The 70908-nt window shown below is 45.4% G+C and overlaps 4 protein-coding genes and 1 pseudogene across 4 annotated transcripts; 3 read left to right on the forward strand and 2 right to left on the reverse strand.

Moving 5' to 3' along the window:
- Positions 1-6383: 6383 nt before the first annotated feature.
- LOC109748790 (uncharacterized) lies at positions 6384-10586 on the reverse strand. Its single transcript, XM_020307813.3, has 2 exons — positions 7653-10586; positions 6384-7570 (listed from the first exon to the last, which is right to left on the reverse strand). Exons 1-2 carry the CDS (start codon positions 10582-10584, stop codon positions 7194-7196), a joined length of 3309 nt encoding a protein of 1102 aa, XP_020163402.1. The 5' UTR covers positions 10585-10586; the 3' UTR covers positions 6384-7193.
- A 9674-nt stretch (positions 10587-20260) lies between these two features.
- On the forward strand, positions 20261-37081 carry LOC109748774 (putative callose synthase 6). Its single transcript, XM_020307795.4, has 42 exons — positions 20261-21568; positions 22022-22122; positions 22729-22838; positions 22949-23036; positions 23150-23263; positions 23356-23496; positions 23614-23718; positions 23862-23953; positions 24029-24152; positions 25075-25206; positions 25292-25368; positions 25464-25554; positions 26891-27013; positions 27089-27206; positions 27394-27725; positions 27809-27861; positions 27951-28011; positions 28654-28735; positions 28821-28870; positions 28948-29034; positions 29122-29226; positions 29336-29427; positions 29542-29623; positions 29708-29868; positions 29965-30091; positions 30190-30296; positions 30373-30457; positions 30556-30707; positions 30921-31030; positions 31111-31344; positions 31421-31480; positions 31605-31791; positions 31866-31983; positions 32274-32396; positions 32997-33115; positions 33195-33278; positions 34268-34380; positions 34458-34687; positions 35150-35953; positions 36069-36119; positions 36216-36401; positions 36644-37081. The coding sequence occupies exons 1-42, from the start codon at positions 21346-21348 to the stop codon at positions 36881-36883; spliced, it is 5874 nt and encodes a 1957-aa protein (XP_020163384.1). The 5' UTR covers positions 20261-21345; the 3' UTR covers positions 36884-37081.
- Positions 22122-38794, reverse strand: LOC109748789 (E3 ubiquitin-protein ligase AIRP2-like; annotated as a pseudogene).
- Positions 38795-45187: 6393 nt separating this feature from the next.
- Positions 45188-46415, forward strand: LOC109748777 (stem-specific protein TSJT1). The gene is made up of 2 exons (XM_020307801.4): positions 45188-45539; positions 45628-46415. Exons 1-2 carry the CDS (start codon positions 45325-45327, stop codon positions 46205-46207), a joined length of 795 nt encoding a protein of 264 aa, XP_020163390.1. The 5' UTR covers positions 45188-45324; the 3' UTR covers positions 46208-46415.
- A 3391-nt stretch (positions 46416-49806) lies between these two features.
- Positions 49807-51632, forward strand: LOC109748784 (E3 ubiquitin-protein ligase SINA-like 2). Its single transcript, XM_020307810.4, has 3 exons — positions 49807-50034; positions 50159-50613; positions 50709-51632. Exons 2-3 carry the CDS (start codon positions 50197-50199, stop codon positions 51387-51389), a joined length of 1098 nt encoding a protein of 365 aa, XP_020163399.1. The 5' UTR covers positions 49807-50034; positions 50159-50196; the 3' UTR covers positions 51390-51632.
- The last annotated feature ends 19276 nt before the right edge of the window (positions 51633-70908 follow it).

A 70908-nucleotide genomic window follows, 5' to 3' on the forward strand; every position in this document is an offset into this window, starting at 1 on the left:
ACTGTTATGAGAATTTTATGTTGTCGTCTAATAAAAAATCTTTTAGCCCGCCTCTCTTCTTTATGAAAAGATGTGCAAACGTCCTTTTTTTCACATTCTCTTAAAATACAGTAAAGCAATGAGGTTATGAAATATTAGGACAAAATTATTACCTACCTGGACAAAAGACATTGATAAACTGGTGACATAAGTTTAGGTGTAAGGGCCTTGAGCATCAATTCCATAACTAAGAGTTTGAGTTTTTTTTTTTTTTGCGATGGAATTCTAAACAAGAGTTAGGATGACAAGCATGCAATGTAATCTGCTTCTTGTGTGTGAAGTTTCGAATCGAATTGCAGCAGCACATATTGATACCGGGATGCTTTGGTGGTGCTACGTTTCGATTTTTCCACTCTTATTCCGTTGGTATAAGATTTCTACTGTTTGCTTGTTTTTTGGGCTGTACTTTTTTTTCCCTTTCAACGTTGGAATAGTTCTAGCTCTTTTTTCCGGTGTTGGCCTGTTGGGCTAAAAAGGCCCCAGATCGATGTACTCCTCCTCTCTGTAGGCCCATGACTCGAAGAGACTTCTGTCGATGTATATGCATGCAATGCCGCAGCCACACCACTACTCTTCCCCCTCTCGTTAGGGTTTACTTCCTCTCGGCGGCGACTCTCGTCCGCCACCGTTGAGACTCGACTTCCCCCCTCTTTCTCCCATCAGCGCCGATTGCCGGGGCCGCAAGGACCCAGCCGGGGTTGGGGGAAGGGATCGCTGGGGTCCATACCGCTCGCGGACTGAAACCACGGGCTAGTGATCTAATGGCGACGGAGGACTTAGGTCAGGGTTCGGGCGCATCCGATCTTGAGGCGATGATGGCAGAATTGGGTTTGAAGGAGGACGATCTTGAGGACGTGGTGATCGATGACACCGAGCTACCGGAGGAGGCCACCAGATGGATGGCGGTCGCTAGGGTTTTTACAGACAAGACGTACAGCCAATATTGGTTCTACAAAAATATGAGGGCGGCCTGGGATCTGGCCCAGGAGGTGAAGATCCGGCCACTTGAGGATAATCTTTACACCCTGCAGTTTTCTTGTCTTGGAGATTGGGAGCGTGTTATGGAAGAAGGGCCATGGACCTTCAAAGGTAAAGCAGTAATTCTTGCCCAATATGATGGTTACACAAAACCCTCGATGGTGAATCTTGATAAGATCGATATATGGATGCAAATCCATGATCTCCCGGATGGCTTTTTCTCTAAAGTTAAGGCGTTAGCGTCAATAGTGGGTGATTTCATCTATGCCGAACCAAAATCACAGGACTTTGAAGGGAACTTTGTCCGTGTAAGGATAAAGCTAGATGTCACTAAACCGCTGAAGAAGGCTGTCTCTTTGGTCGTAAGGAGGAAGGAGGTGCTCCACAGGGAGATCTTCAGGGTTAAATACGAGAGATTGCCAGATTGGTGCGCTGTTTGTGGTAATTTGGGACATCTGTTCAAGGAATGCGGTGATGGTTTCACCCACCCAAGGCGATGGTTTTCAAGGATCTTAGAGCTTCTTGGTTTAGAGGCCCAGGAAGGGGTCCAGGAGAAGGGAACAACACCAGAGGAGGCCGAGGAAGAGGCCGAGCTGGTAGAGGACGTGGCAGGGAAACTTATCAGCAGAACCCCTTCGAGCCCAATGCTCAGGATGATCCAGAGAACTCTCGGTCAGATATTGCTATGGAAGAGGGAGATCGCAATAGAAAGAGGAGTGCAGTCCCTGTTGTTGACCCAAGGGTGTCTCTAGCTACACCGTCACTTTTGCAGAAACAAAGTTTGCCCTGCCTCATGCCACCTCCTGAATTGCCGTCCAGTCCACCACCGAAACAAGATCCTAAAAGAGTCAAGCAGAATCCTTCAGGCCAAGTTGAAGCTCGGGCAAAGATTGCAGCTCCCCAAAAAACCAATGATGCGCGTTTGGCGGGCTCCCATGGGGAGTCGCGCCTAGCGCAATGAGTCTCATGTGTTGGAACTGCCGCGGGGCTGGCAAACCCGCGACAGTTCGAGAGCTTCGTGACCTCACGAGGCAACTTGCCCCCTCAATCTTATGCATTGTTGAAACACAAATTGAGGGCTCTCGAGTAGAGAATATGGTAGGAGCGTTAGGTTTTAATAAAAGTTTTTCTGTAAGCAGTCGAGGTAGAAGTGGTGGACTAGGAATTTTTTGGAATGATGAAATAAAGCTTGAGGTTGTTGGTTACTCTGAGTATCATATAGATGTGATTGTTGATGAACTGGTTGACACAAAAATAAGGGCGACTTTCGTTTATGGTGAAGCCCAAGTAAATCAGCGTTATAAGACTTGGGATATGCTCAAGGGGATAGTTGGCTCTAGCAACTTACCTTGGGTCGTGATGGGTGATTTTAATGAGGTACTTCAAGTGCATGAGCATGACGGTGTGGGTAATCGAAGCCAAGCCCAAATGGACGCTTTTCGGGAGGCTTTGGACATGTGTGGCCTGATGGATATCGGGTTCATTGGAAGAAGCTGGACCTTTGAGAAAAAGTTTCTGGCGGAACGTTTACTAAAGTGCGGCTTGATAGATGCGTGGCAAATATGACCTGGTGCGTCGCCTTCCCGGACGCAATCACCGAGCATAAGGAGGCGGCGTCGTCAGATCACGTACCGATCTACCTGAAACTAAAGAACATGCATGCATGCAGGTGGGCCCCCGGGAGATTTAAGTATGAATTGTGTTGGGAGCGCGACCCAGCGCTGGTGGATGTAGTGCATGCTGCATGGGCACAAGTCCCGAGCGATTCAGTAGCGCAAGTGGGGGACAAGCTCAGGGACCTGGCGGGCGATCTGTCACATTGGGATCGGGTCCATTTTGGGAATGTCCGGCAGCATATTCGCCAACTCCAGCGCCAGCTACAGGAGATGCGTGATTCCCGAGGAAGATCTGCTCCCTCATTGGCTGAATTAAAGACTGTGGACAACCTTGTGGAACTATTTCACAGGGAAGAAATTTTGTGGAGGCAGAGAGCTAGAATAGAATGGCTTATGCATGGGGATAAAAATACCTATTTTTTCCACCTCCGGGCTAGCCGCCGTAGGAGAAAGAACCAGATAAAATCCCTCCAGCGACCGGATGGGCAGTTGACTTCGGAGACGGGCGAGATGGAAACATTGACCACAGAGTTTTACAAAGAACTGTATACATCGCAAGGTGCTCATGACATGGACAGGGTGCTAGACACGGTGTCTCGGAAGGTAACGACAGCGATGAACGACAGCTTAAATGCTCCATATAGTGCACAAGAGGTCAAAACCGCACTCTTTCAAATGTACCCCACAAAGGCTCCGGGGCCCGACGGTTTCCCAGCTCATTTCTTTCAGCGCCACTGGGATGTGTGCGGAGATGAGGTCACCAAGGCAGTCCTTAAAATAGTGGAGGGAAGAGAGTCACCGGAGAGCATCAACGAAACTACTTTGGTTCTGATCCCAAAGGTGAAAAATCCCACACTCTTGTCCCAATTCCGGCCTATCAGCTTATGCAATGTACTTTATAAGATTGCTTCGAAGGTAATTTCAAACAGGCTTAAGGTAATCTTGCCAGATATAATTTCAGAGGAACAATCAGCCTTTGTACCAGGTAGGTCGATTACTGACAATATTATCATGGCCTATGAGTGTCTGCATTTTATGAAAAGGAATAAAGCAAAGAAACACCAATCATGTGCCTTGAAGCTAGACATGATGAAGGCTTATGACAGAGTTGAGTGGGATTACCTCAAGGCTATTATGCTTAAGTTGGGCTTTACTGCAAACTGGGTAAGCATTGTCATGAGCCTTATTACCACAGTCAATTTTTCTGTTTTGTTTAATGGGAAGAAGCTTGAAGGTTTTAAACCATCCAGAGGAATCAGACAGGGGGACCCAATTTCCCCGTACTTGTTCTTGATAGCAGCAGAGGGCCTGTCGTGCCTGTTAAAATCGAGAAGTGAGTCATCCAACTTGGAGGGGTTACAGGTGGCACCGTTGGCTCCACCAGTTAATCATCTCTTATTCGCTGATGACAGCCTGCTGTTCTTTAAGGCAAATAGTGCGGGTGCTAATGAGGTGAACCAAGTTCTGGAATATTATTGTCAAGCGTCGGGTCAGAGAATAAACAATATGAAGTCATCAATCTATTTCAGCAAGGGGGTTCCAGAGAGTGTTCGGAATGATATAAAGATTCTGTTAAATGTGCCAAATGAAACCCTTAATGAAAAGTACCTGGGAATGCCATCTAACATAGGAAACAGCAAGAATGGTTCTTTCAAGTACCTCAAAGATCGTTTATGGAGCAAAGTACAAGTATGGATTGAGACTACCATGTCCACTGCAGGTAAAGAAGTGCTTGTCAAATCAGTAGCTCAAGCGGTACCTGTCTACTCAATGTCGTGTTTTAAGCTTCCCCAAGGTTTGTGTGAACATCTCAACAAGTTGATTAGGAAGTTCTGGTGGGGTAGTAAAGAAGGGAAGAGGAAACCTCACTGGGTCTCATGGAAGGAGATGACTCAGCCAAAAGGCATGGGGGGGGGGGGTCTGGGTTTTAAAGATTTTGAGCTTTTTAACCTCTCGATGCTTGCAAGACAGGCGTGGAACATCTTGCAAAACCCGGAGAGTATGTGTTCGCGTTTGCTCAGAGGTATATACTACCCCAATGGAACAATCTTGACTGCCCAACTTGGTAGCTGCCCGAGCCAAGTGTGGAGAGCAATTCTTGAGGGCAGAGATATCCTTAAACAGGGCGTAGTACGTCGCATCGGAAACGGAGCGACCCCGAGAATCTGGGAGGACAATTGGCTGCCCTGAACAGAGATGATGAGGCCTTATGGCAGCTTGTCAAACGACCCACCAAACTTGGTGTCGGAACTGATTGATATGACCTCCGCAACATGGGACCAACAGAGGGTGCAGGAAATGTTTTTGAACATGGATGCTAAAATTATCTTGGGTATCCCGTTGTGCACAATGAATGTTGAGGACTTCTGGAGTTGGAGCCATGAACAGAATGGAATCTTTACAGTCAAGTCGGCGTACCGCATGCTAGTAAGCACGAGACAAAGGCGGGAAGCGTGGTTGGAGAACAGGGCTGGACCCTCCAACACGGCGTCAGAAGAGGTGCAGTGGAAAAGGCTATGGAAAACTGCAGTACCGGGGAAGGTTCGCATGTTCCTTTGGAGATTATCAAAACAGTCTATACCGACCAATGATGTACGAGCTCACCGACACATGACAGTTTCCAGCGCGTGTGGCATTTGCGGCGCCCAAGACTCATGGAGACATTCCCTCTTGGAATGCACTACGTCAAGGTGCACTTGGGCCCTTGTTGATGAAGAACTGGCACAAACACTTGCAACGAACACAGAACCGAAAGCTAAACAATGGCTGTTTACCCTCATGATGTCACTACCGCATGAGTCCTTCGTGAAGCTCTCGGTTACTCTATGGGCTATTTGGGCGGCACGACGGAAAGCGATACATGAAGGTATATTCCAAAGCCCTCAAAACATAAACGGTTTCATCAACAGGTATCTTCAGGAGCTCGCCGTGCTGGCTGCACCCACTATTTCTCAAAATCAGCAAGCTGCTCGGGTGGTCACTGCAACCAACCGACGCCCCAAATCACCACCGGCGGGCCATGCAAAAATTCATGTCGATGTTGCCTGCCGTAAGGGGCTAGGAGGTGCAGCGGCAGCTGTCTGCCGTGATGAAACGGGAGCATATCTTGGAAGTTCAGCTCTTGTAGTCGCAGGTGTCGACGATCCTGAAATTCTGGAGACAATAGCCTGTAGGGAGGCGCTAGCGTTGGCACATGATATTAATATCCAGAGTATGATTGTTGCATCAGATTCCAAGGGAGCAGTTGGAGCTATCAACAACGGAAGCCTTGGAGCGAACGGTGCTATCATCACTGAGGTTCATAGCTTAGCTTTAAATTTGGTTTGTAATTTTACTTTTGAAGGTCGTGCCGTTAATGTTGAGGCACATAGATTAGCCAAGCATGCATTTTCTTTGGGTCCGGGGCGTCACATTTGGCTAGGCCAACCCCACGACCAAAGATGTATTCCACTATCTGTGGCTTTTGATGAATAAAGCTTGGTTTATCCCTAAAAAAAGCATGCAGGAAGTTTGTCTTAAAAAAAAAGCATGCAGGAAGTTTTATATATAGTACCACATCGACTGAGCAAAGCAAACCGGAGCTGTTTATATTCTGATTCCCAGATTGTGTGGTCACCACGTGACACTCGTGGTAAGCAATCCAAACTTGATGAAAACAAATTAGGTTTGTTTGATTGAATCGTGCATGTTGCAGTCATCTGCTTGCAACATCACATGCTAGCACTCCGACATGGTGTGACCGCATTTTCTCTTTTCTACATTTTTCAAGCGGGGCATGGTACTGAACAGTAGCAACGTCTTTCTCCCCCTGCTCTTCTAGATTTTTTTGACATGTCACGTTTGAATTTGATATGTATATAGTAAAAAAAAAGAGTTTCTAAGATCTTTTGATGCATTTCCCTGCTTTTGGTAGATTACTTTCATCAGTTTTGATTGAATAGACTTGCATTTGTACTGCAAAAAAGGAGACCTTAGAAGCTCTTCAATTTTCCCACGGCAAACTTCAACTCCTGGATCCGCCAGCGGTTGCCTATGCGTTTATCTCTTTCTCAAGCTGGAACTAATTTAAACTGGAGATCGTTCCTACGGTTTCTAATGCCGGCCAGTGAGGTTGTTGTACTTTGTGGCATTAATTTGATCCATCAAACCGGAGTAACACATCAATTCATATGCTGAAATTGCAAACTCCGACACGAACATCACAGTCTATCTGTATATATGGAGCAACTTCAAAGCAACACCTTATATATACCAAGAACAAGAACTGATTCCCTTAAAAAAAAAGAACAAGAAATGATTACACGCACGGACCAACGAGGCGTAGGTACAATAGACCCAGTAATTTGTACTCCCTCCGTCCCAAAATTCTTGTCTTAGATTTGTCTAAATACGGATGTATCAAGTCACATTTTAGTATTAGATATATCCGTATCTAGACAAATCTAAGACAAGAATTTTGGGACGGAGGGAGTAACAGCTGATGCTGTCGTTAACTCCTTATTGCACGAGATGAGCAGATACATCCAGCTGTAGATCGATAGAAGAAAGGGCAGTGATCAATCACTGTGCTGCGCTCCCCGGCATCGCTGGTGTCGATTTGATATACTCCACTTTGATCTTCTTTAGTCTCACGACCACATCGCTCATCGTCGTCGTTCTCTGGTCAGGTAAGTCGGAGGAGCAGAGAAGACCCAGCTCCAGTACTGGCACAAGAAAGCCATCGGCCAAGTTGCAGCTAGAAGACGGGCCCTGTAGTAGCCGCTCATCGACGACATGCACAAGCTCCGAGGGGAATGCCTGACAAACCCACCGCCGAAGGCTCAGTTCCCCGACGAACATGGCATCTGTCGGCCTCCTTCCCGTGAAGACTTCGAGGAGCATGATTCCAAAGCTGAATATGTCGCTCTTCCGCGATGCTTTTCCAAGAGACCCATACTCTGCTCAAGAAACACGGAAACAAACATCACAACATGTATGATGAACCGAAAATCTATGATTTAAAAGGTTGTAGCTAAGTACCTGGTGCCATATACCCAACTGTTCCGGGCATGCTCGCATATGTCATGGAGTTGTCATCACCTTGAAGCAGCCTTGCAATGCCAAAGTCCGCAACATGCGCAGTCATATCCTCATCAAACAACACGTTGCTAGGTTTCAGGTCACAATGCAAGATCACCTCGTGGTGCTCATGATGCAGATACGCCATCGCCATCGACACGTCAAGCAAGATGCCCAACCTCTCAAGGAATCCCAAGTGCATTGTACTGTGGGACTGGTATATGAGTGTCTCTAAGCTGCCATTTGGCATGTACTGAAGTATAAGCGCTCTAAAGTCGAGGTTGGAACAAGTGTTGAGTATTCGTATCAGGTTGCGGTGTCGCACCATGCGAAGAACTCGACACTCCGCATCAAAACTTCGGATGGCCTGGTCCAGTTGCATGTCCAGAACTTTTATCGCGACCACCAAACCACTGCTCAATTGGCCCTTGAATACTTTTCCAAAGCTTCCAGAGCCAAGTATGTTATCTTCGCTGAAATTGTTGGTGGCGCGAAGGAGCTCATGATATGAGACTATCTTATTGCATATGCCATCGGTTGGATCGACATAATCTTTGACCTCTCGCTTCTTAAGTTCTTTTTTGATACATAGGTATAAGCAAATTGCAATACCGCCAAAAGTAATAATGACAATCAGGATTTGAAATTTCAACAAGTGTTTGTTACTTGAATGAGATTTGTCAAGGCATGGTGGAAATCCTATGCGTGGAGCACCGCATAGCCCAACATTTCCAATCAAAGATTGCAATGTGAGATTCAAGAAGACACCTCCCTCAGGTATCTGACCATCTAGCCTATTGAAGGAGAGGTTCAAGGTACTCAAGTATGTAAAGTTGGCAAAGAAAGTGGGGATGGTGCCAGAAAGATCATTGGAGGAGAGATCTAATAATTCTAAGCTAGTTAGGTTATTAAGTTGGTTTGGAATTGGGCCTTCAAACAAATTACATGATAGATTGAGGTAGGTTAGCATTTTAAATTTCCCGATTGATCCAGGAATCTTCCCATCCAAGAAGTTGGAAGAAAGGTCTATTTGATCGATTTGGCTTAGCATGCTAACATCATCTGGAAGCGCACCACCAAAGGAATTGTGAGAAAGATTTAATCTGATAAGTTCATCTAGGTGGAATACACTTGTAGGTAGTGCAGAAATGAACTGGTTATTGGACATGTCAATGTATTGTAGCCTGCTAAGGTTGCCAATGCTATCTGGTATAGAGCCAAAGAATTTATTTTTCTGCAAAAACAATCGCTCAAGACTCTTGAACATACCAATTTGACTTGGGATAGTGCCTAACAATTCATTCATTGAGATATCGAGTAACACAAGGTTTTCCATTGTAGTGATGGAGTATGGCATTTCCTTTGTTAGTAGGTTGTTGGAAAGATCTATCCAATTCAGACTGCTTAAATTTGAGAGAGTAGCTGGAATTCCACCGGTTAACTTATTGTAACTTGCACGAAAAGTGATTAACTGTGTAGAGAGGTTTCCCATATGGTCTGGAAGGGTGCCTGTGAAATAATTATTCGGTATTACAAGGTCCTGGAGTTGTCGGCAGTTGGAGAGAGCAAGCAAGAAGTCCGTATTCCCCTCTAATTTATTCTTAGATAGAAGAAGCCTTTTCAAAGTTGCAATTCTCCCGAGTGTTGTGGGTACTTGGCCGGAAAAGTGATTTGTGTCCAAATATAGATAGGACAATTTGGACAAGTTGCCAAGGGAAGGTGGAATTGTACCTGTTAGTTGATTCTTTTCAAAATTTAAATAGGAGAGTTCTTGCATTAGACCTACTTGTGGTGGGATTTCCCCTTTCAGGTTGGCATTAGAGAGCTCCAGGAAAGGAAGGTTAGTGAGATTGCTAAGCTCGGATGGGATTGAGCCAACAAGGTTATTACTACCCAAGGAAATCCGCTGGAGATGCGGCAATTTGGCTAACCATGTTGGCACAACGTCCATAAAACAATTTGTGGACAGGGACAATATTTCAAGGTACTGGCATGATGCAAGCCCCGAAGGAAACCGTCCGGAGAATTTGTTTGCAGTGAGGGAAATTTTTGTCAACATTGGTAGGCTGAAACTTCGATTATCCGGAATTTGTCCAGTTAGATTATTGGATGGAAGTAGCATGACTCGCAACCTGGACATGTTGTACATGGCTTGTGGAACCATGCCGCTGAGTTGATTGACTTGCAGAGTCAACAACTCAAGTTTGGAGAGGGAGGCAATATTGTTAGGTATAGGACCCGATAAGCTGTTGTTTCCAAGACGGATGTACCTCAAGGAAGGTGTGTTGTTGAACATATAGGGTGGTATTGGGCCACTTAAATAATTTGTTTGTAAAGTAAATTTTCTAAGATTCTGCATATACAACAGTAGGTCACAAGGGATCTGACCTGAGAGTTGGTTGTGACCTAGATGGAGGAACTCGAGCCTTGTAAGGTTCCCAAGGACACGAGGAATATCATTAGAAAGGCTATTCCAATAGAGAGAGAGATATCGAAGCCGGCGTAGCCTGCCAAGTTCAGGTGGGATGGAGCCGATAAGGCCGGTGTTTGTAAGGTTGAGGACGGAGAGGAAAGAAAGGTTACCTACGTGAGGCGCCAGGGAGCCGAGGAGGGAAGTGTCCGGCAACGACAGAGCTGTAACACGCCGGCGACGGCGGCTGCAGGTGACACCGGCCCAGTGGCAGAAGGACCTGTTGGCTACCCAGCTGTTGGCGAGGATGCCGGCGGGGTCGGAAAGCTGCGCTTTGAAAGCCAGCAGGGCAGCGAGGTCTGCGTCGCTGCCGGTGCCATTGGCCGAACTCGAGGAAGAAGAAGAGGCCCGGACGGCGGATAGTACTAGCACCAGAACTATGATGAGAGGAATGCGGGCGGATGATGATGCAGCAGCGGCCATTGGAGCTGTTTACCTTCGCCGTGAACCGTGAAAATGGTGAATTTATACGTGGTTTGTGGAGAATATCATCCTGCTCTGTGGCAGAAGCTGGTGCACCGATCGTAGTCACTGGTCACCTTCCGGCCGCTTCACGGCACGGTGGGCTTGTCGGCACAGTCTACGGCTATATCAAACTACAGTCTAGAGCGATCGGTCGGTTCAAGCCCGTCAAACACGCACCGCATGTAATACGTCCTGGAATGTCGAGGCAACGAGACAAAAACTTCCACGCCACCAAGACTGGAGTGCTAGTCAATGCAATAAGGATAACAATCTCCGGTCTAGAATGCCACAGCCACACATGTCTGCTACTCCCTCGGCCCCTACAGGCTCTCCAGCTCACATAACATGACATTTTAGACATGGGCATGATCCTCAAAACGCAACTTAAAACTAGATTAGTACTCCCCTCATTCCATTACGCATAGATTTTTTAAAAAGTCAAACTTTACAAATTTTGATCAAGTTTATATAAAATATGAAACTACAGCTTGTCTTAAATCTAATGACATATGTTTGTCATTCTAACTGTAAAAGTGTTTCTCCCCAAACTTGGTCAAAATTTGTGAGATTTGACTTTTCAAAAAAAGTATATGTGAGGCGTAGAAAAAACACTCCCGCGTCGCCCTCCTGTGGTGTGCTACCTCTTAAGCATGCGTTGTTTTTTTTCTTGAAGAGGAAAGGGTGATGCAGCAAAGTAGCGTAAGTATTTTCCTCAGTTTTTGAGAACCAAGGTATCAATCAAGTAGGAGATAACACGCAAGTCACCTAGTACCTGCACAAACAATCAAGAACCTTGCAACCAACGCGATAAAGGGGTTGTCAATCCCTTCACGCTCACTCGCAAAAGTGAGATCTAATAAAGATAATAAGATAAATATTTTTGGTATTTTTGTTGTATAGATTGGAAAGTAAAGATTGCAAAATAGTAAAACGAGATGTGATGTAAATAAAAGAGATGCAATATAATAAGAAAGAGACCCGGGCCGGGGCCATAGGTTTCACTAGTGACTTCTCTCAAGATAACATATATTACGATGGGTGAACAAATTACTGCCGAGTAATTGATAGAAAAGCGCATAGTTATGAGAATATCTAGGTATGATCATGAATATAGGCATCACGTCCGTGTCAAGTAGACCGAAACGACTCTGCATCTACTACTATTACTCCACACATCGACCGCTATCTAGCATGCATCTAGAGTATTGAGTTCATAAGAACAGAGTAACGCATTAAGCAAGATGACATGATGTAGAGGGATAAACTCAAGCAATATGATATAAACCCCATCTTTTTATCCTCGATGGCAACAATACAATACGTGCCTTGCTGCCCCTACTGTTACTGGGAAAGGACACCGCAAGATCGAACCCAAAGCTAAGCACTTCTCCCATTGCAAGAAAGATCAATCTAGTAGGCCAAACTAAACCGATAATTCGAAGAGACTTGTAAAGATATCATATCATGCATATAAGAATCCAGAGAAGAACCAAATATTATTCATAGATAAACTTGATCATAAATCCACAATTCATCGGATCTCGGCAAACACACCGCAAAAGAGTATTACATCGAATAAATCTCCAAGAACATCGAGGCGAACTTTGTATTGAGAACCAAAGAGAGAGAAGAAGCCATCTAGCTAATAACTATGGACCCGAAGGTCTGTGGTAAACTACTCACACATCATCGGAGAGGCTATGGTGTTGATGTAGAAGCCCTCCGTGATCGATTCCCCCTCCGGCAGATCGCCGGAAAAGGCCCCAAGATGAGATCTCACGGGTACAGAAGGTTGCGGCGGTGGAAAAGTGGTTTCGTGGCTCCCCTTGATGTTTTTAGGGTATAAGAGTATATATAGGTGAAAGAAGTACGTCGGTGGAGCTCCGTGGGGCCCACGAGGGTGGGGGCGCGCCCTCCTGCCTCGTGGCCGCCTCACGGAGTTCCAGACTTCAAATCCAAGTCTTCTGGATTGCATTTGTTCCAAAAAAGATCATCGCAAAGGTTTCATTCCATTTGGATTCCGTTTGGTATTCCTTTTCTGCAAAACACTGAAATAGGCAAAAAAAACAGAAACTGGCACTGGGCCTTCGGTTAATAGGTTAGTCCCAAAAATAATATAAAATAACATATTAAAGCCCATTAAACATTCAAAACAAATAATATAATAGCATGGAACAATAAAAGATTATAGATACGTTGGAGACGTATCATGGCGACACGGGGGGCTACTCCCTCGAGCGCCGTTGGGCCTTCTCCCCTCCTCTTCTCTTCTCGCCGCTACCGGAGGCGCTCCGCTGGCGAAGCCCGGGCGGGGCTCTAGTGAGGGCAGCGGCGGGGCCTTTCCATGGGCGCCCTATGTTCTTCTCCTCCCCTCCTCAGTGTGTGTGGCGGTTGCACGCGCCCGATCTGCGAGGTCCGGCGGCGGGGAGCAGCGGCGGTCCACGACAGGCTGCTGGCAGGGGCCGGTGTCATCGTGGTGGCCTAGGCACATGGTGGGGAGGAAGCGGTCGGCCGGGGCTAGCAGCCAGATCTAAGCATTGTGCGCTTCCCTGGGCGCGGCGACGGGGATGGCTGGTGGTGGCGCGGTGGCTGCGCGGGCCTGTGTCGCGCTCTGGTGCAGGCAGTGGCCATGGTGGCCGGTGGCGCGGGTGCGTGCCCGGCGGCTCCGACGCTTGGAGCTCGCCGGACAATGCGGGTTGGGTAGTGGCCCGGTGTGGCTACTGCTCCGGTCGTGGGTGGCTCCACGGTAGCTTGGCAGGTCGGCTGCGGCGGCGGCTGGCATGTTTCGGTGTCGCCTCGTCTGTAGGCGGCTTGTTTCGGCCTTTGACTCCTCTCCTCGTCGTCCAGGTGTTACTTTTGTCGAAGGGTTGGCCATCGTCTCGCGTCCGATGCCGCAGGATCGAACTCGTCTCACACCAGGTACCAGGTGCTGCGGGATGGGACGATGGAGGCCAGTTTTGGCCGGCCTATTGGGTCTCGGCGCCGAGGGCCGCCTAGGGGTGCGAAAGTCAGGGCCTTCCCGCTCGTCTCTTTGGTTGGGGTAGCGGCGGGTCTTGGGTGAGGTGGTGTCAATGTCTTGGATGCCGGGGTGGCGGCCCTGGTGGTGGTAGGGCGGTGCTCATGGGCAGAGCCCGTGGCTCGGTGCTGCCCGGTGGCCATGGCCGTGTGGGCGGCGTGGTAGACGGGGTGTGGCGTTCGGTGGCGGTGAGTGTTGGTCGGGGTGAAACCTGATCTATCTTCGAACGTTCCGGCGGCAGCGAAGCTCGTTCCTTTCATGAAGGCGTCATCGCGCCTCTCATTGCCTGTCGTGTTGCTTCAGGGGAAACTCTGATACTCGGATCGGGCGGTGGCGGTGCTCCAGTATCGTTTCCTTCCTGAAGGCGCTGCCTTGGAGTCCACGGTTCATCGTATGTGGCTTCATCTCTTCGTAGTGATAGGGGTGGTGTTGCTGTGCTCGGCGTCTTTGTATCATGCCTTGGGTGTGTGCGTGTGTTGTGGTGATGTGCGTTTGTACCGGACTGTTGATGATCGTTGCTTTGTATATAAAGCGGGGCGAAAGCCTTTTTTCGATAAAAAATTATATGTATTACATTATGAAACAAAGGGGACACTTCTTTTTTTTTCAAAGATATTGACAAACCTTAAAAAAAATTACCAGTATTTCTTTTTTCAATGATGCCTAATCACTTTGTCTTTATGTATTTGAGGTTTTCCTCACTAAGATTATCTCAAGTGCTTCAGGAGGATGTGTTGCTTCAAATGACACTTGTCATGCAATAACTCAAAGCAGCCAACCGATTAATGATGCGAGGGTGGCTATTTATAGTCAGGGTCGCGACCCAAGATTCTGATATGATCGTTCGCAGGTGGAGGCCCACAAATCAGTTGTTGCCCGCTCAACAACGGTTGAAAATTTGAACTCTCAATTTTTCCGCAGTAGGAGAACCACACTGACGGTTTCTTAATTGACCACAATGCCCCAAGAATATTGTCTCTGACGCTGAAGAAAATGACTACACCGTGCAAGATTTTCAAATTCTTCACTAGAAGAAATAGGTTTGGCTTAAGCATCACTTCAGAGATACTATCATCGTATCACCTAAACCCTCATAACAGAATTGTGTTCCGAATGACTGAAGTAACAAGAAAAAGGAATTACCAAACGACTAAGTCTTCGCGTTTCAAGTCTTCAACTAATTCTTCACAAGGGCGCACCAAAATCTTTAATGTATTTTATACATTCTTAAGGGCCGTCTATGACAGTTCAACTAAATCTTCAGGGATTTTCTCCTATGCATACAAACAAACACATTAGTCCCTTAATCATTCTTGTCGTCAATACTGGAGACAACAAATGAGACACTAAATACACTTACAAAAGCAAAACAATATAAAAGATTTAAACATTGCTAAACAAGCCCAACAAAAGTTCGTTGTCTAAGGGCATGCCCAATGCGCGACACTTGGAGAGGGCGCCGGAATCGATTTCTTGGTCGATAGGCGATTTGTGCATCGAATCCTGGTGTCAGGTACGGCATGGACGATCAAAGAGGAGCCAGACACTTAGATGTTTTCCAGCATGCAAGATAAAAGGACCATTGTAGCAAACGATTTTCTTAGGGCCTATAAGTAGAGTCTACCCATTGAAATAGAGGGCTCTCAGACAGATTTTCAAATTTACAATATTTATTCCATTTCACTAAATGCCTTTTTTTGAAGGAAAAGAAATCCCTAAACGCATGTGCAAGTGTTTTTTTTACATAACATGAAAATGGCCCAAGTAGTACTTGCTATCCAGAACACCTTAAAAGAAAGGACAACGCTAACGCCCACACGTGTGGTGTTAGCGAAACTTGCCCACACGCTCTATAACACACAGACTGCGCCACGTCACCGCATGCATGTGGGAATCTTTTTGGATTTTCAGTTTTTAAAATGTTTTATCTCTTAAATGAAAAATCCGATTGAAGATCCGTTTTCATCATTAAATCACTCGTGACGAGATTTTCGAAACTAGATCTCATATCAATATATTTCGACGATTTTTTTCGGTTAAAAGTTGCCATGTCTATTGCACATGAATTGCCATGATGTTTACCCTGAAGTTGCCATGATATATTTCAACTATTTTTTTCTACATATCTAAGTAAAATTTGACATTTATAAAATAAGGAATTAAGAAACTAGACTTGCCATGAACCATAAACTAAAATTGCCATGACACATGCACTTAAAATTGCCATGGTTCATACAAAAAATAATTTTCATGGTCAAAGTACTGGAGTTGCCAACATCAAAATACTAAAATTTCCATACTCTACAAACTGAAATTGTCACATGGCAACTTTAGTTTAAGCACTATGGCAACTATAGTGTAATTATCATGGCAACTTTTGGGCCAAAAAAATTTTGTCGAAACATATCAACATGGGGTCTAGTTTTGAAGATCTCGTTGAGACGGATTTTTAATTCAATTTTTTAATTAGGAGATAAAACATTTTTAAGCCAAAAATTAAAAAAAACTGTTGATGTCATCTGTTCACATGTGGCAAAATGAGTGGTAAAAGAGGCGTGTAGACGATGTGCAAGATGCCACACGTGTGGGCGTTAGTTTTTTCCAAAAGAAATACAATATTCGGCTGGTTGGGCTGAGAGGTCCTATCTGCGGCAAAATATCGAGGGAACGCACAGGTGGGGAGACGAACACCCTAAAAGAAATACAATATTCGGCTGATTGGGCTGAGAGCTCCTATCTGCGACAAAATGTCGAAGGAACGCATAGGCGGGTCTCCCCGACTGGGCCGGCCCATGTGGCTCTCCCGTTCCGGCTAGCGAAGAAACTATTGCGCTCGCTCGCAAAAATGAATGCGCCAAGCAGGATTCGAACACAGGACCACGTGCTTCACAAGTAGTACTCCTACCACTTGAGCTAGGTGTTTTGGTGGGAAGCACAAATACTTAAGAACCAAACCAAGCGCGGATGCGAAAGTTTTTCAAATTTTTGAACGTGAAATATTATTTCGGAGAAAAAGGTGAATTCTGTATGAAACCATCAGTGTGTTATATTTCAAAAACTCAAACATTTCGAAAAACACAAAGAATATCTGGAAATGGAAACAATTTTTAAACTTCCCCCCAAAAATTGAAAATACGAACATTTTTTGAATGGCAAAACAATTTTTGGATACGTGAACATTTTTGCAAAATGGGAACTTTTTTTGAATCTCGCGAAGAAAACTTGAAAACACCAATGTTGTTTGAAACTCCAGAACAAAATTCGAAGCACGAACAATTTTTGAAAATTGCAAACAATTTTTGAAATCCCAGAACAAAATTTGAAAACATGAACATTACTTAAAAAAGCGTGAACATTTTTTAAACTCCCAAACAAAATTTGAAAACCGAAATATTATTATAAATTTGAGACAATTTTCGTAATACTGAACAAAATTTGAGAAGTTGTGAAATTTTGAAGAAATTTCGAATTTGTGAATAATTTTTGGAAAGCACGAACATTTTCTGAATTTCTGAATACAATTTGAAAATGGAAACATTTTTTGAAATATTGAACAATTTATGATAAATCAAACATTTTTGAAATTTAAGAACATTTTTCCAAAAACACAAAAAAGGAAAAAAACAAAGAAAAAAGAACATGACAAAAGAGAGAAAAGAATAAACAAACAGGAAAAAAGAAAGAAAGAAAAACAAAAAAAGAAAAACTGGTTCAGGAACCTACTAGAAAGTTCCCAAAACCGGGAAAACATGGCTGGAACCTTCCAGCAGGTTCCCAAAACCGGGATCGATGGAACGCTTCTAATGGGCCGTCCCGTCTCGTTCGATCGCTAAGAAAGAGTGTGTGATACCCCAAAATTTTGACGCAAAGTGCATTGTATAGGATTTTCCAGGGTTGGCCTTTCTCCTGGGGATTTCCCATTCATTCATTGCCAGAGAGAGCAGGGCTTAGGCTCCACCCACACATCCCGTGATATTTGGCCCGTTCTGAAAAGTGGCCCAAGGCAAGCAATTCTTTCAGAAAAATTGCTTATTTTTATTCCACTTAAAAAACTATTTTTGAACGTACTGACAACAAACTTGAGAGACAAAAACAGGCTGCAATGTGTAGATTCCAGAGTGGTCAGACAAATGGTGCATAGAAAACTCCGGTTGCATGGCTTGATGACATGGGCTGGGGTGGCCATTGGTCATGATGGCGCAATAGCCATGCTCTTGGCGTGCTCTCTATTTTCATGGAGAGGAAGAAAGGGGAGGGAAGCGACATACTTGGGGCGATGAGGGAGAAGGGAAGGGTAGGTGGCTAGGTTTTAGCGTCCTCGAGGACTTTATGGAGGCCGGGGGGCGTGGGGCCAGTGGGTGGTGTCGTCGGCGAGGAGGCATGCACGACGTTCGCGTACGCGTCTCCTCTCCGAGAGAGGAAGACGACAGTGAACATGTTAGTCGTGTGGGTTGGGCCTCGCACGGGAGCAGGTAAGCGAGTTGGGCTGGCCTACTATGTTGGTGGTTGTTGGGTTTGCGCGGGGGAAAGCCATTGGGCCGACTAGGGTTAGTTTAGATTGGTTTTCAATTTCCGGGCTTACAAAATAGAAATAAGATGGAAATGAATTTATCTGGAGGACCAAACAAATTCAAAATGGGCTGAAATTTTAGATGTGGCCTCTCTGACATATATTTCAAAGCTCCAATAAAATATCCGGCAAGTTTTGCAAAGTTTGAAGATGATTTGAATTTAAAAGAGGAAAAGGCCAAGAAGAATATTTGAGCTAGGGGTGCAACGTAGGAGTGTGGTAACATTCCTAAAATGTGGTAGCTCTCTAATGAGTAAAAAACACTACTTGCAAAGTTTGGGAGGTGGGTCTTGAAAGGAAAGGCCAGAAGGGAACAAGGTGGTTTAAAAGCCACAATAATAATAATAATAATAATAATAATAATAATAATATAGTAGTAGTAGTAATAACAACAATAACAACAACATGAAGAATTTCAAGATGATCAATTGAAGAAAGTACAACGTTGTACAAGGGGGAGTGTTAGGAGTAGTTAGCGTTAGTATTAGGCTAAACTAGTAGCAGTTAGAAGACCTGCGTTGTCCAAACGCTATGTATGCCGAACAGGCAGTTTGCCTCTTCCAAAGGACGTAAACATTGTAACAACCGACATTGTAAACGACTCTTCAGATAGTATATAAGTCTGAACAAATTATCAATACAAGCATCCATTCTTTCTTTCAATCTCTGTTTCTTCTCACGTTATCAGCACTTTGTCTCTATCGAGAGCATCAGGCCAAGAGAAAACAGGGAGAAGAAGGAAAGCAACCAGCACCGGTCGGAGCTTCGTTCCATGAACGGTGGTGGGGACGACGGCCCACGGCCGACATGCGCAGCGTCCTTCGACGCTCGGCGGCGCCACCAGCCCCGACTCCCTATGGCGCCAGGCGACACCCCAGGCGCTGCTCCTCCGAGCACTCCCTATTGTCTTAGTATTTCCTTATCTCATAATAATGGTATTCAACGGGTGATTGTTAGCTAATGGGAAATGGAACTGCCGGTTTGGTTCTCGAAACGGAGCAAAAGGGGGCAAAAGAGAAAGAACAAAAAAGTCAGCTGACCTCTGATTCAAGTGGGGAAAACAAGAATTATTTTTAAAAAACCTATATACAAAGCACAAATAAGTAGGCTCTGCAGTGGCATAGTAAGATCCCAAATGCACATCTCCATGTTGTTTACCTTTGTTTAACCATGTTTATGTTTCTAAAAAACATGTTTATAAGTAATCAAGTACTTCATTAATTATTAACTAATCACCCAAGACTCAAGTTTATAGAATTCTTTTGATTTGTAGTAGTAGTACTCCCTCAGTAAACTTTTATAAGAGCGTTTAGACCACTACTGATCTAAACGCTCTTATAAATGTTTACAGAGGGAGTACTTTGTCTTAACATACATCTCCATTGTATTTCTAGAATTATTATATAATTCAAAGTTTCCAAAACCCCGTGAACCAAAAAAAAGGACCACATGTGATCTGTACACAAACAATGTAGCCTTACTTAGCGGTTGTTTGGATAGTGAGTAATAGTAACATGTAATTTGTTTCAAGTTTTTTCTTTGGAGAAACCAATTTTGCAAATAAACCTTTTACTAATGTGTTTATAGAAAATAATGTTTGGACTAACACGCTGGTGTACATAGAAAAGTCATCATCCTACAAAGAAGTAAGAAGGTTGTGCAGGACAAAATAAATGATTTTATATAAAAATTGACTAGTATTCGGTTTTTTTTCTTTCAAAACAATTGTTTATGGGTTTTATGAGAAGCCTTTTTAGATATCCTTGAGTTAATTAGGAAAAATCAAATAAAAGAGTTATACGCTGCTAAATAGGCCCAACCAAAGCTGGTTCTCTAAGGGCACGCCAAATACGCAACGCATGATCGATTTCCTGGAAAACCCTATTTGACGCTCTCTGCGTCAAAGGGTCGGCCAAACGCACAGGCGCGTGATTAACTGGACCAGCCCATCTTCCACTATAAATATAGCTGGCAGTTCCGGTTTTGGGAACCTTCCAGAAGATTCCTAGCTGGTTTTTATCGGTTTTGGAAACCTTCTAGGACATTCCTAAACCGAGTTATTTTCTTTTTCTTTTACCGTTTCTTTTTCTGTTGTTTCTGTTTCTTTTTCCTTTTCTTCTTTTTTGTTTCTTTTAATTGTACTCCCTCCGTAAAGAAATATAAGAGCGTTTAGATCACTAAAGTTTGCGATTTCAAAAAAAAATTCTCATTTTACGAAAAATGTTTAATTTTTTGTTCACGTATGCAAATAATCTTTGGGATTTTTCCAATTGTTCACAGATTCAAAATTTTGTTCTGCATTTCATAACTTGTACCCATTAAAAAATTTCTCCAATTACAAAAACATTTGCCTTTCAAAAAATGATCTAGAATTCCAAAAATCATCCGCGTTTTACAGGAAAGGTTTTGAAAATTTGAAAAATGGTTGTGTTGCAGAAAATTACAGTGGCACACCAGATAGCTAAATTCAGCTTTGGTAATATGCCGGGTGATTTTTTTTTGTAATAGCTTTTCGCCCTGCATGGCTTATGTTGTAAGGAACAATTGTATTAAACATTTTTTTCTTGATTAATATATGAGGGGTGTTTCAGAAAAATAAATACGAGCCGTAACAAAATGAAGCACCAACTTTAGAAGCACTATATCGGATGGTGCATTAACACGGATCGATGAGTTATTCCGTGACAACGCGCGAGCATTTAGCTAGCTGGCGTGTAGCAGGAGCACAAGACCACCAATTAAATTAAAGGAGGGGAGGGGAGGGGAGAAAGGCAGGAGCAGGCCCCACCAGTCAGCCAGCGCGCCGTGAGTACCTTGCAGTTGAATTCCTTGCTTGCCTGGGCGGCCATCCCATTCCCTCCCAACAGAACAAGGAAGCTGCCCGCCCCAAAGCCAAAGCGAAAAAGCCAACTCCGCAGTCCACACTCATACACACACACACACACACACACACACACACACACACACACTCGGTTCCCTCCCTCGAGAAGAAGAAGAAGAAAAGGACGATGCCTTGCCTCCCTCGGCTCCCTTGCCTTGCCTTCTTCCTCACCCCCACCACCACCACCACCTGCACCTGACCACCGCCACCCTCGCTCGGTAGCTGCGCATTCTCTCTGCTCGACCACAGTGCATGTCCATGGCGTCGGGCGGCGGCGGCGCCGGGCCGTCTCGGCCGCAGCGGCAGCTGTCGATGGGGCCGCGGAACCTGTCGCGGGCGATCACCATGCGGACGGAGGGCTTCTCCGGCGAGGAGGAGGAGAGCGAGCTGGTGCCGTCCTCCCTGGCGCCCATCGTCCCCATCCTCCGCGCCGCCAACGCCATCGAGGACGAGAACCCGCGCGTCGCATACCTCTGTCAGTATACTACCATCGATTATTATTACTCTGCACTTGCATACTCTGCTCCCAACTAGTGCTCCAAACAAGATGATCCTTTCGTTATCAATTTTATTATGGCAACCATACATCTTTTTTTCCTTTTCTTTTTTGGTCCAAGATGAAGTTTATCCAGGATAACTTTTTATCATGTCAACCATACAAGTTATAACACCAACTATAGGAAAACCACCCTTGAAAAAACCATAGGAAAATCCAAAAAGAAAAAAAGATGAACTATAATAAGCGTTGCATAAATTTTGCCTAAGTAAACCGGCCATGTCTGTCATGTAAAAAACTTAATTTAGTTGAGCATATGTGGTTGCCTCACTCTCACGCTAGCACTAAACTCTGTTCATGTAGCTCATTGCTCCTCTGTTTTTGTTTTGTTCTCCACCTGACTAACTGACTTGTTGAGTTATGTTACACAAGGCCGGTTCACCGCATTCGAGAAGGTGCACAAGATGGATCCGAACTCGAGCGGGCGCGGAGTTCGGCAGTTCAAAACCTATCTGCTGCACAGGCTGGAAAAGGTATGTATAACCAAATTACTTGCTGCAAAAGCAGAGGATTAATCATCTCTGGGTGTCATGGTAAATTCGCCTGGCCGGCCAAATAATTTTGTTGAAATGCATCATCTCATATGTGTTTATCTTGATATGCACATAAAGGTCCTGTAGCTGCATCTTTTAGCGGCCGTCGCAACAAAACCCTCCACCTTCTTGTTATATACTAGGAGTATACCAAATTGAAGTACTTTTGGCATGTAAATATTTATGACCACCGGTAGTCCATTAACGCGCGACAATGTCTGAACAACAACAACACCAACGTCGGTCTTGGTTGTATCACAGATGACTCAGAATTACTGGCAATAGCTTGTCTCCATACTCGATCAGATGATGCATGCCTCCACCGACTTGGAATATAGCATGCTGAAACCATTAGCCCATGTTAGTTCACGCGAAATGTTGTCGAGTGAGGTGGAGTCGTCTAATTTCTCTTTCTGAAAAACAAATAATCTGAAACAAAGCGCTTTGATGTATAAACAATTGTAACAATAATGTAAATCTTAATATAGCCATTGTGGATTGTTTGCAGCTCGTCTTGAAACATGTTTGTTGCTTGTTATTTCACAGGATGAAAAGGAGACACACCGCAAGCTTGCGTCGACTGATGCAAGAGAGATTCAGAGGTTCTATGAGCAGTATTGTAAGAAATATCTGGAGGGTTTTCAAGACAGAAAGCCGTAAGCCTGAGCATTGCAGTGCATTGCATTAACAAGTTATTTGTAAAAGTAATTAAATAAAAGTCATCCTTAAGCTATGTTCTCACCTTTTCTGTATGTATGACACGTAGGGACGAGATGGGTCAATACTATCAGACTGCATCAGTCCTATACGACGTGCTAAAAACGGTGTCACCTCCATCTGGGCCTGATGCCAAGGTTCGACACTCAACGACTGCAAATAATTGGGATCATATTATTATTTCAACTTCATGGCTTATTTGCACATCATGAAACGTTATTACAACCTGGAATATGTATATGTTTTGCAGTTTGATGAGTACGCGGAAGGGGTTGAAAAGAAGAAAGCTTCCTTTTCACATTACAACATATTACCCCTTAATATTACTTCCGGTCCCACACAACCTGTAATGGAAATACCTGAGGTCAGGTTATGTAGTATAAATTTCATTTGCATTGACTTCTTTTTATACCACATGTAGCCTGAATGATTATCTTGTGTGTGTGAAAACTGCAGATAAAAGCAGCAGTGGAGCTTCTTCGCTGGACACAGAATCTTCCAATGCCAAGGCCAGATCCGACTAGTGTGCCTCAAGAGATAGAAGGGCCTGTTGTTAATGACTTGCTTGATTGGCTCTGGCAAACATTTGGATTTCAGGTGGAAATTAACTAATACTTGGATTTATGTTCTAGACTCTGTGCTGGGTGGTTAGGCACCAAAGTGTTCTGTTATTTGTTTCAGATTTTCATACTATGTTCTGCTTTATTGTTGTAGAAAGGTAACGTGGAGAATCAAAAGGAACATTTGATTTTGCTGCTTGCTAACATGGATATGAGAGGAATTGATAGCGCCCGCCAGGGTGAAAGACAAATTCACATGGTAACTCATTTTGGTGAACCTCTTTCTGTGAACCTCTTTCTGTCACTTATGCTGGATCAACTCATTTTGGTGAATCAACTGGATTTCTGCTCCTGCTAGTGTCCATATTAAATTGATTCATGACCTTCTAATATGCCTTGCAGATACATCGCAATACAATTGATCGCTTGATGAAGAAAGTTTTTCAAAATTACATTTCATGGTGCCGATATCTGCATTTGGAGTCAAACATCAAGTAAATAATATAACATTTTGTTGCACACATGGTGCTCAAAATTACCCTCGTTAACTTTGAATAACTTTCATGCAGAATTCCACGTGATGAGTCCACACAACAACCAGAACTTCTTTACATAGGGTTGTATTTGCTGATTTGGGGTGAAGCTTCTAATGTTCGCTTTATGCCTGAATGCCTTTGTTATATCTTCCACCATGTAAGTGGTAATTTTATTTTTGCATCTAAGATATCTTCTTTTGATACATGCTCCTCACATGGGAACTTTTTCATCGTACTTTGTTGCAGATTTATTGAAAATCTAGTATGTTCAATTTCTTTTTAAACATGCATAGTGACAGTAATGCTAAGAAGGCAGTAAATGCCAAATATTTTTGTTATAGAGCTATTTCAGCTTTTGAGTGAGTATGGGTGAACTTCACATACCTATTCATGTAGCAGTGATTATATAATCATGTGAAGAAGAAGTGTCTTCTGATAGAATTCCAAGGGTCAACAGTTTCATGATACTGTAGAATCCTGAGAACAACAAATTAACTTCTGACTTCTGAGGAATGCAAATGGATTCTGGTCGGCTATCACTCCCATGAAAAAGAGAGATTAACATGAGTACCGGGAAATGCACGTGATGAGGTTTTGTGAGGAAGATGCTTGTCATGGGCTAATTATTTCAGGCAATATCTATACCAAACAAAGAACAATTTGCTATTGTCTGTTTTTGTAAATTCAGCAGTCTACACATTTTTAGCACATTTCAAGGCCACTAGAAAAGAAAATAAATTTTACCATGTGTAAATGGTGTAATGCATGGAAAACATTACGGATGAGCATAGACTCCAAGAGAACTACGTAACAATGAAGCACGCAAAATAATACTAGATGGCTTGACAAACAATATGTATGTCTTTTTTTGTTTGTTGATGTTTTTACAACATATGTATTATTACTTTGTTATGAATGACACTTTTCAGATATACTTTAGAAAATGAAGCTTTATGCAACACTTATGTCAGAGCTTCACATTTTTCTCACAAACAGATCCCGAGGCTAATGTCCTGGGCATTTCCTAAACATACACAGATTTCTTGACCAATCTTTTTCACCCTATATTCATGATGTAGATGGCAAGGGATTTATATGACATAATATCTGATAGAAGAGAAGGATTTTTTGAACCACCCTTCCAACGAGAGGGGAGTGATGATGCATTTCTACAGCTGGTTATCCAACCCATCTACAATGTTATTTACAATGTATGTACTCGGGTGTCTTGTATAATGTTCCTTGCTAAATGTTGTTTGTTATGCTTACTCATTTAATGTTCATTTGGTGTGAAAGGAAGCTGTAATGGGTAAGCATGGTACTGTCAGCCACTCAAAGTGGAGAAACTATGATGACCTGAATGAATTTTTTTGGTAAGTTACTCTTGATAATTCATCATTGTGCTTTACCTATCAGTAGGATCTAAGAAATCACTTCTTACTAGTCATTGTTTCCTCCACACATTCAGGTCAAAGAAATGCTTCAAACAGCTTGGGTGGCCAATGAATCAAGCCTCTGACTTTTTCACGAGTCCTACGAAAACTAATAATAATATCAAGGTATTGTGTATTGACTAATCCTTTGCATATCTTTTGTGCAACATATACTATTTATTATCATACTCAATTCTTTGAACTTCTTAGGATTTGTGATAAATTATTAGGGATTTAACGAATTCATGATAAACTCTTTGTTTAATTTCCTAGAAATGTGAAAAATTATTTACTTACATGGTTTTAATTAGGTTCCTCAAAGCTTCTGTTGAATTGTAATCGTTTATAATGAAAAAAAACACTTCATTTTGGTCTTAGATTTGTGATACGCCTGGGAACTGGGTAGTTTGTGGCTCCTCAAAGCCTCAAACTGCTCCAGGGGCAAACAAAAGTAAACGTGAAAGGATGATACGTACAAAAACATTAGCGAAAAATGGAATATAAGGAAACACACAAAAAAAATATTGTTCCAAAGTATTAGCAACGAAATGAATACAAGGAAGTGAAATTGCTAATTGTAGACATAAACTCGCCGTGCATGGTGAGGAAGAGGGCAGGGATACAAAAAACAGTGGTAATGCGGTTGATTATATAAGATTCTGATGATTTTGAAAAATGATTGTACTCTATTTTTATATCATCTTTCAATTCATTGGGGAGATGTAAGCCAAATGTAGCATGCAATATACCTACTCAGGATGTGGGAATTTAGTAAAATGGTGGGAAAGAACTGAGAGTTGTCCAAAGAAAATGAACAAAATGGAAAGCATGTTCAAAACATCACATGATGTGGATTGGATAAGTTAGTAGTGGGAGAGGGGAGATGTAGGCATGTAGCTGCACAACCTTGGGGTTTGGGCGGTGCCCTAATGGCGACAGAGGTAGAAATAGGGATTGTGGAGATGATCAGACTGATTCCGGTTTCTGTTTATCTCTTGAGGAACCAAAAGGGGTAAACCTTGCACTTTTCAATCACCTCATCCTTTGCATAGGAGCCAACCCTATTAAATTGATCCAACAAACTCAGTATAAGCGAATCAATCTAAACAACTTATTTGCCGTGAGAGGAAAGCAATTGCCAACTTGGGATAAATTTCTACGACAGTAAGCCTTGGGCTCACCTGCACCCTTCTGGGTTTGAGGTGCTGCAACCGCACCCCCCCTTGGGCCTAGGGTGCTGACAGTAATGCTGGCCCCACATGACATATATCCCTTTTTTCAACGAACATACATGAAATCTAGATGTCCAGTGAGACATGTATGCAGTTGCATTCAACATGTAATCTTAATTTCCGATGGGACATGTATGCATTTGCATTCGATAGTTCATATGTGTTTTTCTGAAAGAAATCTAAGTACATTTGATAGCATAGAACTAACTTTAGATGTATGCCATATGAAGCAACGTGGTCATTCGATCAGCAGGAGGAGGATGTCCAAAACAAATTTTGTTGAAGTTCGTACATTTTTGCATCTCTTCAGAAGTTTTGATCGGATGTGGGCTTTTTTCATATTAGCTTTCCAGGTATGGGCTTCATCATTGAATTAAAACATGTCATGTTTATTTATTTGCCATATCATGTTTTCTTCTTCCTTCTAGGCCATGGTAATTATTGCATGGAGCCCTTCTGGATCACTTTCTGCTATATTCGAACCAACTGTTTTCAGAGATGTTATGACAATATTCATAACAGCTGCATTTCTAAACTTCCTTCAAGGTACAGATGCAATTTTAGTCTCAGGAACTTCAAGAATCTCGGAACCTTGCGTAGTTGTTTTATTTCAATTTCAAGCAGTCCTTGCTTAATTTCCTTTTGGCTTCTGATAGAATTCGAAATTCCTCTGGCTTCTAATTTTTATCCAGATGCTGCATAGTTTATAAACTAATCTCTTAAACTTTTTCAGCAACACTTGAGATAGTTCTTAACTGGAAGGCTTGGAGGAGCCTAGTTTGCTCACAGATGATACGGCATGTTCTGAAATTTGTTGTAGCGATTGGCTGGTTGATAATTCTTCCAGTGACGTACACAAGTTCTATTCAAAATCCCACAGGCCTTATCAAGTTCTTCAGCAACTGGATCGGCAATTTCCAGAGTCAATCAATTTATAATGTTGCAGTTGCTCTTTACATGTTGCCGAACATTTTCAGTGCCTTGTTTTTCATATTTCTACCAATTCGAAGGAAACTGGAGCGTTCAAATGCTCACATTGTTAGATTTCTTTTGTGGTGGACGCAGGTATATTTGATTAGATCTATCTACTTGACTTCTTAGTCAAATTGATTGTAGTGCTCGGTTCTGACATGTTTTTTACTAATCAGCCAAAATTATATGTTGCCCGAGGCATGTATGAGGACACATGTTCACTTCTTAAGTAACTCTCTCTCCCTCTCCCTCTCCCTCCCCCTCCCTCTCCCTCTTACCACCTTTGCCTAAAACTAAACACTTTTCTTCATAAAATAGGTACACAACATTCTGGATTCTATTGCTTATATGCAAGCTCGCCTTCAGTTATTATGTTGAGGTTGGTATAATCTAGCCACTATAATAACATTTTAACTAGTTCCAGTATCACATTGGATTTATGATTGTTTGCTAAGCAAATTTATGATGTAATGGCTAGTATTTGCTCAAAATAATCCAGCAGTTTTTAGTTTGTTTTGCACTTTACTCAAATTTGTGTTCCATCCGTTTCAAAACAGATGTCCTCTTATAGAAAGTCAGCAGTCACCACTTTTTATCTTTGAACACTAACTAACTAAAAAACTCAGATTGGTTAGATAGAAATTGGTCCGTTGGATATTCAATTAAAAATCATTTCCCATGCTACTCCCGCTCCCACTGCGGTGGGGTAGGGGGGGTGTTAGACGTCATAGTGCATGGGACATGCACGGACATCTCCTACAGTCGGCAACAAGGATGCTAACCAACTTGATTAATGTATCATGATTCATATATATTGTAATCTTTGGCTTTTGGCATATGTTGCCCTCCTCCGTGTTCTATATATACCCATGTTGGGCCGTATCAATTAAGTGCAAATCCTAAACGCCTTCAGTTGCTTATTTCTTTCTTGTCCCCCAGTGACCTTGATTTTTTTCCCTTAAGCAGCTTCAAATACTGAAAGTGTACTGACATTATTTTGTGTTGTGATCACTGTTGGCAGATTTCTCCTCTAGTTGGACCTACCAAGACAATTATGTTTTTGGGACGGGGGAGATACATCTGGCACGAGTTCTTTCCATACTGTAAGATTATGTTGTAGTGGTGCTTTATCAAATGTAATTCATTACATAAGGTTTCAAACACTGATAGGATGCTACTTTTTCACAGTGCAGCATAATTTAGGTGTTGTTTTTACTATATGGGCACCAGTTGTCATGGTATGTATCAATTCATGTGTTGTGTGTGTGGGAAAGGGGGGTAAATACCAGGCTGATAATTTAAAATTTTCCTATAGGTATACTTCATGGATACGCAAATATGGTATGCTATTTTTTCCACAGTATGTGGCGGAGTAAATGGTGCCTTCAGCCGCTTGGGAGAGGTTCGTACCATGTCTATTTTTACCCTAGGGAGTGTTGATGTTTTAGCTACTGCTAGTAAAGCTTGCAGAATGTTTACCTTCCTGCAGATCCGAACCCTTGGGATGTTAAGATCAAGATTCGAGGCAATCCCAAAAGCTTTTGGTAAAAATCTTGTGCCTACACATCGTGGTGAACCAAAGAGACATGAGCAGGTCCAAATTTTCTGAACTTTGTCAGAAATCGTTTTTCCACATTCTTTTTGGCTGACACAGTAGCTGATTAATTGTCTCGTCTAATATTTGTGTAAAATCTTTTCACCAGGATGACCGGACTTCACTTATGGAAAAGAAGTTCTCTTACATATGGAATGCATTCATCAGCTCTTTGCGAGAGGAAGACTTAATAAGCAATAGGTTTGTTGTTGCTGTTAGTGTTTCCTTTTTGTTAACATGCTTTTGATGTTGATGTTGGTCTCTCTTTTCTTTTTGTTAACATGCTTCTAAAATTGTTTTGCATTTGCTTCTAAGCGAGAGAGATTTATTGGTTGTTCCATCATCTGTGGGTGACACTAGCGTTACTCAGTGGCCTCCTTTCCTTCTCGCTAGCAAGGTACGCTCATTTAATTATTCACTTGTTTACCACTCAGATTTTCTCTGAGGTAATACTGTAATGCTCATGACTATGATGTCTTAGATTCCAATGGCACTTGATATCGCAAAGAGTGTCAAGAAAAGGGATGAAGAACTACTAAGGAGGATAAAACAGGATCCATACACCTATTATGCCGTAATAGAGTGTTACGAGACATTGTTAGATATTCTGTACAGCCTTATAGCAGAAACAAGTGATATGAAGTAAGGCATAACATGTTTCTTCTAAAAAAACTAATTTAGTATGTGCTTATGTCGCTAACTTGATTGATTTACTATTCCATTATTTCATGGATACAGAGTTGTTGATCGAATACGTGAGAGTCTTGAAGAGAGCATACATAACCAGTCACTTGTGAGAGATTTCCGATTGGATGAACTTCATCTGCTAAGCGATAAATTCAATAAGCTGCTAAGTCTACTATTGGTACTGATAAGTAACGTTCTTTTGATTTCTTAGCAAGATATATTTTTCATACAATATTTCCATTTCAACACTACAAAAACTGTTCAATCGATTTACAGGAAATTGAGCAAGAGGGGAATGACACAGCAAAAATGACACAGATTGCCAATCTATTACAAGATACAATGGAAATCATCACACAAGATATCATGAAGAACGGACAAGGGTAAGATCTATGCTGATTACCGAAATGTGCACCTTAAGGAATAAGTTTTGACAACCAACTTTCTTGCAAATCCCAGTATTTTGAAGGATGAGAACAGAGAGAGTCAACTGTTTGCAAATATAAATCTGGAATCAATAAAGGATGAAGCTTGGAGGGAAAAGGTCATTTATCATTTTAGCAACTTATTTCAATAGCAGTCATTTCTAGAAGTTTACAAATAGTAGTGTCCTCATTATCTATTGGAATTCTGTGTTAACAGTGTGTTAGGCTTCGATTGTTGCTGACAACTAAAGAATCTGCAATTTATGTACCAATAAACTTGGAAGCTCGGCGCAGGATGACATTCTTTGCAAACTCACTATTTATGAAGATGCCAAGGGCTCCACAGGTCAGCAGCATGATGTCCTTCAGGTAAGAGACCCAACTTGCTAGCCCTCTACCTTATTCTTTCACCAATCCTTTTTTGTTTCTTGGCACGTAGTTAATTCCCTTTTGAACTGTTAGGTGAACTCACCTATAGATTTCTCTGTTAGTTTTGTTTCTTCTGACGCTTTGATCGTACTGCTCTACGATTATTTTTTGCTGGAGAATATCCAATTAACAGCATCTCTGTTTTCACATCAGTGTTCTAACTCCATACTTCAAAGAGGAGGTGCTCTTTTCGGCAGAAGATCTTCATAAAAAAAATGAGGATGGGATATCCATCCTTTTCTATTTGCAGAAAATATATCCAGGTCATTTATCTCACAGTTGTGTATGTTGATTGTCTTCTGCTGTCAGTAAATGCTCACAATGAACTATTGCATGCTAACAGATGAATGGAAGAATTTTTTTGAGCGCATAAGACCTAAGGATGAGGAGTCCCGTAAATCAATGATGGATGAGATCTCACGCTGGGCATCTTATAGGGGACAAACCGCCAAAACTGGCAAAGTCACTAACTCTACTGAGCGTCCAAAACTAGACCCAAAGGATGAGTTCCTTAAAGCAAGGATGGAAGATATCTCACTCTGGGCATCTTATAGGGGACAAACACTCACCAGAACTGGTAAAGTCACTAACTCTCTTGTGTTGAATGAACGAACATCTATCTTGTTATCTAACTCTCTGTTTTATTGTGCTAGTGAGAGGAATGATGTACTACAGGAGGGCGCTTGAGATTCAATGTATTCAAGATAAAAATGGTATTGGTTAGATTAACTTTTTTTTCTCCATGATTTATTTTTCATTTTTTCCAAATATGCCCATGATTTTCGTTCCATTCTTTGCAAATCTGCATATGTGTTTGAGTCCATTAGTATGTTGCAGCTAAACTGGATCACCAGAGAACAAATTCATCCTATCAAGATGGTGAGTCCGTTGCAGATATGGACCTGGCCATTGCTGATATCAAATTCACCTATGTTGTCTCTTGTCAAGTCTATGGCATGCAAAAAGTATCCAAGGATGCCAAAGAGAAAGCTCGCTATCTGAACATCCTTAACCTCATGATGATGTACAAAATCCAACGCATTCATTTCTCTCAAATATTAAGGTTACTACAATCCATCTGATATTTAAAATGCACAGGTACCCGTCATTGCGGATTGCTTATATTGACGAGGTAGAAGCTCCGAATAAAGATGGAATGACAGAGAAGACTTATTATTCTGTTCTTGTCAAAGGAGTGGGTGACAAGTATGATGAGGTACTTGCTGAATATAAAGATAAATATTTTTCACTTAACATTATTTGCACAAAATCTTCACCGCCTTTTTTTCTAATTAAAGGTAGAATACTTCATTTTTTATGTTCCTTTTCTAGATAATATTTTTAAACAAAAATTACACTTGTATGTGGGTAGTAGTTTCTCATCATATTTTACTCACCGATTGTTGTATACAGTCAGAAACTCATGTAAAGCATCAACTGACCATCTGTTGCATATGCATCTTTATTTCAGTGACATTTTTATAATTTGTGCTAAACTTCATTTAGGAAATTTACCGCATCAAGCTTCCTGGCAAACCCACAAATATTGGAGAGGGAAAACCTGAAAATCAAAATCATGCCATAATATTCACCAGGGGAGAAGCACTCCAGGTCATTGATATGAATCAGGTACAGTTTCCATTTTCACATTGTGCGTTTCAGTTCCATGCGTCAACCAGTTTATCAGCTTTGTTTGTCGAAGAAGGCCCAACCAGGCCAACAATGTAGGCTTATGTGGTCTGCAGCTGTGACTTGGTTCACTCCTATGAGTCCTTGGCATCTTCACTCGGATCCATCAGCCATTTGTGAATTTTGGGGCAAAAACTGGGTACAGCTAACGACACTTGGTCGACATTGTCCAAACACACTAAAACAGTCTCACTATCCAATTGTACTACTGGATCGTGTTCATTTGCTGCCGCACACTCTTCTCTGCCCAAAAACACTAAAAATCATGTTCACATGCAACCATACAGAACAGTATCTTAAATTGTGACATCTAAGTCTTGAGCCCAATGCTGGTTACAATACCAATACCATGCTAGCTGCAAAGAGAAACAACGATAATCTGAATTGTGGCCCAGCTGGTCAATATATGCATGTAGGAGTCATAGGGAAACCATGTGGAGTCAGTTAGAACTAACCTATAGGTCCTAAATTATTGTTACATATTGAACTAATAGGACAATGTTAATAAATTACTGGTAACTATTGCCTTTTTACTTGTAGGATAATTACCTCGAAGAGGCATTTAAAATGAGAAATGTGCTGGAGGAGTTTGAGAGTACCAAATATGGAAAGAGCAAACCCACTATATTAGGTCTCCGGGAGCATATTTTTACTGGAAGGTATATCCATCTGTCCAATTATCTTGTTCATCCATTTATGATATATTTTTCTGCAAGTAACATTTTGTTTTCTATCTAGTGTTTCATCACTTGCTTGGTTTATGTCAAATCAAGAGACCAGCTTTGTTACGATTGGACAGCGAGTTCTGGCAAATCCTCTCAAGTATGTAACATTATTTTCATTTTCGTAGAGAAACTATTAATCCAATGCTTTTTAGTTAGAATGGAAAAAAATTGAGTTGGCTGTCAGTTCCACTATATCGTTTTGGTCAAACCAAGTCCATGACCATGGGAGTATTTGTAATTCACTTCAGATTTATCTTGCGAGGAATTCGTGCCAAAAAAAAAACTTCCTTTACATACTTCAAGTCTTAGACATTAATAAAGTATATTAAATTATGTACATGCTTAATGCTTTACACTAAATTCCTAATCTGTCAAATATAGTTGTAGTCTAGTAAGAATAGTATAATGTGCTACAAAGAAGGCAAGAACTTTGGATTTGTCTTTAAGGAGAACGTAAGTCTGATATAAAGAGTTAAAGCATTGCTACTTATGGTTAGACAAAAGAGAAGAGCTAACTGTGATTTGTATCCTCTTAAGGCCATAACAATTCAAGTTCCAGGCACTTTGTAGCTAAAATGTACTTTTGCTCTAACCACGACTTGCAACTTTGCTGAAATTTATAATAAAACCATGTTTTCATTAAGTGACACTTGTATGTGGCCAGGGATACTCTAGAATCTTGATTTACTTGTAGTTGCTAAGATGGTCCGCCTAGTCCTGACAATTTGCTGGGAAGCCTGGTAATCTTGATTTACTTGCTGTGATCTCGTCAACTTATGTCAACTAGACTATTATGAATTCAGGGAATATGAAGGTTTAGTGAGTGGGAAAAGAAAGAAATTTAAGATCGTTTGAAAATTGTTGCACAAATATGTCAGACCATGTTGGACAATCGTACTATGTACAAAGGCAACTAACAGTATTACGAGATGAAAGCAAGGATCACTAAACTTTTTGTCATATTGTTAAATAGTTTTGTTCAATCCTTTCTCATGTTTGTATGTTTATTTATGTATGCAAGATGCACATTTTCTTTTGATCATGAGGCTTTGTGTCCCTCTAACTCATTGTGATGTACCACTGCAGGGTTCGGTTCCATTATGGCCATCCTGATATTTTTGATAGACTCTTCCATATTACTAGGGGTGGCATAAGTAAAGCTTCCAAGACTATAAATTTAAGTGAAGATATATTTTCAGGTAAGTCTACATCTCTTGCGAACATTTTACAGTTATCCTTTACTGAAAATGCATTTACTGAATTTAATGTTTCTTAGGTTTTAATTCAACAATGAGAGGAGGAAATATCACACATCATGAGTACATGCAAGTTGGTAAAGGACGTGATGTGGGAATGAATCAAATTTCAAGCTTTGAAGCTAAGGTTGCCAATGGCAATGGTGAACAAACATTGAGTCGTGACATCTATCGTCTTGGACGCAGATTTGACTTCTACAGAATGCTATCTTTCTACTTCACTACAGTTGGCTTTTATTTCAGTAGCATGGTAAGAATACATTAACTTAAGATATCAAGGAGGAACATTTTCTCTGAATAATGCCTACGCTATCTCCTTTCTGATGCATTTTTTAGTGGACTGTAGGTAGCTAGGAGAGAACCATGGTGAATATTTATTTAAAATCCAAATTATGAGAGTTATTTATAGATCAAAAAATCCTGTGAAAGAAAACAGGAGAATTAGGTGGAGATGATCGAAGTTCAAGCCATTTATATCATCATGCACCAGTATGTTAAAATGGTTAAGCAGCAATATCATCATTTGAATGAAAATCAACAATGTTTGGCATCATTAATACGATTTCCTTAAAATGGTCACTCTCAGGATTTCAGTTATTATCCATGAACTTAACATATAATATAGCCATGGTCTCAACAGGACAACACTTATTATGTGTTCATTCTGCATATATGTATTTTGGGATACTGACTCCATAGTTCCTCCTTTCAGGTTACTGTACTTACAGTCTATGTATTTTTGTATGGGAGGTTATATCTCGTCTTGAGTGGTCTGGAAAAGTCTATTTTGCTGGATCCACGTATTCAGGAGAATATCGAGCCTCTTCAAAATGTGCTCGCTTCACAGTCAGTTTTCCAGCTTGGTTTGCTGCTTGTCCTCCCAATGGTCATGGAAGTGGGCTTAGAGAAGGGATTTCGCACAGCATTAGGAGAGTTCATCATCATGCAGCTTCAGTTGGCCTCTGTGTTCTTCACATTCCAGCTTGGCACCAAAACACACTACTACGGGCGGACAATTCTCCATGGTGGCGCCAAATACATACCTACAGGACGTGGGTTTGTTGTGTACCACGCAAAGTTTGCTGAAAATTATCGCATGTACTCCCGAAGCCACTTTGTTAAAGGACTTGAGCTGTTAATACTTCTGGTTGTATATCTAGCCTATGGAAGGTCGTACCGCACCAGCTCGAGCTTGTACCTATTTGTCACCTTCTCCATATGGTTCATGGTGGCATCTTGGCTGTTTGCACCATTTATCTTCAATCCATCATGCTTTGAGTGGCAGAAGACGGTTGATGACTGGACAGATTGGAGGAAGTGGATGGGTAACCGTGGGGGTATCGGTATGTCTGGGGAACAAAGCTGGGAGGCTTGGTGGAGAAGTGAGCAGGCGCACCTCAGGAAAACCAGCGTTCGTGCTCTCATCTTGGAAATCCTCATGTCTCTTCGTTTCTTGATCTACCAGTATGGTATTGTGTATCATCTCAAAATTGCACGCCACAGCACAAGCATTCTGGTACTTTCTCTACATAACTAAGATGTGCTTTAATCAATTTGTACTAGTTCATTACAGCCTGGTTGCAGTGTATCCTAATGGATGTACTTTTCATTTCCTGTCGATCCACCTCTAGGTGTATGGGTTGTCATGGCTGGTTATGCTGACGGTTCTAGTAGTATTGAAGGTAAGGCTTTGGCATTTCGTTTAATTTTGACCAGTTACCTGCCTCCGATGGATGCATAACATCTGGATCTCGATGTTGTACCTCAATTCTCTTCAGATGGTTTCAATAGGACGGCAGAAATTTGGAACAGATCTTCAGCTTATGTTCCGCATCCTCAAGGGCATTCTCTTTCTTGGCTTTGTCACTGTGATGGCGGTCCTATTTGCTATAGGCGGCCTAACAATTACGGATGTATTGGCTTGTACTCTAGGGTTCCTACCAACTGGTTGGTGTATTCTTCTGGTGAGTAAAACCCTCTATTTATCTACTATTAATTTTGAGCTTTAATTTGTATGTATATGCAACAACAAAAAAGTCTACCTGCTCATGAGCGTGCGAACAAGCACAGAACCAGAAAACAATACTGACTAATTAATTAATTAATTCTCTACTAGTTAATGGATTGAAAAGCTTATTATTGATCAGAAGCAAACTCTAGTAGCATGCATGCATACTTATGTTGAGCCTCCCTTCCTTCTTCGCAGATTGGGCAAGCATGCGCTCCAATGATCGAGAGGACTATGCTGTGGGACTCCATCCAGGAGCTAGGGAGGGCATATGACAACATCATGGGTCTCATCCTCTTCCTTCCCATCGGCTTCTTGTCATGGTTTCCCTTTGTCTCAGAGTTCCAGACACGGTTGCTCTTCAACCAGGCCTTCAGCCGGGGCCTCCAGATCTCAAGGATCCTTGCCGGACAGAAGGACATTGGGGAGTTCGAATGAATGACCAGTTCATCTTTCATTTCCCTCCCTAGCTAGTTTCTCTGAGATGTGATTGACCTTTAAGGAACATATGGATAGTAGGCCATGGTATATATTGACCTCGCTCCCATGTATATTTTGTCATTATGTGCTGCCATGTTACATACTATTTTGTGCACCAGGTCATCTGAATGTGCTCGTGAAGCTAGCCTTGCAGCACCTGTTTACAGCTGAGCTGATGCATCACATTTCACTCCAACTGTCCCTCATTGCCTCTCGACCTACATCCTCTTCTCACATAATCCGTTTCATCAGTCAATTATATGGGGAAGCTACCAAGGTCGTCAGTGCATTTGCGGGGTACATGTATTAAATGCTAAATTCAGTTTTTAAACGATCTTTAGTATTTCTCATGATGTTTTTATTAGATTTTGATTTTGTAGTGTTCAATGATTAACATAAGAAATTTTGAAAGCCAAACTACATATCAATCAATTTGAACCTAGCTAACACGTTGCATCCTTTTGAGTCTTGTGCCGGCTCTGAGGCGACGGGGGCAGGCAGCGCGTGCTCCAGCACGACGGGGTCGGGCGCAGGCTGCTAAGAACCTAACTTATAAGAAGGCGATGCGTTGTAAGAACCAAGGGCAAAGCTGGTAAGCAGGTGCAGAGGTTGCTGCATATTTTCCAAAAATGATGGCCGCGCCAGGTTAATTACTCATGGTGCATTGCCATCTGAATAAAGAGGCTCCGGTGGGCACTGCCGAAGCACTTAATAACCCCAGAATGAAGAACAAACATGTTTGGTCTGGTTGAAGTTGAACTGAACAAACATGGCAGAGAAACAAAAAAAAAACGCGAGGGTCAGGTTCTTGTTCTCACTCACCATAACTCCATGCAGATCCCACACTCTTCTATCTCGGCGTCGGTCTCGGAGACCAGCCTCTTACTACCCTCCCCCTCGCCGTCCCTTCTCCTGTACCTCTCCGACCACACCCCCTCTGCCTCGGGTTGTCGCTGTCACTGGTCCCGTGTTCCAGTTGCACAAGGGAGGGAAATGTCACAGCTGCGGTAGACAGACAGACAATGGGAAATTTTCAGTTCACAGGTCCTAACCGCAAAGGCTGTACTTATTATTCAATATCTGCAGGACGTTTGTTTAGTTACCGTAGAAAGAATTCCTTGGTGCTGACTTTCCTTTCGTGGGTGGACAAATGGTTGTGGTGCCGCCCACATAAACCTGCAGGGACAATGGAAGCAGAGGCAAGATTCGGTAAGAACACAAGCAGAACGAGCACTGTTAACACAATATGTATGGCACGAATTCTGGAAGCGAACCACAGGCACGGAGACAGAAGAGAAGTAGTACCTTGTACTAGATGGGGATCCTGAGGAGGCCGAGCGCGCCAGCGAGGCTGCAGTCGGCCCGCTGCGGGAGGAAGAGGAAGATGTGCGCGGCGGGGCTGTACGAGATGCGCATCTGCGGGCACGCCGCCCCGTCGTAGTCCGGCGAGAAGTCCGACGCCCTGCGGCAGAGCACCGGAGACAGACGGATTCAGTCGGAAACAGCGCACCCTAGACTGAAGAAATTGAGGAAGGGGATTCTCTCGGGGGAGGGGGCGGGTACTGACAGGGTGTTGGCGTGCTGGATGTCGGCCTCCAGCACCTTGAGCGAGTCCCTGAACGACCTCCGCGAGGTGCACGGCGCCGCCGCCGCCATCTCCCCCTCCTGCTCCGCCACCAGAGGCTGACGCCGCCGCCGCCAGAGCCAGGCAGGGCCAAATTAGAACCCCCACCGCGCGCGCGCGCGAACCCTCGACGGCGACGGCGACGGCGACGCCGAAAGTGGAGCCTTGCTCTCCGCTCCGCTCCACTGAAAGCAGGCTGGCCGGCCGCCCCGCCACCTTTTTTTTTTTTTTGAGGCAACTTCTGTTGCTACCAGTAAGCATATGGGCTGGCACGCCAACATAAAGGCCTGGCCGGCCGAATGCCACAGATCGGGGATCGGCCTGGCACGTGCTTTGGGCCGGCCCATTTCGGGGCGGGACTCGCCTGTTTTTTTTCCAACATCGTCTGAGATGGCTTGGGCATATTCATCGCAGGCCTTCAGAAGCTCCAGTGCATAGCGGACGGCTAAAACGTGCGAAGAATGTCAAGAGAGGGTGGGGTAGACCGAATTTAACATGGGAGGAGTCCGTTAAGAGAGACTTGAAGGATTGGAGTATCACCAAAGAACTAGTTATGGACAGAGGTGTGTGAAAGCTTGCTATCCATGTACCAGAGACATGAGTTTGTCGCGAGATCTTATGGGTTTCACCTCTAACCTACCCCAACTTTTTTTTTGCGGGAAACTGTCGATCTATTCATCTTCAATCATGACAATACAACGAATACCATAAATAATAAAAATTACATTCAGATTCATAGACCACCTAGTGACGACTACAAGCACTGAAGCGAGCCGAAGACGCACCGCCGTCATCGCCCCTTCCTCGCCGGAGCCGGGCACAACTTGTTGTAGTAGACAGTCGGGAAGTCGTCGTGCTAAGGTCCCATAGGACCAACGCCCCAGAACAACAACCGCCGTCGATGAAGATAATTTTAAATCGGAAGGATCCAACCTGAAGACACATGAACAAAGACTGGATCCGAGCGGATCCACCAAAGACAACCACAGACAAAATCTTGCGAGATCCGCCGAAGACACACCTCCACACGCCCTCCGACGATGCTAGACACACCATTGGGACGGGGGCTAGGCGGGGAGAACCTTATTCCATCTTCAAGAAGCCGCCACCGTCTCGTCTTCTTGAGCCGGACACAAACCCTAACAAAACTTGAAGAAGCACCTGAAAACGGAGCCCTCCCGACGGTAAGGGTCGAGATCCACCGCGCACACATGGCCCTAAGGCCACAGGAGACTAGCCTACCCCAACTTGTTTGGGACTAAAGGCTTTGTTGTTGTTGTTGTTATATGTTTTTTTTCTTCTTTATTAGACATCCAGGATTTCAATAATAGCTCTGATTTTCAAAATAATGTTTGAAATTACAAAAGAAATCCTAGATTTTGAAAAATGTTCTTGGATTGCAAAAGCATTATTGGATTTCAAAAATATCTTGAACCTCAAAAAGTTCACAAATTTTAAAAATGTTCTCAGATTACAAAAATTGTTCATGAATTTGAAATTCCTTCCGGTATTTCAAAAATGTTCGAGGTCTCCAAAAATGCTCACAAATTTAAAAATCTTAATGATATGAAAATAAATCATTATTTCAAAAAGACTTCAGGAATTTATAAAATGTTCATGATACTAAAAATATTCGTGTATTTGTACAAATGTTCATGGTTTCAAAAAATGTTTGCGAATTTGTAAAAAAATGAATTAAAAAATGTCCATGAATCTGTGAAAATGTTCAAGATTTTCAACCAATGTTTGCGTATTTGTAAAAAACACGAATTCAAAAAATGTTCGCCAACTCAAAAAATATTCGCGGTTTCAAAAAGTGTTCATGATTTTCAAAAAAAGTTCATTAACTCCAAAAATGTTCATGATTTTAAAAAAATATTCACGATTCCAAAGACGTTCATGAATTTGAAAGATGTTTGCAAAAATGTTCATGACTTCTAAAGCACTTATTTAGAAATTGTTCTCATATTTCAAAAAACAAAATTGAAAAAAGAAAAGAAAGGAAAAACAAAAACTAGAAAAAACTGACAAAGAAAAAAACATAGAGAAAAATACAATTTGAGAGAAACAGAATTGATCCTGCCAGTGCGCGACTGCGGTTACCTTGCCATCCACTGCGGTTCCTTTCTCGGACTAAAACTAAAACTAGCATCCAGTGCGATAGTAACACAACTCTCCTAACTAACACTAGGTGAGGTGTTGGAGTTGACTTCATAGGGGTGCTCTCTGAGGCGTCATCGCTCGAGCCGTCGTCGTCCGATTTGGAGCAAGTGGTCGTCGATATGAGTTGTGTGATCGAGGTCTATCCTCCTCGTCATAGGGGGACAACACGTCGTCATGCTGAATATCCCACAGAACGAAGTGTGTTTTGGTATTCCAATATGGATGCTCATCGAGGGTTGGATCCCTCTCCGCAGCCTCTAGTGCATAATGACGATACTCCTCCTCCTCCTCCTTGAAAATGAGGGCGGCCTCCTCCTCAAACATCTCCACCTTCCCCCCCCCCCCCCCCAACACCCAAAGCGGCGGGCAGTTTAGGGAGCTGTCCTCAAATCTGGAGTCGGGAGCTAGCTACCACTTCTCGGTGTCTGACTTCTTGGCCATCGCGGCGGCCAGAGTTGTGGTGATGTGTGGCGGCTAGTGGATTGAGAGTGGATGAGAATTGTGCTGGTACGGTTTGATGAGGAGAAGTCTGGCTGACTTTAAAGCAAAGTAGGCTTCTTGGTTGCGAAAGTGTCCTTCTGCTCCCAAGCTTAAATGAGCTCGGGTGAACAGTTTCGAAAAAAACCTACTTAAAAAACAAAAAAAAACCTGAAATTTTAGTGTGATAAACTTCAACAAATGTTTTAAGAGACTGTAAAATACGACACTCATGGAAGTCGCAATAACTACAAAAATCAACACTTCAAAATGCTTTGAAAATGACATTTTTGGATCATGATTTTTTTTGCCACCCTTTCACGGATGTGATTTCATGATGAAATTTCGAAAGCACTCAAAAATTTTGTCAATGTTTCGCATAAAAAAAATCAGATTTTTTGATTTTTTTTACGATTTTACTGTTCATGCAGGTTGATTTGAGCTCGAGCTGAGAATAGCTGCACCCTCTTAGTTGCTGCTTCTCCATGAATGCAAGTAGGCGGGAGGCTAGTCTACTGGAGTGAATGCGGTCAAGCAGGAGCAGACGCAAAAGAGAGAGAGAAATGGGTTCTAGGTGGGTCCGTGTTATCGGAGTCCGACATGGCGGACGCCCGGACTCCTCAAAAGCCTCGCTATTTTGATGCCGGTTTGTGTGATTTCGAACGCATGATCAGTTTGAATAAATTTAATGATCTTCATTGGAGGACAAAAATGTTTGAATAGTTTGATTCAAGCATATGCGGGACAAGCTGATGGAGCACGTTGGGTTACCTGTGGTAAACTATTCATCCAGATTGGAGCACCGAGAGCATAATTGATTTGGTGCTAAAAATTGGCATGCCAATGTTTGGCATTGTGCCAAATATTGGCTACTACTTTTTTTTTTTGAGAATCAAGAGCTTTATTAATCAACCAACGGATTACATTCCTTCCTTACACAAGTCATAAGAAAGGTGGGAATATAATTTATCCATAAACAACGTTTTCTAGAAGAATTACATTGCTTGGCACACAGATGCGCCAATTCATTCGCCTCCCTCGCTATGAATTCCGGACGAAAATCATCAAAATTCCCGCTTAGCTCTTGTATTTCATTCAGAGTGGTAGCTATCTCCGAGCGATCAACACTTAGAGAACCCCACTGTTTCACCACTAATTGTGCATCAGTTTCAATGATTACCCTCCTGAACCCCAAATCAGAAGCTAGCCGTACACCATCTCTTGCTGCAAATGCTTCCATAGCCATAGCTGACATCCCAGTTTCATACCAGAGTGGTTGTGCGCGGATGAGCCTTCCTTCATGGCTGCGAACCCCCAGGCCAATTCCTCCCTGGTGTGTATGTTTGTCGAAGGAAGCATCCACATTAATCTTAACAAACAAAAGGTTCCTCTGGTGATTTCCAACTCTGTACTTCCTTGGCCGGTTTAGCTGCTTGTTGCTTGCCCGTTTCAGCAAGATCTACAGCAGAGTCCATAGCCCATTTAACAGCCTGCAACACTGAACGAGTACTCTCGCCGTGCGTCCGTGCGTTTCTCTCAGTCCATACTGCCCATGATCCGCATAAAATGATGCAAGCATCCGACTGTTTCACCTTGAAACCTTCAACTATATCCTCCATACTGTCCATGTTGGCTACTACTTAGTTGGTTATCAAGTTGTCTTGCGTGTCTCGCATAAAGTTGCCAATATTTGATAAGTCTTGGTATTGCCAATATTTAACAATTCCAATATTCAGCAAACCAATCACGCTCCGACGCGGCGAGTCGCCTGTTGGCCGGTGAGCCAGACAGTCAGTGAGTTGGTCCCATTGCACGAACTTTAACGCGGAACGTACGTCCCCTGCGTTTGTCTGCCAAGATTCGAGCCACCGACGGGCCGAGTCACCCCTCTCGATCCAATAGCAACCCCGCAGCGCACCCTAGCCTGCAATACTTTTACTCCGCACCGTCCGTTTACCCGTGCACGTTTAATTGCACGTTGTCCACTCCAGCGAGTCAAGCAAACAAAATTCATCAAAGGAAGGAATAGTAAAAAAACAAAAGGCTGACTCGTTGTCGCGCCGGACACGTGACCGCGACGACGCGCCCGGCCGTGACTGGACTGGCGCGCCCAACGGACACGGCTGGTACGCTACCACCTTATCCACGGATCGTGGCAGGTCCGACGCGCCCGTGACGTGTCCCCAGCGGCCATGCCGCCGTGCCGGCCTTATCCACCCCCCACCTACCCAACCTTGGATCACGCGCTTTCGGGCCCGCAGGGCGCACTCAGACGACGGTGGGCCATCGGTGTCAGCAGCGCCCACCAGCTTTGGCCAGCGTGGTGGGGACGACGTGAGGGACCGTGCACGTGAGTTAGCAGTACGTGGCACGCCGGGCGCACGCGACGCAGCCCAACGGCCGGAGCGGAGCGGCGGAGGGACGGACGGACGAGAGGAAGCCCGCGGTTGGGTGACACGCCAGGACGGCGACGTGCCGTGGAAGACGCAGCCGGTGCCGTGATAACACTGGCAGTTCGTTTCGTTTCGTTTGATAAACCGCTGGCGCCGGGCGAAACCGACGGCGGCTGGCGGCCTGCCCACGGGCATGAGCCCTCCATTTGGCGTTTCCTCCGCAGCGCCGGCGGTAATTACCGCGCCTCCTCCATTTCCATCACGTGGCGGAAGCCGTGAAGAGCAGTAGCTCGGTAATTAACCTGGGGTATACCTGGCCAAACCTCGGGCCGGGCCGGGCCTAGCCAAGCCCGAGGAAAAAAACCCGGCTCGGCCCGGCCATCGGGCCTGGTTTTTGGGCCCAAGCCCGGCCCGAACACGTAAAAGCCCGCCGGGCCTCTTTAGAAAAGTGCTAAAACGATGGGCCCGGCCCGACCCGGCCATCGGGCTCAAAATCTAGGCCCGAGCCCGGCCCAGAGACAGCGTCGGGCCGGGCCGGGCTTCCCATGGCCAGGACTAACCTGGGCCGTGTGATGTGCATCGCTACTCTTGTTGGTACTTAGCAGGTTTCTGAAAAGTTGTTACTTAACGGATTAATCGATAAATTATGTTTAGCCTTTTCATCCCTCACTCGCGATAGGGATGACTAGACTAATAACTCATCCCCTTCAGTGAGGACATGCGCCCCCCCCCCCCCCCACCACTCACACACCTCCGACGGCCCATGTCGGAGAAAGAAATTCCGGTGTCACGACTTCGGCTAGTAGTTTAAGTCAGAGGTTTTTAGTCCTCGCTAGGAAGGACTTCAAACAGATGACGTCTTCGAGTTGGTCATCCATACTTCAGTCATCCTCATGTTGTCCATCGGGTAAGAGTCACAAAGATCTGGCGTAGACTCGTGACATTTTTCTTAGGGCAACGAGGTTATGGTTTTTTGCCGTGCATGCACGACTCCAAGATCTAGTGTCAGGCGCTTTAGATCAATTCAAGCGTTCAACAAGGATGACTACCACTAAAGAGGGTTGGGTACATGTACGGAAACTTCCCAACTAACATCGACCAGGTCATGCTGGCTCCAATGGGGTAATAGCTACAACGACGCGCCGGGGGTGATCGTTCGGTGGTTCAGAAACCTCGATGTAACTTTTAATACGTTTAAAGAGTTTTATTATAGTAACAGATTTTTGGTCTTTTTCGTAGAAAACACTCCCACCCACAGAGGGAGTAATAATCTGTGGAGTAATTTACTTGGTGACTTGCTAAGATTGGCGAAACCGTGGACAAGATGCTGCACCCACCCACCGGATTGAGCCATCGCCTCCTCTCCTGGGGCTGGGGGAACCGGGGAAGGAAGTAGTACTCCTTGCTACTGCTCTCACGTCACGGTTAGCTGCCGGGTAAACTAAACCAGCAGTACGTGATGATCTTATCCCCGCTACCTTGCCCAGCTGAGCTATCTTTATCCAAACCCAACCCATTCCGTCCTTCACATCATCGTCATCATCACCAGCACTGACTCCCGATCCACCCGATATTTCCGGCTCGTGCCATCCGAAACCACCGAGCTCCCGCTATAAAACACGCGCCCATCTCCATCCTCAACCTCCATTCCATTCGCCGTTCCCGTTCTCCTCTCCCCCTGTCGCCTCCATAGCAGCAGCAGCTCCAGCTCGAGCAAGAAAGAACTAGTTTGATCTGTGAAAATGTTGGCCATCTTCCAGAAGCAGGTGGCGCACGCGCCGCAGGAGCTCAACAGCCCGCGCGGCAGCACCGCCAAGCCCAAGAACCCCGACGAGATCCTCCGCGACTTCCACGCCGCCCACCCCTCCGACGCCTTCTCCACCTCCTTCGGCGGCGGCGCCGCCCTCGCCTGCGTCGCCGCGCAGCCCCGCTCCCTCGCCGCCGGCGGGTACCAGAGGTAACGCCACCATCTCTCCCCCCAAATCGCTCCCAGGAACAGCAACGATGTCCAGAGACTAAAAAGAACCGATTTATTCACTCCGCAGGATGTTCTGCGGGCTGGACGACATCTACTGCGTCTTCATGGGCACCCTGGACAACCTGAGCGCGCTGATGCGGCAGTACGGCCTCACGGGCCGCTCCACCAACGAGGCGCTGCTGGTGATCGAGGCCTACCGCACCCTGCGCGACCGGGGCCCCTACCCGGCGGACCAGGTGGTGAAGGACCTGTCGGGCTCCTTCGCCTTCGTCGTCTTCGACAACCGCGGCCGGTCCGGCTCCGGGGCCGCCGTGTTCGCGGCGCAGAGCACGGACGGCGGGGTGCCGCTGCACTGGGGCGTGGCGGCGGACGGGTCGGTGGTGATCTGCGACGACCGCGCCGTGGCCAAGGCCGGGTGCGGGCGGTCCTACGCGCCGTTCCCGCCCGGGTGCATGTTCCACAGCGAGGGCGGGCTCAAGAGCTTCGAGCACCCCATGAACCGGCTCAAGGCGCTCCCGCGGGTGGACAGCGAGGGCGTCATGTGCGGCGCCAACTTCAAGGTCGACGCCTTCACCAAGATCAACTCCATGCCCCGAGTCGGTAGCGCCACCAACTGGGCCGCCACCTGGGACGAAGCCGCCATCTGATATAGCCATCGTCGCTCCCCGGCGTCGGCGACGCTCGCCTAGCTCGTCGGACTTCTGGATTTGGGCTTACTGCATTTTACTTATTTTTTTCTTTGGCAATGTACATTCTGAATCTGATCTGATCTGAGCCGTGTGTGGGCGTGGGCACGCTGACACGTACGGTTGTTTGCTTGTACGATGGAGGAATAAGACTTTGCTTCCAGTCCAAGAGTGCTACTGAGTCGTCACTTGTTTTGTCCAACAGCAAAAAGAAAAAAACAAAAAAAAAAAAAACTGTCCTTGTGCAAGCAAACCATGAATCTAAGCACATGATGCCCATAAACCATCCTTTTATTCGCACGCTCTCACAAGCTACACGCGACATGGATCCTCTCAACTAAACTATGGGCGGGATTGGCCGGAAACAGGGGCACAAGATCTTAGATGGGAGATGTGCTTTTTCCCGTAAGGCAAATGAAGGGTGGGGAAGGGGGGATCCAACGCGATCCTGCATCTATCCGTCGACTGGTCCAGACGTGCTTTTTCCCATAAGGCAAATAGGGGGGGGGGGGGGGGGGGGGTTATGGGAGCCTGGACTGCGTCCACGTAGGACTCCGACAATCCCGGCCAACACAAACCCCCATCCTGGTCCCGTTCTCTTTCGCTCTACCGTCCTCCCTTACTTTTCATCTGCACCCTCCTCATCTGACGCCAGTACCTCTCTGGCCGCCATCCATGCATTGTCGGATGACTGCAGCCACCACTCACATGCCCGCTCGCCTTGTACTACGACGCCATTCACGCAGGATTCGTCTGCAACCAGGTATCCCCCCCCCCCCCCCCCGGTCGACGCCGTCCATGTCGGACACCATGTCCGACAGGTGTTCGGTCAAATCTCATTGAGCTTATTTTTCGAACTTCATGTTAATTTTTTAGAGTAAGAAGGATGGCGGAGTAGTCGACAATGGGGAATGAGTTGTTGTACGATGCGTGGTTGGCCGTATATACAGACTTCGTAGGCAGGAGTAGAAGGGGGCTCTTTTGATAGCACGTGCATGGTTCATTTCATGCGTGAAACCACATTACGCCCAACGACATGCACATCATTCATGAATGCAATGTGAAGTCGTTAGCGCATCGATCGTACACCATATAGAACTCTGTCATGAAATTTTATGACGCGGTTGATGGGCTAGACGTAATGTGACCATTGCACACGGCAACCATGAAGATTGTAAGCTTTGCTTATTCTTTCTCAATTTATTGATTGGTCACTCAATGTTGCTCTACACATTGTGTAGCATGTACGCACTGCTGTGATGTACCACAAGGCAGAGTGCAGGCCATTCACAAAATAAAGGCATTACATAACTATTTGCATGCTATTGTTGTACTAAACTTATTTGCATGCTATGTATGAATGATTTGTGCTATTTTACATCTGAACTTTGATGAATTATGTCATGTTTGATGAAGTCCGACCACTTAGTTGAAACTCGATTTGAAATGTATGCGGATAGCTTTGGATGGTCGGTTCCTGCATCTGTGTCCACGACATGGCCCTCCCAATCCGCAGATTGATGCGGTGCCCGGTTTGCGGGTTAGCGTCGTTGCAGATACCCTAAAAGAGCTTCAAAGTTTTTTCCTTGAAGTGGACCCCGCATGTAAGGGTATGGGCGGGTCGTGGGTCTCAAATAGCCGACATTCCAGTAAAACACTTTTAGATAAAATAAAAACAATCAAGATTTTTTGTAAATTTTCATACAAAATTTTAAAACTTTCTTGAATTTAACATCGTTCTTAAAATTTAAAAATATTCAAAAATATGAAGAAATATTCATGAATCTATTTTTTCACAAGTTTATAATTATGCTTTAAAAATGGTCATGAATATGAAAAATCTTCATGAGTTTAGAATTTTTTTAAAAAATTAAAAAAAAATTGAATTTTAAAAACTCTTCATTAATAAAAATAAAAAAATAAAATTGAACAATAAAAAATTGGAAAAAAAAACGTTAGAGAAAAAGAAAAGAAAAACACACAAAACCTTCTAAAACTGGAAGGACCCGCCTACACAGCCAACCTAATAGCACCTGTGGTGTCCGTGCTTGTTCAACCGCCTCCGTGGTACACACATGATGTAAATTGTCATAATTAGCTTTGGGAGAAAAATACAATTAATTTCAAAACCGAAAACGGTGCGACAAAGCGCACGTATCCTCTAGTTGTAGAGGCTAAAACATGGGCCCATCAAATAAGATAAGAAGCCTCAATCAATGGCTGCTCTTTTTAAGAAAAAAATGAGTCACATAATTGGGTTGGGCACACGACCATTTTGTTGAAGAAGCCATAGATGATGCAAAGTGATTTTCGTACAAATGCCAACAAATCAAAACACAATGAGATTAAGAGAAAAAACCAAAACAGAATGATATTATGACAAGGCGGCGGATGACATAATTTGTGTACAGAACAAGAACACCTACATTAAACTTATTTCACAAGTGAAGTTTTTTCCCCTACAAAGATAAAGAGCAGGGCAGAAATCCCGTCGCTTCGCTGTTCTAATCCCCTCTCCTCTCGTCCCTGGATTCCGTGCCTCCGGCGAGGGCTTGGCTCGCGCCCGGCCGCCCCACGACCACCGCCGCTCCTCCTCATTGCGACCCACGCCCGCTCTCAGCGACGGGCGGGAGGGCGAGTGTTGAGCCCCCTGCCGTCTATTAAATAATAAAAATGCCATCTCTTAAATATTAAAAATGCCATCTCTTAGTAATAAAAAAATGCATTTTCTTAATATAAAAATGCCATCTCTTAAAATTGAAAATGACATCTCTTAAAATAAAATTTTCATCTCTTAAATAAATAAACATGCCATCTCTCAAAAATAAAAAAGTCCATCCTCTTTATAAAAAATGTCATCTCTTATAATAAAAAATGCCATAACATGGTTAATAAAAAAATACCATGCACTTAGTGATAAAAACTGCCATGCCACTAATATTGAAAAAGATGCCATCCTCTTAAAAATGCCATGCCGCAAAAAACAAAACTGCTATGGGATTTTCGGGGCCGAAAATATAAGTGGCAGTTAAAACCATAAAAGGGCCTCGCACACTGGAGGTCGTGGGTTCGACCCCTGACCCCGCCTCGTGATTTTTTGGAAGAAAAAACACAGACCCGTTCGCCATAAAGCAGTCGCACAACGAACTATCCCAATGATCCTATGTGGCGTCGGTTCTGCTCCAAGATTCGTGCGACGGCAAGGAGGGCGTTCGCTGCGAAATCCCCTTGGGTGACGGTCGCCGGTTAGCATTTCCGACTATTTATGGATGGCCAACATGTTTGGCAGTTGAACTTCCCGGTGGATGTAATACGTGCTGTGACCACCAATTTGGTTGGTCCATCGTAATTTGGATTGCAATGTGTTCCAGCTCAAAAAAAGAAAAAAGACACAACAACTGTTTTTCATTACGAAGGCAAGAGCGGAAAAAGGGGCATTGTTCGAGTAGTCTAGGCTAAACGGGCCACGCAGGAAGTGTTGTACTCGGAGTCTCGGACTGGGCCGCCTCCGGCACCGACTAGGCAGCACAAAAATAAAGAGCAGGAGCCCCTCAAAAAAATAAAAAAAATAAAGAGCAGGGCAGAAACCCCCCACCGCTCGCCCGTTCCGTTCCGATCCCCTCTCCTCTCGTCCCCTGACTCCGCGCCGCCGGCGAGGGTTTGGCTCGCGCCGTCCGCCCCCACGGCCGCCGCCGCCCCTCCTCTCCCCGAGCCGCGCCTGCCCTCGGCGACGGGCGGGCGAGAGCCGAGCCCCCTGCCGCCGCCAGATCCGTCGTCTTCCAGCTCAGGTAAGAAGGCTCCGTCCAATCCCCATCCCTCGAATACTCCGTCGCAATTCGTTTGTGGGATTTGTAGGGTGTTGAGTTGATTGCTTTCTTTACCGTCGTCCTCCGGCGCCGTATCGATCTGCAGGGACGTGCCCCGGCGCGCAGCCCGCGGGGACGCCGGAGATGAGCTACAGCGGGAGCGGCGGAGGGAAGCGCCTTAGGACGTCGCCGAGCGAGGCGGAGGGTAGCCCCAGGCGCCGTCGTGGGTCGCCGTCGGTCTACTCCCCTTCGCCGTCGCCCTACCGGTCGCCCTCGCCGCTGCCGTCCCCGTCGACCTACCGGTCGCTCTCGCACTCGCCGTCGCCCTGCCGCTCGTGGTCGCAGAGGCCGCCAAGCGACGACGATGCCGACGATCTGAGCCGCAGCCGCGGGTCGGACGACCTCGACCGGCACGGGCGGAGGCCTGCCTGGAGGCCGCACGCGAACAAGGAGCTGGGCGAGCACGGGCGCACCGGCGAGTACAGCGTCCGGATCGACGACTACGACCGCCTCTTCACCTGCAAGGCCTGCCGCCGCATGCTCTCGCCGCCGGTCTACCAGGTAACTTTCGGTTGCAGCTGCAGCACAGTTCTATTTATTTATCATTACGGTCAGAATCAACTCACCCGTGTTCTTGATACATGGTGTGCGTGCAGTGCCCCTTCGCCCACGTCACCTGCTCGAGGTGCCACGAAGAAGTCGGGGACAACCGATGCAGCTGCTGCGGCAGCGGCAATGGCTATGGGCGCAACCGCGTCGTCGAGGAGTTCCTAGGCCGCATCCGCTTCTCCTGCCGCAACAAAGTGCATGCCTGTGAGGCCTTCCTTCCGCACCACGAGATGCGCCAGCATGAGCAGACCTGCCGCCACGAGCCTATCTTCTGCCCTGTCCCCCAATGCGGCTTTGCCAGCCGGGCTGTCGCACTCACGACCCACCTCACCCTCCGCCACCACTGGGACACGATCAGGTTTCACTATGATGAGAACTTCCGGGCCTCTGCCTTCACGTCGACCATCTTTCAGAGCCGCGACGACGGCGAGCTGTTCTTCCTCGACAGCTTCAGCGAGGGCCGTGGCATTGCTCTGTCCATGATCTGCATCCGCCCTGAGAATGACCGTGAGCAGGAGTTTGTGTATGAGCTGAAGACGCCGGTAGGCAACGGCGGCAGACGGCCCTGGCTGCAGATGCAGTCGACGGCGCGGAACACGTCGCTGCGGCACGGGCTGGGGGAGAAGGAGAAGGTCTTCCTGCTGGTCCCCAAGGACTTGCCGGGCACCGAGGATGGCAACGTGGAGGTGTGCATCCGTAAGCTTGGCCACCAGCGTGACTCTGTATAGGTTAGGCGACCTTGGTTGATGGCGATACTCGCTGAATTTTATAGGATTACTGCTAGTTGATTCCGGTTCATTGCTGAATGTTGATGTTGAGGTAGTCTGAATTTCATATTGGTGAATGCTTGGTCTGTTGTGGATTTTTCGGATGGTTGAGATGGGGAATGTAAGCACCACATGTTGCTGTGTTAACTTCCAGCTATATGTAGATACTCGTAGGCCTTTATCTGAGGACGGAACTTTTATTTATTTATGATGGTCTCGCACATGTCATCTCATGAATTCGTCAGGTAACACATATCTGAGTTTCACACTGATTGTTTATCCTGAAGTCCCAATGCTTATACCAGATGTTTCTCTATGTTCAGTGGGTTTGCCATTTTCCTCTTGCTTTCTCTGGATGTCAGTATGAATTGCTGCTGCATATCAAGAGCAATTTGCGTGAGTAGTGAAGAAACAGCGACACTGCAAACTAACCAGGGATTGGTAGCTGCAGTTTGTTCACCTGTGCTGGCATTACCAGCATGCTTTAGCCATCCGCTATGCACTAGCGCTTCTGGAGGCTTGCACTGAATATGCGCATACCATCTCAGACGATGTTAGACAAGCTTATTTTCAATCGATGCTACCCCAACTCTATCTCGTATATCATCATTCTAAACTCGGCCCTTCTTTCTGTGGCCACACATCTATCTCAACATGTGCATCTTCGCCACACCTAACTGTTGAGCATGTCATCTTTTAGTCGGCCAACACTCGGTGCCACACAACATTGTAGGTCGAATCGCCGTCCTATAGAACTTGCCTTTTAGCTTTTGTGGCACTCTCTTGTTACAGAGAATGCTAGAAGCTTGGTGCCACTTCATCCATCTAGCTTTGATTCGGTGGTTCACATCTTTATCGATAAATCCACCCTTCTACAACATTGACCCCAAATATCGAAAGGTGTCCTTCTAAGGCACCACCTGCCCATCAAGGCTAACCTCGTACTCCCCCTCCTCGTTCCTAGTGGTACTGGAACCGCACCTCATGTACTCGGTTTTATTTCTACTAAGTCTAAAACCTTTTGATTCCAAGATTTGTCTTCATAGGTCTAACTTTCTATCGACCGCCGTTCGACTATCACTGACTAGCATCGCATCACCGACAAAGCGCATACACCATGAGATATCTCCTTGTATATCCCTTGTGACCTCATCCAAGCAAAAAAGACAAGGGCTCAAAGCTAAGCCCTGGTGCAGTCCTATTTTAATCGGGAAGTCATCAGTGTCGCCGTCACTTGTTCGGACACTTGTCACAACATTATTGTACATGTCCTTGATGAGGGTAATGTACTTTGTTGGGACTTTGTGTTTCTCCAAGGTCCACCACTTGACATTCCGTGGTATCTTATCATAGACCTTCTCCAAGTCAATGAACACCATACGTAGGTCCTTCTTTTGCTCCTTATATCTCTGTATGAGTTGTCGTACCAAGAAAATGGCTTTCAAGGTCGACCTCCCAGACATGAAACTAAACTGGTTTTTTTGTCACGCTTGTCATTCTTCTTAAGCGATGCTCAGTGACTCTCTCATATACCTTCATTGTATGGCTTGTCAGCTCAATTCCACGGTAATTAGTACAACTCCGAACACACACCCCCCCCCCCCCCGTTCTTGAAGATTGGTACTAATATACTCTGTCTCCATTCTTGTGGCATCTTGTTTGCCCGAAAAATGAGTTTGAAAAGCTTAGTTAGCCATACTATATCTATGTCTCCGAGGCCTCTCCACACCTCAATGGGGATACAAGCAGGGCCCATCACCTGCCCTCCTTTCATCCTTTTTAAGGCCCCCTGGACTCGCCGCACAAAACACCTCCTGGTCTCATCAAATGAGTCATCCACTTCAATGGTAGAGCTCTCATTCTCCCCATTGAACAACTTGTCAAAGTACTCCCGCCATCTATACGTAATCTCCATGTCCTTCACCAGGAGCTGGTCGGCTCCGTCCTTGATGCATTTGACTTGGTCAACATCCCTCATCTTCCTCTCTCGGATCTTGGCCATCTTATAGATGTTCCTTTCGCCTTCCTTCGTGTCTAACCGCTGGTAGAGGTCCTCTTACGCCTGACCCCTTGCTTCACTCACAGCTCGCTTTGCAACCTTCTTTGTCATCTTGTACTTGTCTATATTGCCTGCAGTCTTATTCAGGTATAGGCGTCTAAAACAATCTTTCTTCTCTTTAATAGCATTCTAGACATCACCATTCCACCATCAGATATCTTTAGCTTCGCTTCTATTTCCTGTGGACACTCCAAACTCCTTTGAGGCCACCTTATGAATGCAAGTCGCCATCTTCGTCCACATATTGTCTACATCACCTCTTTCATCCCAAGGACCCTCCTTAATGACCCTCTCCTTGAATGCCTGAGCTACCTCTCCTTGAGCTTCCACCACTTCGTTCTAGCGACTTTGGCACACTTATCCCACTGGACATGAATCCGAATGCGGAAGTCAGCCAGCACAATCTTATGCGGAGGTACAACACTCTCTCCAGGTATCACCTTAAAATCTAGGCACGCCACGCTGTATTCTCTTCTCAAGAGGATGAAATCAATCTGGATAGAGTGTTGACTACTAAAAGTCACTAGATGTGATTCTTTCTTTTTAAAAAGGGTGTTAGCTATGATCATGTCGTCGGCTAGAGCAAAGCTTAAGACACGTTCTCCTTCTTGATTCCTGATGCCATAGCCAAAGCCCCCATGCAACCCTTCAAAACCTATGTTGGATGTATTCACGTGGGCATTGAGGTCTCCTCCTATGAAGAGCTTCTTGCCAATCGATACACTTCTAAGCATGTCCTTCAGGCCTTCCCAGAACTCCGTCTTGGTCTTCTCATTGTGGCCTACTTGCGGGGCAGACATGCTGATAACATTGAGAAGTAAGTCCCCAACTACCAGCTTAACCACGATAATCCGGTCCCCATGTCTCTTGACATCTACAACTCCATACTTGAGGCTCTTGTTGATCAAGATGCCTACTCCATTTCTATTCGCAGCCCGTCGTGTACCACAACTTGAAGCCGGTATCCTCCACATCCTTCGCCTTCTGTCCCCTGCATTTTGTTTCTTGGACGTGAAGGATATAAAAACCTCTCACCGCGGTATCAACTAGCTCTCGAAGCTTACCTGTTAGGGACCCTACGTTCCAGCTACCTAAGCGAATCCTCCTAGGCTCGCCTAACTTCCATACCCTTCGCACTAGTCGAGTCAAATGCGAAGACCCTTGCTCATTTTTCACTACACCAGGGCGTCGCTGAAGCTCGCCACTAAGGATGCGGCGACCTGATCATTGTTCACTTGACACCGTATCCGGATCAAGATACGACGTGCCACCGGGGGGGGGGGGGGGGGGGAGGGGGTGACGGCCTGTCCCTTGCCCATTTGACACAACAACCGTGTTCCAATGTGGCACATCGCTGAGATGGTTATGCCCTAGAGAAAATGTTTTGGGTTTCATCTCCATAATAGTGGCTGAGTTTTGACGTTGTCTTGACAAGCCTATCACATCCCTCCTCCTTTACTCGGGCTTGGAATCAGCTATGTTGAGATAACCCTAGAAAACCATGAAGAAACAAATAAAATCGAACGAAAAATGGAAAGAAGACAAAAAATTAAATAAAAGAAGAAAACTGGACCAAACTAATGGTAGCCAACTCTCCCGAACAAGCGATTGACCAAGCGGGACTTCCTATTGGGGGCCTTAGGCGCCGGTTGAGCTTGTTGGCGCCCACACACATGATCAACCGCTCGACCCATGTAGAGGGCGAGCGCTCGATCGCATTTATCCGGTTTTCCTTGGTTCGCTCGACCGACATGAGCGGTCACAGTTGACTAGTGACGAGGCAGCTGTTGATTTTTTTTTGAAAAACTACAAAAGCATAAAAGATTTAAACTTCGTGGATTAAAAAAATTTCACAAATTTTGAATTTTTTTCACAAATTCTGTGAAATTTAATGAATTTGAAAAAGGTTCATCAAGTTTGAAAAACATACATCGGATTTGAAAAAAAGAGTAATCTTTAAAAAATCATCGATTTTTAAGAAAGTTCATCAAGTTTCGAAAATAGTTCATTGATTTTCAAAACTAGTCCACGAATTCAAAAAATCATCAATTTTGAAAAAAACTTCATGAAATTTGGAAAAAGTGCACCAGATTTTAAAATAAAATTCATAGATTTGAAAAAAGTTCATGGATTTCGATAAAAAAAGTCCACATATTTTGAAAAAAGGAACAAGAAAAAATGAGAAGAAAAGAAGAAAGAAGAAAAGAATAAAAGGATGAAACAAATCAAATCGCAGTGGGTGTGTGGTCAAATCAAGGCGGGGAGGTTGTGAGTTCGATTCATACCTAGCACACCCTTTTGGGGTCAAAAACAGGAAAAAAAGTAGATGGGCCTGCCCAGAGCGGTGGAAGGGAGGGCGCCATGTTGCGAAATACAGTTTATCGGGCGCTTAAGGCGCTGTATAGGGAGGAGTAGAACTGGGCTGGCCTAGTTCAAACGCGATTGGAAAATTTCATCAGGCGAGCACGCCATAGAACTCGCTACAAGCGAGATATACTCACCATATTGTTTGCTTCGATACAATTGAGGCGTCGTTGCCTGCCATTCTCCGTTAATGGACCAGCCCAGCGTGCGGGAGGAGCACTGGCTCCCTAACGCTCGTTAGTTTTGTTTTCTGCATTATTACTTTTATTTATATTTCTAAAATGGAAACGAAAAATTGTTCAAATTTTAAGAACATTTACCACATGTTTTAAAAAATGTTACTCCCTCCGTCCCAAAATAAGTATCTCAACTTTATACTAGAGCTAGTACAAAGTTTGTACTAGAGGGAGTACCACAGTGCTCAAAAATGTTCCCACAACCTTCGAAAAATATTGATACCATTCCAAAAAACGGTCGTGATATTAAAAAAATGCACCCCTATTTCAAGAAAATGTACATTAAAATTTAATAAATTGTATAAAATATGTTTGTGTAATTAAAAAAAGTTTAATAACATTAAAAAATATACATGACATTTTAAAACAGTCACATATTTCCAAATATATGTACGTGAATTTTAAAAATTTTTATTTAATGTAAAAGATGTTCCATACCATTCAAAAATATATATGTGACATTTTGAAGAAATACAATCGTGTTTCAAAAAAAAATCTTCATGAGATTTCAAAAACTGTCGCACTATGAAAAATAATGTTTGCATAGGTTAATGAAATGTTTATTGCCATTGAAAAATGTACTGCTATAAATATATAAGTGTAAGAAAGGGCATCAAGGAAGAACAGGGTGCATTTTGCCAAGGCATGAACAGGGTACAAATCAAAATCACGCTGTATAATCTAAAATGATATATGTTGCCTTGTGTCCAAGTGAAAGAGATCTCCTGCTGAAAAGGCATGAGAAATTCAGAGACATATATTATCAATGGAATACCATTGGAAGCCATGTTTGCTGATTGAGTCGGATTCCCCACCTCTCCTCGTCACCGACGGCAACCGCAGGGGCATAGCAAAGACGTTCCAAAGCCTCAGCGGTTGTGCCCTTCTTCGACGATCCGGGATTCTGCCCGCAACGGAACGACAGTCCATCTTGTGTTCCCACAATCAAAGAGACACCGGAGGCGAGGAAAACCGGCTGGCGTGCGGGAGGAGATTCGAAGCAGAGCAATGGGGTGCACAACGACATGTCTTCCACGACGATGTGGGTGCTCGACAACGGAATCGCGTCGCGACCCGCTCTCAAGTGGCATCGGGACAGAGGAAGGGTATCGATGGTGCGAGAAGATGGTAGCAGAGACATGTTTGTAGACGCGAAGGCCGTGGCCGTGCCATTTAATCTCTTCTTTCGGTAACGGAGAGCGAAGTAATGAGGCGCGATGAATGTTTCGGTTTCATGTGCATTTGCGCAAGGGAGAGATTCGGCCGCGACAGGGGAAGAGATAATGGCGACGATAATTCATAGCGGAGAAGTTTCATTTTTTGAGAAAATGATAGCAGAGAAGATGACCTAGTGCCGTGGTTGACCCCCATGGGCTAGCTATACAGCCCACATGACATTGAATCGGGCCCCATGTGCGCAACCACAGCCCACATGCAGCTCGGGCAGCCCACATGTAGTGATGGAAGTCGGGGAAGGCAGCGAGAGTTAGCCCACGACAGCTGATTGCGTTCATACTTGTTCGAATGGCTAATAATAATTCAGGTGACGTGGCTGCACGAGAATCCAAGAAAATCAGATAGTGGGGGGCATCTATTTAGATATAGAAGATATGACATGTGTTGTGATGGTAGAAGCTGCCTCGGCCGCTCAATCCGCCAGACCGGATGACTCACGAGGCGGCAGATCTTTTGCCGACGCGTAGCAGCGCCCAATCTTTATTCGGCGAGGAAAATAATGTACTCCCTCTGTTTCAAAATAGATGACTCAACTTTATACTAACTTTAGTTCAAAGTTGGATCATCTATTTTGGAACGGAGAGAGTAGTCACAAACACACCTGTTGTATCAGCCAATCAACTTGCAACATCCATCAATGCATTCGCAATTCATGCAGATTATGTCTAGAAACTACAACGTACCGAAGCATCGGAAGTTCGTCATGTGTTTAAAAAAAACTGGTAATGTGGAGTGGAGTCGCACGCAATTTCATGAGCAACTTTATTTACTTCCCTATTACAATGTTCAAATCTAGTAATAGTAAATTCGCAGGCCATAAAATAGCAATAATCGAACACTGCCGTCGCCGCTCCCGCCGATTGTCCTCCATTCTTCATCGTGTCAATCACTTCTGTATTATCAGAGTTAACAATAAGGCGGTTGCACCCCGCCTTCTGTGCTAGGGTAAGGCCAAACCTCAGTGCCAATGCTTCTGCCGTTAGAACATCCGCACACCAGTCAAGTCGCCAACTTCCGCCAATAATGAACCTTCCTTTGTCATCTCTCAAGACTGTACCCGCCGTGCCTCTAAGCAGATCATGGTCAAAAGAAGCATCAACATTTAGCTTCACAAAACCCACAGGAGGTCTAAGCCATCCCCCTTTCTTACTGATCGCCTTAGGGGAGTTTCCTTTAACATAATTTGGCGCTATAGCATGGGCCCCCATCACAGATTGATTAGCATCTTGAGACTTTCCTTCATAAACCAGTTTACGTCTATCCCACCATAAATACCAAGCTGTTATAACGATCAATTCACGTGTATTCTGGAGTCCCAAAACAGATATTTCTTCCTCTGGCATAAGTATTAAAAATTCAAGAACTGCCTCTCCCGCTCGGTCAACACAGGCTCTATTGATCACCTCATACAAACCCAACTTATCCCAGACCTTTTTCGCCTTCTGACACAGAAACAAGACGTGTTTCGTGTCTTCTAGCCCATTTGAACATGTTGGGCAGATGGGAGGGACCTTCACATGTCTATTGGCGAGCGTAACACGACATGGGAGTGTTCCATGCAATGTACGCCAGATGAAGATTTTTACCTTTGCCGGAGAAGATAGCTTCCAGATCTTGCTCCAAACAGGATTAACATTGGATCTACCCATACCATTCGTATATTGTAATTTTCTTCCATGTTGTTTGTTCCATTCCTCCCAATAAGCCGATCGAACAGTGAACAACCCATTTTTTGTGAAACTCCAAGCAATGAAATCCGTCATTTCATGTATCGGAAGGGGGATTGCAAGTACCCTTTGAGTGTCAATTGGCCACAACGTTTGTCTCAAGTCTTCATCCCAATAACTCGTAATTGGGTCAATAAGATCAGAAACCTTTGACAAAAGTTGCCCCCTCCTAGGAGTAATTATTTTTCTATTTGCAAAATTCGGAATCCATGCATCTTCCCAAATATCAATTTTTTGTCCGTTTCCAACTCGCCAGATATAGCCATTCCTTAGAGAATTAACCCCCGCCATAATGCTTTGCCAGGTGAAAGAGGAACCCTTCTTTAGACTTGCATTCATTAAATCGCCATCCGGGAAATATTTAGCTCTCAGGATTGTGGCACATAACGATTCCGGATTATCAAGCAAACGCCACGCTTGCTTGGCTAGTAACGCCAAATTGAAACAATGTATATCTCGGAATCCCATTCCTCCTTGTTTTTTTGGGACACATATTTTCCACCACGCCATCCAATGCATCCTTTTCTGATTGTCCTCGTCACCCCACCAAAATTGCGACATCGCGTCAATGATTCCTTTACAATTTTTTTTAGGAATTTTAAAGACGGACATAGCATAAGCTGGGATAGCTTGTACAACAGATTTAAGTAGAATTTCCTTTCCTCCCGCGGATAACAGCTTCTCCTTCCATCCACTAATTTTTGTAATAATGCGATCAATTAGGAATTGGAAGCAATAACTTTTGTCCATACCCACATTTGCAGGTAAACCCAAATATTTTTCACTGAGGGCTTCGGTCATAATATTCAGTGTTGTGCAGATTTGCGCTCTATCTTCTACTTTCGTATTGGGACTAAAGAAAATACTATATTTTTCAACACTCACCAATTGCCCTGAGGTAGCACAATAAGAGTCCAATACTGATTTTAACACCTCCGCATTCATAGCATTTGCTTTCACAAGGATCAAAGAATCGTCAGCAAATAAAAGGTTTGAAATTGATGGGGCATCTCTGCAGACCTTAACTCCAGAAATATTACCATTCTCCTCTGCATTAGCTAGTAGAGCGGTCAGTCCCTCTATACATAACAAGAATAAGTATGGGGAGAGGGGGTCTCCCTGCCTCAGACCTCTAGTAGGTTTAAAGCTCTCAGTCTCTTCATTATTAAAACGAACCCGGTACTCCACAGAAGATACACATTGCATAACTAAATCTACCCACTTCTCTTTGAAACACAATTTGAGCATTATTTCCTTCAGAAAAGACCACTCTACTCGGTCATACGCTTTATGCATATCCAGTTTGATGGCACATATACCCTATTTACCACTCCTTTTTTTCTTTATTGTGTGAAAACATTCGTAGGCCACTAAAATATTATCTGTGATAGATCATTCTTCCTGGTACAAATGCACTCTGAGTTGTACTGATAACATCTGGAAGGATTAACTTCAGACGAGCCGCAATCATTTTTGAAATAACCTTATACACCACGTTGCACAAACTGATTGGTCTAAACTGAGTTACCTTTTCTGGGGAACCAATCTTTGGGATCATTACAATTGTCGTATCATTCCACCCATTAGGTATAGTGCCAGTATTCACCGCTTGGAGTACCTCTTCAGTCAGATCATCCCCCAACATAGACCAAAATCTTTTATAAAAAATGGCATGTAGTCCATCCGGACCCGGCGCTTTTAAATCTCCTATATCAAATAGCGCCTTTCGAACCTCCTCAGCCGTATAAGGGGTGAGGAGAGCAATATTCATTTCATCTGTCACTTTTCTTCTCACGAGGGATAAAACCTCCGGATTCGGTTGAGCAACTTGTGAAGTAAAGAGATTAGCAAAGTACCCCGTAATATGGTTTTTCATCTCCGTATCTTGCAGCCAAACATCATTGTCATCCAGCAATTTTTTAATCTGATTTCTTTTTTTCCTAGCCGTTGCCGCATTATGGAAAAAAGAAGTGTTGCGATCACCATGTAAAAGCCAGTTTGCACGACCCCTTTGTAACCAGTAGATCTCCTCTTGCTCTAATAGGTTTTCAATAATGACAAGAATCTCTTTTTGGCGTGTTTGGGATTCCGCGTTTATAGGGCCCCTCCGCAGCTTTTCTAATTCTTTTTTTGATTTTTTAATTCTTTTTTTCGGTCCTCTCAGAATATCACGGTCCCAAATATGCAAATCCGCATTCACCGCTCGTGTACGCTCAGCAAGAGATGGTCCAATACCCCGTATCTTTGCTTTTTCCCATGCTGTACGTACAATTTCTTCAACTGTTTCTTCTTTGAGCCATTGGGCTTCAAATTGTTTCATTCGGCTTCTTGGTTGGTTAAAAATATTACCATCAAAATATTCTGTATCCAGAATGAGAGGGCGACGATCAGAATGTAAATGTTCTTCATTTATAACTGCAGATCTAGGGAACTTGTTTGCCCATTTCACATTACAAACCGCGCGGTCAAGCCTCTCCCTAATGTCACCCCTCCTCCAAGTGAAGGGGTCCCCAATACATCCCATATCTTCCAACCTGCATTCTCCCAAACAATTACGAAAGTCTCTCATCATTGTATTAGGTCTCGCATTGCCTCCCTCTTTTTCCGAAGAAAGAAGAATTTCATTAAAATCGCCCAAAACCACCCGAGGGTGATCACCTTTATTGTGCAAGTTACGGATATCATCCCAACATAAATTACGATCCCTCCAATTCGGATGACCATAAAAGCCCGTAAAACGCCATTGTACAACATTGTCATTCATAAAAAGAACATCTATAAAATTAGCTGCCACATAGTTTAAAACAACTTTATTCATTTTGTGGTAAAACATAACGAGGCCACCGGCCCGACCATCACTCTCCATTACAAACATCGAATCAAAATCTAAAACACGACGAAGCTCATCAGCTTTACATTTATTCAAATGAGACTCAGAAAGAAAAATTAAATCTGCCTTGGTCCGCCCTTGTAGATCCAAGAGCTCGCGAACTGCCGTGGAGGAGAGCATACCACGACAGTTACACCCTATGATTTTCATTTGGCCCGGCGGACCTCCTCCTCGGAGGCCGCCGATGCGCCATCATCTCCAACCGATTCTCTCCTCTGCTACACATATTCCTCTTCTTTCCCCTCTGTCTCCTTTGTTACATGTGTAGTGACCCCATCTCCATCCGTTACTGTTTCTACCCTACCATGCACACTCTCTTAGAGGAAGCGTACATACCACCATACAACACACGCTCATAACTGTCCATGGTTTTTTCAAATGAGAACTCTACGTCACTGCCTGTTGGTGGGACTTCAAATGGGTTCCTTCTTTTTTCCCCAATATTATCCTACGCGCGTCCTCAGACCTCTCACTTCCTCCTTCCTTCTTTTCTTTCTTTCCCATACTCTTTGGCCTAACCTGCTTAGGCTTCTTCTTAGCACTAAAATTAAACAGAGCCTCAGAATTTGCATTAGCAGCAGCAAGTCTAGTAGCCACTGTCGGTGTCAATACCGGCAGATCTCGGGTAGGGGGTCCCGAACTGTGCGTCTAAGGCGGATGGTAACAGGAGGCGGGGGACACAATGTTTACCCAGGTTCGGGCCCTCTCGATGGAGGTAATACCCTACTTCCTGCTTGATTGATCTTGATGATATGAGTATTACAAGAGTTGATCTACCACGAGATCGTAGAGGCTAAACCCTAGAAGCTAGCCTATGATTATGATTGTTCTTGTCCTACGGACTAAACCCTCCGGTTTATATAGACACCGGAGGGGGCTAGGGTTACACAGAGTCGGTTACAAGGGAGGAGATCTACATATCTGAATTGCCAAGCTTGCCTTCCACGCAAAGGAGAGTCCCATCCGGACACGGGACGAAGTCTTCAATCTTGTATCTTCATAGTCCAACAGTCCGGCCAAAGGATATAGTCCGGCTGTCCGAGGACCCCCTAATCCAGGGCTCCCTCAGTAGCCCCTGAACCAGGCTTCAATGACGATGAGTCCGGCGCGCAGATTGTCTTCGGCATTGCAAGGCGGGTTCTTCCTCCGAATACTCCATAGAAGATTTTGAACACAAGGATAGTGTCCGGCTCTGCAAAACAAATTCCACATACCACCGTAGAGAGTATAATATTTCCACAAATCTAATCTGCTGACAACTTTTCATAACGTGACATCACGCCACGACCGGTCATTATTCGAACCGTTTTTCTCAACCAGCTACTGCACATATTGCGAGGCGGTTTTCTTGGCACGTCTTGTCGAAGCAGAGATCGTGTCCCCTTATCACGGGATTCTCATCAATACGGGTGTGGATAACCCAACCGCGCCATCAATTACGACGCTTGGGGAATAAGCGAGTTTACCAGGCAGGTGAGGAGGCGCACAGTTTGCTCCGCCCTTATAAAGGGACAAGGACCCCTCCTTTTTACCCACGCCTTGTTCTTCCCTGCCCATCCATTCTCGCGCACTCGAGCTCCAGCGCCCAAGTTCGCATCTTCTCTGCAAAATCACTCAAACATGTCCGGAGCGGGAGGCAAGTGGATGGCCTCCTCCGTTACCGAGGAGAACATTACGAAGCTCTGGGAAGCCGAATACCTAGCCGCAGATATCGCGCACCGGCTCCTAGATGCGGGGCAGATCGTCCCCACCCCCGAGCCTCACGAAAGGGTCGTGTTCCTTACCCATTTCGTCCGCGGACTGGGGTTTCCCCTCTGCCCATTTGTCCGCGGGCTCATGTTCAACTACGGGCTGGACTTCCATGATCTGGCCCCCAATTTCATTCTTAACATCTCGGCGTTTATCGTCGTGTGCGAGGCCTTCTTCCGCATCAAGCCCCACTTCGGCCTGTGGCTGAAGACCTTCAATGTTAAACCAAAGGTGGTGGTCGGCCAGCAAGCGGAGAGCGGAGGCGCCATGGTGGGCAAAATGCCCAATGTCACCTGGCTTGAAGGCTCCTATGTGGAGACCGTAAAGGGGTGGCAATCGGGGTGGTTCTACATCACCGAGCCGCGCGACACCAACTGGGTGGCGGCCCCCGAATTTCGATCCGGAATCCCCATGCGGCTCACCTCCTGGAAGGAGAAGGGCCTATCCTGGGGTTCATCGGTGGAGCTGACCGGACTCCAGACCTGCGTCAGAAACATGATAAGCAAGAAAATCAAGCTTGTCAACGTGGTCCAAGTCATGCTCTTCCGCTGGATCCTCCCGTGTCAAAGACGGGCATTCAATTTGTGGGAGTTCGACCCGGCTAAGCACCAGACGCTGCGGGAGCTCTTCGACACGACGCACAAGGATGCTTGGAAGGTGCTGTTCAAGGGCGCCGAGGTACCTCCTCCCCTTACCAAGGATCGCGGACTCAGCGCAAAGCGCCCTGCCAATCCGGTAAGTCTTTTATATCTCATAAGATGTTCTTTTCCCCAGTATAACCGTGTGAGGGATCTAAGCCTCCACGCCTTTTAACAGGACTGGGTAGCGACAGCGGAGCAGATCGATTGTCCAGCCCCCCTGCCCGAAGATCCAGCAGATGCTCTCCTAATGGAGATGCTGGTTCCGGCGCCTTATGAGGTGCCGGAGAAGAAGGCCAAGAAGAAGGCCACGGGGACCAGGAAAGGTCTCCGGCGCAAGGTTATATCGGACTCATCGTCCGAAAACACCGAGGCGCACTCCTCCCACGAAAACGAGGAGGAGGAAGAGGAAAGTTCTCCCCCCTAGCCGGGGAGACAAGAAAAGGAAGGCCGCCCCGTATGGGGAGGCCGAAGGGTCCAAGAAGGGAAGGACTCTCCTTCCGGACCGTTCCACGGCGGCTGCTTTTAGCGACGAGGAGTGGTTACCCAGGGACAAGCCCCTGGCGAAGTCGTAAGTATCCGGATACCATAATAGTTCTTGGTATGTTTTATTTTATTGCTTCTTATCACGCCGAACATGATTATGCAGTCCATCCCGAGCCCACATCGACGTATCTTCTTCGGATGATTCTTTGGGCCCGTCGGATATGAACAGCGATTCACTCCCGCCCGCCTCCTCCCCCCGCCCTACGGACGATGCCGAGGTGTTGTCTCAAAGGGCACTGAACCAAGGGGAGACAGTTCCGGAGGCGCCCCAAGGCGACATTCCAGGCGCTGGGCACACGAGGGGCAAGACTCCCCTGGGCCCGAACGCCAGGGGCAGCAAGTCTAGCCCCCCGCCGAATACTGTGCTGGAACCTCCAGTGGTTCCGGATTCTGTCAGGCAACCCCTCGCTAAGAGGGGCAAGCCGTCCGTGCCGATGGCCTCTGTCCATCCAGAGGCATCGGACAAATTGCTGGAAGCGCTTCGCAACGCTTCCATCGACGAAGAGCACCGCACTATCATGAGTGCGGTGGTCGAGAAGGTTCAGTCCGCCAAAAGCGGGCTGACTGAAGCTTGTGCCAGCCTCCTAACAGGCTTTGAGGTTAGTAATCAAGTTATAAGAAAATGTCACAACATAGACAGTAGCCCCCGATGCTCTGTTCGGTGTTCGCAAAGAAAGGCCGAATAGAGGATCAAATAATAATCGCAGGAGTCTAATCAGAATGTGTCTATGTGAATAAGCTGGCATCACTGCTGGCCGCTGCCGCTTGTACTGCGGAGGTCGCCGCACTGAAGCGGGACCTTGAGCGGTCCAAGGAAGAGCTCGGCCTTACCAAGAGGCAGCTCGAAGAGAACAAAGGTAAGTGATACCCCATCTGTATATTGAGAAAGAAAAATGTGGTTTTTGAATAATAGGATTGTCATGAATTTTGCTAGGGGCCACGACCGAAGTGGCGGCCTTGAAGAAGGCGCTGTCCGAGGCCGAAGACAAAGCGGCCAAGGAGCGCATCGAGCGAGAGAAGCAAGAGGCCCGAGTCGGCGAGGTGCAGCAAGAGCTCCAGGCTCTCGTCAAGAAATACGAGTCCTTGGAGCGTGATTCTAAGACGCAAGGGTCCGAGCTTGCGAAGGCCCTCGAGAACGCACAAAATGCCAAGGCCGAAGCCCAAAAGGCCCTCCAGGAAATTGAGGCGATCAAGAAGATAGCGGCGGGTAAGGCATTTATTATGCAAAGCAAGCATGTGAAGGAAACTTTCTTTTACTTACCCTAATTCGGAGCTCTCCAGGAGCGTTCGTAGATCTACCCAGCAGTGTATCGGATGCCGCGAAGTTCTACCGGGCCGAGGAAGGGAGCTCGATGGAGAAGTTTTTCTGGTCTCAGTATACTGGGACCGAACATCCGATGCCTTTGAGCGACCAATTGAAGCAACTGGTCGAGCTTCACAAGGCGGCCGAACTGGCCATGAAGGGCCTTATAGTCCGGATGTGGCCTGGCGAGCCCCTGCCTGGTAGCTACTTCGGTCTGGTAAGGCGGCTTGTGAATGCCTGCCCATGGTTTGAAGTCATAAAGCGGTTCGTCTGCATTGAGGGTGCGCGCAGGGCTTTGCCCGGGCGAAAGTGCACAAGGCAAAGTTGGACACCGAAAAGCTGGTGAAGGAGGGGCCGCCGGAGGGCAAGGAGCATCGCCACCCCGAAAAGTATTATGACCATGTCCTGAAGGGTGCTCGCCTTGTGGCAGAGGAATGTGCTAAGGATGTAATATTTGAATGAATGTACTCATGTGATCCTGTAATATGAAACCAGTTCATGTGCGCTATATAACGCTTGCTAATTTAAAATATTACTTTCTGTGCGGCCGTTTATAAATTTTGAGAGTTGGCGAGTCGTCGGCTTCTGCCCCCATGTAACTAGTACTGAGGTGTTCGGGATAAACCTGACCACTCTTTATCCCAATATTGGGTCCTTCGAAGTAGGTGTTCAGCATAACGAACCAGGCAATCGGACTATAAAGCTTTATCACTCTCACTTAGCCATAGAAGTCTACAATTTTAAATTTTGGCGAAGCCCCTAGTATTCGGAAGGCCGAACTTGGGGCGCTATGTACGCCTAAATTGGACAAGGCCGACTCGTCGCCCGAAGTGGAAAAAATCTTTAAGGATTTGAGACCTCTCGAACAGTGACCAGCTCTCGCCTCATCATGACAGTCAGTTTTCGGCTTTCTCTACGGAGGTGTTCGTCCGGACGAACCGGGACACAATCGCAGTAGTTCTCCCAGCGCTACCTTAGCCGATATAGCGGAACGGAAGGTACCAAAACATGGGAGACGGGCAAACCCAACTATTGACCCAAGACATGATTCGGAGCTGATGCATATAATGCTATAAGTTCGGGGTGCCGCACTGTCGAAAGTGTTCGGACTTTTCATGTCGTGTTATGGGGTACACCGAAGCCCCTGGCGCACTGGTCGTATCAAAATGTACAGGTGCAATTTGTCGTAAATAAGCAGACAAGAAAAACAAAACAAAAGCAATAATAGGCTAACGCCATATATTGTTATTTAAATAATACGTCAAAGCGTACGTGTACAATTAGTGCAATAAGCAAAAAATAGGACTATTTGACATGTCCTATCCAAGGGAAAGCTGCGTATGGGTATGTAAAAACAGGTACATCGATCGTTATCAGAGACCACCTGGGAATTTCCTTGTACGTCAGAGCTTCTTGCTTCCTTGGTATTTCCTTCCCGTAATGGGTCCAACAATCAGACTGCCGGAAAGGGCTTCCAGAGAGTAAGGTCCTGAAAGAGATAAAATGATAAGGGTATATCGCCCCTGGGGAGGTTGAGCCGCATTGTGGGACGTGCCATAGCCGTGCCTCCGCCTATGCCCATGGTATCTTGAGTGCGTAGTTGTGTATGCGCGGTACAAATTTCGCCGCTTGAGTGGGACTAGGGCGGAGGCCAAATTGCTAGGCGAGGTCTAAACGTGCCTGGCGATCCTCCTGCAGGGTACTCCGGACTCGCTTGAAGGTATCCGAGGTCTTTTTCGCCGAATTGGCGGTTTGCCTCATAAGGCTGCTTTGTGCTTCTGCTGCGAGGGCCGCAGTGTGCTCCTCCGTGCGGAGCGAGCATTCTGTGTTTCCATTAACTGTTATAACCCCGCGAGGTCCTGGCATTTTGAGCTTGAGGTATGCATAATGCGGTACCGCATTGAATCTAGCAAATGCGGTTCGTCCGAGTAGTGCGTGATAGCCACTACGGAAGGGGACAATATCGAAGATTAATTCCTCGCTTCGGAAGTTGTCCGGTGATCCGAAGACCACTTCCAGTGTGATTGAGCCCGTGCAACAGGCCTCTACACCTGGTATGACACCTTTGAAGGTGGTTTTTGTGGGTTTGATCCTTGAGGGGTCTATACCCATTTTGCGCACTGTATCCTGATAGAGCAGGTTCAGGCTGCTGCCACCGTCCATAAGGACTCGAGTGAGGTGAAATCCGTCGATGATGGGATCAAGGACCAACGCGGTGGAACCACCATGACGGATACTAGTGGGGTGGTCCCTGCGATCGAAGGTGATCGGACAAGAAGACCATGGGTTGAACTTTGGGGCGACTGGCTCCATCGCATAGAAGTCCCTCAGTGCACGCTTCCGCTCCCGCTTGGGAATATGGGTTGCGTATATCATGTTTACCGTTTTCACTTGGGGAGGAAATTTCTTCTGTCCTCCTGCGTTCGGCGGCCGGGGCTCCTCCTCGTCGTCGCTATGCAGCCCCTTTTCCTTGTTTTCGGCATTCAACTTGCCGGCCTATTTGAACACCCAGCATTCTCTGTTGGTGTGGTTGGCTGGTTTGTCGGGGGTGCCGTGAATTTGACACGAGCGATCGAGTATGCGGTCCAAACTGGACGAGCCCGGATTGCTTCTTTTAAACAGTTTTTTCCGCTGACCGGATTTAGAGCCACTGAATCCGGCATTAACTGCCGTGTCTTCGGCGTTGTCGCCGTTGTTGCGGCGCTTGTGTCTGTTGCGCCGTGGCCTGCCGTTGCTATCTTTGGCATCTGAATTGCCAGGTTCTCTCGATGTGTTGTTGCTGCGAGCCAGCCAGCTATCCTCGCCCGCACAAAAGCGGGTCATGAGTGTCGTGAGGGCTGCCATGGACTTCGGTTTTTCTTGGCCGAGGTGTCGGGCGAGCCACTCGTCGCGGATGTTATGCTTAAATGCCGCTAAGGCCTCGGCATCCGGACAGTCGACAATTTGTTTTTTTAGTTAGGAACCGAGTCCAGAATTTCCTGGCTGATTCCCCTGGCTGTTGAGTTATATGACTCAAGTCATCGGCATCCTGTGGTCGCACATAAGTACCCTGGAAGTTGTCAAGGAATGAGTCCTCCAAATTCTCCCAACTGCCAATGGAGTTTGCCGGCAGGCTATTGAGCCAATGCCGAGCAGGTCCTTTGAGTTTTAATGGGAGGTACTTGATGGCATGTATATCGTCGCCGCGGGCCATGTGGATGTGGAGGAGGAAATCTTCAATCCATACCACGGGGTCTGTTGTACCATCATATGATTCGATGTTTACGGGTTTAAAACCTTCCGGGAATTCATGATCCATTACTTCATCAGTGAAGCATAGGGGGTGTGCGGCGCCTCTGTGCAGGGCTATATCACAACGCAGTTCATACGAGTCTTGTCTGCTGTATTCGGCCCGGCTGGATTTTCTTTTAGTATATCCGGCGTGACGGTCGTCGTCACGTGTTGGGGCGCGCCCCCGTGATCCATAGACCGATCTTGCGTGTCCTGCTTTGTTTTCCAATATATCTCACAGGTCCTGTGTGTTACCCCTGGCCTTGGTATTTTTGTTCGACTGGCGACGGGGTGCGGGCTGGAATTCGGCCTGATATGCCGCTTTGTCTCAGCCACGAGGTGGCCGGTCAGCCGCATCATACGCTGGAGGCGTAGGCTTTAATGCTTCCTCCTCGAGTTGGGGTAGCAACCTGTGCTTGGGGTAACTTTTGGTTGGGCGCTCGAGTTCGTATTCCTCGGCCGCTAGGACCTCAGTCCATCTATCCGCTAGCAGATCTTGGTTAGTTTTAAGCTGCTGTTGCTTTTTCTTCAGGTTTTTTGCTGTGGCTATAAGCCGGCGTTGGAAGCGCTCCTGTTCGACGGGATCCTCAAGCATGATAAATTCTTCATCGCCGAGGCTCACCTCGTCTTCGGAGAGAGGCATGTAATTGTCATCCTCTGATTCTCCGTCTGCTGCCTGTTCCTTAGGGCTAGCTTGCCCATCCTCCCGCTCGAGTCTGGCTGGAGGGGATTGTCTTCGTCTTCGGCACTATCCGCAGCGTTATTGTTTCTTGTGCCGGTATCGTTGCTTTTGCTATGGCGGGACTTAGAGCGGCGCCGCTGACGCCGGTGCTGGGATTGCTTCTTGGAGGGATTATCCTCCGTTGCCTTATCGCCATCGCCTTCTTTGGGGGTGTCCACCATGTATATATCATATGATGAGGTGGCAGTCCAGCGCCCTGTGGGCGGTGATTCCTGTTCATCTCCTGCATCGTCGTCCATACCGTCGATGTCTTCGGAGCTGAAATCGAGCATGTCGGTTAAGTCGACGACAGTGGCTATTAAGTGGGTGGTGGGTGGGGAATGAATTTCTTCGTCGTCCGCTTCCCACTCGAGCCGGACATAGTTCGGCCAAGGGTCTCCAGACAAGGAGAGAGACTTTAATGAATTTAGCACGTCGCCAGGGGCGAGTGCTGAAAGATATCTGCGGAGGAAAACTCCATGATCGGTGCCCAATCAGATTCGATAGGCACTGACGCAGGCAGTTCGGAGCCCGTGGCCGGGGACGAATCCAAGTGTCCGGCAACATAGGTCTCATAGGAGGTGAAATCAGTATTCGACTCTATCGCCACTAAGTGTGCGGCCTCCGTGGCGGGGTCCATCCACCCGTCCTCGGACGGCGCACTCTGCTCCGGATTTAGGGCTGAAGTAGCCACAGGTGTGATCTCCTGAACACCGTCCGACGGCAGAGTTAGGTCATGCT

Source organism: Aegilops tauschii, chromosome 2, assembly GCF_002575655.3.
Source record: "Aegilops tauschii subsp. strangulata cultivar AL8/78 chromosome 2, Aet v6.0, whole genome shotgun sequence".
NCBI lineage: Eukaryota > Viridiplantae > Streptophyta > Magnoliopsida > Poales > Poaceae > Aegilops > Aegilops tauschii.

Coding starts and splice junctions, on each gene's coding strand:
- LOC109748777 (XM_020307801.4), top strand. CDS start 45,325: ATGTTGGCCATCTTCCAGAAGCAGGTGGCGCACGCGCCGCAGGAGCTC. Junction 45,540..45,627: donor GCCGCCGGCGGGTACCAGAG/GTAACGCCACCA, acceptor TTCACTCCGCAG/GATGTTCTGCGGGCTGGACG.
- LOC109748784 (XM_020307810.4), top strand. CDS start 50,197: ATGAGCTACAGCGGGAGCGGCGGAGGGAAGCGCCTTAGGACGTCGCCG. Junction 50,614..50,708: donor TCTCGCCGCCGGTCTACCAG/GTAACTTTCGGT, acceptor GTGTGCGTGCAG/TGCCCCTTCGCCCACGTCAC.
- LOC109748774 (XM_020307795.4), top strand. CDS start 21,346: ATGTCCATGGCGTCGGGCGGCGGCGGCGCCGGGCCGTCTCGGCCGCAG. Junction 29,869..29,964: donor GCAGAAACAAGTGATATGAA/GTAAGGCATAAC, acceptor TCATGGATACAG/AGTTGTTGATCGAATACGTG. Junction 36,402..36,643: donor CTGGTTGGTGTATTCTTCTG/GTGAGTAAAACC, acceptor CCTTCTTCGCAG/ATTGGGCAAGCATGCGCTCC.
- LOC109748790 (XM_020307813.3), bottom strand. CDS start 10,584: ATGGCCGCTGCTGCATCATCATCCGCCCGCATTCCTCTCATCATAGTT. Junction 7,571..7,652: donor AGTTGGGTATATGGCACCAG/GTACTTAGCTAC, acceptor TTTCTTGAGCAG/AGTATGGGTCTCTTGGAAAA.